Consider the following 72089-nt stretch of genomic DNA (forward strand, 5'->3'; position numbering starts at 1 on the left):
GATACCATATAATTTCACTTGCAAATATTTATTATTATTATTTTGAGACACAGTCTAGCTCTGTTGTCCTGGCTGTGGTGAAAGTGGCACAATCTCAGCTCACTGCTACTTCCACCTCCCTTGTTCAATCAATTCTTCTGCCTTAGCCTCCCGAGTAGCTGGGACTACAGGCACACGCCACCACGCCCGGCTAATTTTTGTATTTTTAGTAGAAACGGGGTTTCACCATGTTGGTCAGGCTAGTCTCAAATTCCTGACCTCAGGTGATCCGCCCACCTCAGCCTCCCAAAGTGCTGGGATTACAGGCGCGAGCCACTGCACCTGGCCTGCAAATATTTTCATATGAATCATGAAATTGTAAGAAATTCTTTAAAAAAAATAACTTATTACAACTAAAAATACAAATAGCAATTCCTCAGGATCATTAGATATTATTTAATGTGTGTGTGTGTGCTGTGTGTGTGTTCATATATTCAAATTAATGTCCAATTAAGGTCCTAGAAACAGGACCAGTCCTGGTGGCTCCATACCTGTAATCCCAGCACTTTGGGAGGCCGAGGTGGGAAGACTGCTGGAGCCCAGGAGTTAGAGACTAGCCTGGGCAACATGGCTAACATCATCTCCACAAAAAATGCAAAAAATTTGCTGGATGTGGCGGAGCATGACTGTAGTTCCATCTACCGGGGAGGCTAAGGTGGGAGGATCACTTGAGCCCAAGGTTGCAGTGAGCCACGATCACACCACTGCATTCCAGCCTGTGTGACAGTGAGACCAAGTTTCAAGAAAAAAAAAAAAGTGGTACCACATTCTAGACTTCTGGACTACTTGTCTTTCTCTGAATATGCAATTAGTTTGCCAGTTTGTCTTCATATCACAAAGTTACTTAGTTATCTTTTTGCAGATTTTTCTTACCCTTATAATTCAGTTATAGTTCAGGGAAGCAAAATTAGATTTTCTTTCCATTGGACAATGAATCTTAAGCAAGTTTCTCTTGCAGATTTTACCACACTATGTAGTTATGTATCTATTGGTCATTTCTTCTGTAGTTTCGATTCCTGGATGGTCTGCTTCAATCAATTTTGTGCCCCAGGGCCTTGATACATGTTTACATTAGTTGTTACTTACAAAGACATATTACGATACAATTCTTTCCCCAATTAAAAACAAACCGAGGACGGGCGTGGTGGCTCACACCTGTGAGCCCAGCACTTTGGGAAGCCGAGGTGGGTGGATCATCAAGTCAAGAGATCCAGACCATCCTGGCCAACATGGTGAAACTCCGTCTCTACTATAAATAAAAAAAATTAGTTGGGCATGGTGGCGCGCGCCTGCAATCCCAGGTACTCAGGAGTCAGAGCCAGGAGAATCGCTTGAACCCGGGAGGCGGAGGTTGCAGTGAGCCGAGATGGCGCCGCTACACTCCAGCGGAGCGAGAATCCCTCTTGAACAAAAACTAGTAGGCTTTTGTGACTACAAAGGAGCTGGTTGCATGCTGCATTGCCTTTGAGTAAGAGTGGAACCCTAACTAAAAAAGCACATCTGGTAAACATAAAGGATTCACCCAGACTTGTCCTAAATAAGACTCCGGGCCGGGCACGGTGGCTCAAGCCTGTAATCCCAGCACTTTGGGAGGCCGAGACGGGCGGATCACGAGGTCAGCAGATCGAGACCATCCTGGCTAACACGGTGAAACCCCGTCTCTACTAAAAATACAAAAACTAGCAGGGCGAGGTGGCGGGCGCCTGTGGTCCCAGCTACTCGGGAGGCTGAGGCAGGAGAATGGCGTAAACCCGGGAGGCGGAGCTTGCAGTGAGCTGAGATCTGGCCACTGCACTCCAGTCCGGGAGACAGAGCGAGATTCCGGCTCAAAAAAAAAAAAAAAAAAAAAGACTCCGATTTCCCGAACTGAATCAGGAGTCCTTTAGAGCGACTCTAGCTAAGAAAGCCTGGCATGCACTCCACTGAGTTTCAGGTTGGAAAATTGCGCCATCCGGGTATAGCCAGCACAGCCGGAACTCCATGAACAACCTGGGCAACCTAATCTCTGCATAAGACTCCTTCCAGGTACCAGTGGGTTGAGGGCAGCGGGGTGACGCGCTGACGTCAAGTCACGTTCTTTTGCACGTCCCGCTTCCCCGCCCCTCTCCGCACTGTGACGTTCCCAGAGAGGAACGAAGCGTAAACAGCGCACGGCATTTCGGGAGCGGGATTGTTTCGCGCAGGAAGCAGGCTCCATTTTAGCGCCGCCCGCCGTCGCCATCTGTTTCCCTTCCCTCCCCCATACCCTCGCTCGAGTCTGAGCCCTAACGAGAAGGCTAGGCCTAGGCCGCTGGAAGCTGGAGTGAAAGGACGGGAGAAAGGGAAAAAGAGGGAAGAGTCGAGAAGGCTGAGGGTTAAAGAGGCCAAGTGCGACGCGCGCAGCCGGGCGGACGGACTGACGGACGGGCCCGTGCTTCTGCCGCGGCTGCGGCACCCGCGCGAGTCGCGTCTAAGCGGCGGCGGCGGCGGCGGCAGCGGCGGAAACCGAAGGGGAGCAATGGCGGCCGACAGTCGAGAGGAGAAAGGTTAGTGCGGAGAAAGGTGACGGGCGGAGGCGAGGCTGGGGCTCCGGAGTGGAGTGATGGAGCAGTGGTCGCCGTTGCGGGGCGGGAGTGGGGGTTGGGGAGGTTAGCTTGCCTCGTTGGGGAGCCGGTCGCCCCCACCGAGACACTTGGACTCATTGGCGGAGACCAGGCCTGCCCTTTCGTCCTCGGTCTCCATATGGCCTGACATTTCATCTCGGTAGGGTTTTTCTTTGATCCGGATTTCACGCTTGATTTTCCGTTTAGCTGTCTTGGACTGAGAGGGGGCCTTTCTGAGTTGCAAGCTCCTAGGTTTATTTCCTGGTAGGATCATGCGGATGTAATGCGTATTTTCAGGACAACCATTTCTGTTAGACTAAAATTTGAGAACCCCTAATGCCACGATCAACACTGGTAGTGTGGTAAGTGAGCATGTTTAAGAAGTGGCACTGGCAGATTATTAATCTTGAGAAATACCTGCAAATAACTTCTGGCTGTTCCTGTTCAGTAGGCAACGGGAACTAGCCGTTTTGTTCCTCGGATACTCATTTTGGAAAAACATAGTACTTGGAAAAACGAATACTTAGTTTGGAAAGATAACTATGTGACTTAGGCTGGCAAAGAAATCCTGGGTCTATTATGCTAGAAAAACGTGTGTAGGTCCCAGAGGGTACAGTCAGAAACAAATGGATTCAAGTTATAGAAAGTTGGAGGGATAAATTTCAGTGAAATGTAGGGAGAACTGATGTTGCTATAATGGAAAGATATACTAAGTTTCCAAGCCCTAGAGATGTTAATGTAGGTCCTAGATCAATATCTGTCTGGAGAGTGGTTTAGATTAAATGCTGCTTTAAGATCTTTTTCAACCCTAAGATTAACATAATAGTCTTGGAAAGATTTTAGTTGATAATATGACAACGGTCGCTGCTCTGTGTCTCACACATCTCTTCTGTGTGCCTAACTGATTTGGGAGATTTTTGTGGGGGTTAAGTGGGCTCTAGAGTCAAGTTACTTAGGCCTATGATCCTTTTTTCTTCATTTTTCTGGTTTCTACATCAGGAGGGTCTTCATGCTTTAGTGAACTGCCCTAGGATAGAGACAAGCTTGGAAAGTGGAGTGGGTGGGAATATGTTTAAGATATTGCCCTTATCCTAAAGCAGTTCTTTGCTTAGTTTATAGCAGTTTGATGTTCCATCCTTAAACTAAATGCTAAAAAATCTCCCTGGGTTTGTTTTTTGTTTTTTGTTTTTTCTGAGAAATCCAGAAGGAATGTGAACATAGGATTGCATGGTGTTAGTGAGTAAAAGAAACTGCTTTTACTTAGTTAACTCAGTTATTAAAAATACGTACTCTTAATTAGTAAGTATTCAGCAAACATCTGATTGTAATTTATGAGCTGTGGATATGGGAGTCTGTAGTGGTTGTGGTGGGTGAAATGAACCAAACACAAACATGAGTAAAATTCAGTACTTCTCAAGAATTCGTTGTCTAAGGTGAAAATATTTACAAGTCATTGATAGAGTAGACGCAGTAATGCACATTGAAGAAGAAAAGTAGATGATTTTAAAAGTTTTGCTTTAGAAATGATTTAGTGGTGATAGTGCAATACAAATGCATAAACTGTAGAGCTATTATTGGGAAGGAGTGATGTCACCTGTTGTCTATACATAGGATACGTTTCCCCACTTTTGAGAAGGTTCTTTACCTCACATTTGCTTACTTTTTTTTAAATTTAATTTTCATAACAACTTTATTTAAAAAGTTTATGTAAGTGCTTTATCTTTATAGTTTAGAACAAAGATTGTTTCTGGGCTGCATGGAGAACTAGCACTTACCTACTGGAATTGTTTATTTCGTTTTGGGAGAGTTCTAGGTAACCTACAGGTTGTATCATTTACTTGATCATTGCACGCCTAGCTTTATAGTTAGAATCAATACTTGGCTCTTCATCTCTTAAGGAAAAGTGGTACTCTAAGTGCTTTATTGCCTATGAAACAGGAAATTATAAGGATAAACCCTCTAAAAATCTCAGTCATGTCACAAACGTTAAGTTCCTTCTCAAGTGATTCCATAAATGGTTTAAGATCTTGACAACGAATGAGTCCAAGTTGCAGAAATTGGCAATTATATTGATCACAGAACAGTAAAAAGACTCCTGTTCATAGAGTTCTTGAATTAATGGGTTTTGCACCTCTCTGGGTAATAAAGACATTAATTTCTATAATCTATAATGATGCTTCTATAATGTTCATACCTAGAAGCTGAAACCCATATAACTGGGCAGATTGCTAGCTCCCTGTGATTCCTGTGGTGATAATTTGCCCAGTAAACTGGATTTGAAAGGTGTTGCAATGTTGATGTTAACTAATATTAAATGCCATTTTTTTATATAAGGAGGAAATATGCATCTTTTCTGTTATTGCAGACACCTTGTATAAATTTTATTAAGCTTTTACAAAGTTTCCTACAAAGAACAGTTAAAAAATAATCTATCCAAAACGTGTATGAGTAATGTGTAATGAGTTACTACATTAAAAATAACATGTTTTCTACATTACCCAACTGGAAGCTCCCTGAGGGCCCAGAGTACATCTGTCTTGTTCACTGGGTACTTTGTATACAGTAATTGTGTTTCAGTACCTTGAATATTTACCAGGTTGGACTTTGTTAACTGATTGGTTATATGACATGTGCAGTGTGATAACCAAAGCTAAGAGTTTCTCAGTTTAAGTTATACGACACTTTTCCCCCCACCCCCAACCTCTACCAGACTTATTCCTGATAAGCATGTTCTTTTTTTTTTTTTTTTTTTTTTTTGAGACGGAGTCTCGCTGTGTCGCCCAGGCTGGAGTGCAGTGGCCCAATCTCGGCTCACTGCAAGCTCCGCCTCCGGGGTTCATGCCATTCTACCGCCTCGGCCTCCGAGTAGCTGGGACTACAGGCGCCTGCCACCACGCCCGGCTAATTTTTTGTATTTTTTAGTAGAGACGGGGTTTCACTGTGTTAGCCAGGATGGTCTCAATCTCCTGACCTCGTAATCCGCCCGCTTCGGCCTCCCAAAGTGCTGGGATTACAGGCTTGAGCCACCGCGCCCGGCCGATAAGTATGTTCTAAGACCCACAGTGGATACCTGAAACAATGGATATTACTAAATCCTATATATACTGTGTTTTTTTCTATATGTACATGTCTATGATGAAGTTTAATTTATGAGTTAGGGACTGTAAGAGATCAACCACAACAATAATAAAGTAGAACAGTCATTACAATATGCCATCATCACTACTCTTGTGCTTTGGGCCTATTATTAAGTAAAATAAGGGTTACTTTGAACATTGGCACTGCCATATGTGAACAGCTGATCTACTACCTGAGACAGTTAGCTAAATGACTAATGGCAGGTAACATGATGCAAATATTTGTTGACCAAAGGGATGGTTCACTTCCCAGGCAGGACAGAGTGGGACGGTGCATAACTTCATCACACTACTTAGCGCGCAGTTTAAAACTTATAAATTATTTATTTCTGGAATTTTCCATTTTTGTATTTTTGGACAGTGATTGACTCAATTGACTGGGGGTAACAAACCCTCAAAAGCAAAACCTTGGATAAGTGAGGGACTACTGTATATATACACACAGTTGTTTTCAGACAGCCTCTATTGCCTAGGCCAGAGTGCAGTGGGGGCAGTCATGGCTCACTGCAGCCTCAACCTCCCAGGGCTCAAGTGATCCTCCCATCTCAGCCTCTCTAGTAGCTGGGACTATAGGTGTGTACCAGCATGCCTAGCTAATTTTTTATTTTTAGTAGAGACGAGGTCTTCCTGTGTTGCCCAGGATTATCTTGAACTCCTAGGCTTAAGCGATCTGCCGGCCTTAGCCTTCCAAAGTGCTGGAATTACAGGCGTGAGCCACCATGCCCAGCTGTTATACACACGGTTACATGCAGGCATATACAAATATATATACACACACACACACAGAGTGTTGTGCGCACACATACAGTTATGTGTCATTTAACAGTGAAGGTGGGCATTGTTAGGTGGTTTCGTTGTGTTATCATATTGTATTTACACAAACTTAGGTGGTATAACCTACTACATATCTAGGCTGTATGATATAGCCTATTGTCCCTAGGCAACAAATCTGTACAGCATGCTACTGTAGGCAGTAGTAACACAATGGAAAGTATTTGTGTATCTGAATATGATGAGGCGTTATAATCTTAATGGAACCACTGTCGTTTATATATGCATTTCATCATTGACCAAAATGTTGTGGCACATGATGACTGTGTATATACTATGGCTCTCGCTATAATAATTTCTTAGGATAAAATTGCCTTTCCTGGTTCACTTTAGTTTGGGCTGTGTAAAGCATAGAGTATGTAATTGATATTCCAATATATTCATTTTATCTATAGGAGAAGTAAGGTAGAAAATTTTAAATGCTTTCTTTGCACTTAAATTGTATATTTTTTAGAAGACAGCAATTTTGGATGGGAAATCTAAGTTTTTAAACGTCATTTGGAGGAATGAGAATTTTGAATGACAAAAACTGAGAAACTAGTCTAAACGTACAATGTACATTACAAGATATAGAAGGGGGAGGTTCTAGTAATCTTGCTTCATTGCCAGATCCCACTAAAATTATATTAAATGAGTTAAAATATAATTTATTTTGGTACTTTGTGTTAGAAAACAAAATGTGTAATATATTTAATATTTAACTTTCTTTAAATACTAAATCTTAGTCTGATGCTGGAACCTCATATCTTAATAAATAGTACAGTCTTCTGACCCAGAAGCTTCTGCAGTAAAAAATGACTGTCCCAGATAAAGGTTAATTTTCTACCCTGGTATCCCTGGAGTTAAAGTTGGTGACCTTCCTGGACAAGAATGTAAAGATTATGGTAAATTTTAAGTTTCCATGTTTACCTAAAACAAAAATCCCCCAACCAAGCAACAAACAGCTAGCTTTGTTATTCCTTTTTTTGAGACGGAGTCTGGCTCTGTCGCCCAGGCTGGAGTGCAGTGGCCGGATCTCAGCTCACCGCAAGCTCCGCCTCCCGGGTTCACACCATTCTCCTGCCTCAGCCTCCCGAGTAGCTGGGACTACAGGCGCCCGCCACCTCGCCCAGCTAGTTTTTTTTTGTATTTTTTAGTAGAGACGGGGTTTCACCGTGTTAGCCAGGACGGTCTCAATCTCCTGACCTCGTGATCCGCCCGTCTCGGCCTCCCAAAGTACTGGGATTACAGGCTTGAGCCACCGCGCCCGGCCTAGCTTTGTTATTTCTAACATCTTGTCAGTTTTTGAACAGGCTTTAAAAATAATGATGATTTTTTTTTTTTGGTTGTGGGGGGACAGGGTCTTATTCTGTTGTCCAGGCACTACTGCACAACTTACTCTGTTGTGCAGTAGTGCGATCAGGGCTCACTGCAGCCGCGACCTCCCAGACTCTGGTGATTCTCTCACTTCACCTTCCTGCGTAGCTGATAGTACAGGTGCGGTGCGCACCACTAATTTTTGTGTTTTTTGTAGAGATGGGGTTTCGTCACGTTGCCCAAGCTGATTTCATGCTCCTGAGCTCAAGCTATACACCTGCCTTGGCCTCCCAAAATGCTGGGATTACAAGTGTGAACCAGCATGGCCAACCTGTTATTCTTTTTATATCCTTGTTACTCCTGGGAATCTATACCTTTACCTCAGAACTCATTTTGCTAATAGTTTGTGATTTATAATATTAATACAAAACATTCACACATGATTATACTTGCGTGGAGGAATCTAGCAGCCAACTGTGGAATCTAGCAGCCAACTGTTTCGTTTTTGAGGCAGCACTTAAAAGTCATGCAATTCCAAATAAAAATCTGGGTTTCAGAGTCCTCTTGAAAATGTGGAAGATCTGACAACACAGTGCTTGCAACTGTCAAGGAAGTTAATCTGCAGTAGAGTAGGATTGTCCCCTTTAGCTTTCCTCCTCTTTCCCAAAGTATTATATTCTGTATACTAAAACTAGTTTGATGTTCCTGTGCCTTAGTATATTAAACTGAACCTTGGATTTTTTTGAAGTTTAAGATCAGTGTTAAGCAGGGTTTGCAGATATGTGTGCATGCCAGAATCTGGCAGATAAAGTACTTGCTTAATACATTAGGTAATAGTGTCATGGGTTTTTTGTTTTGTCTTTTTTTAAAGAGCCAGCGTGCTCTTTGTTCAGGTAGTGATAGTAAATACACTGATTCACCAGATACAAACCCAGATTGTCTCATGCAAATCTTTGACATATGTTACCTTCTCTGTGTCTTAACTGAAGACTAGACTACTCCAGCTGGTTGTTTTCAGGTGAGAATCTGGGCCCCTAATAATCAAGTAGTATTTTTTAAGCAGGTTTTCATATTAAATCCTTAGAATTTTTTTTTTTTTTGAGACGGAGTTTCGCTCTGTCGCCCGGGCTGGAGTGCAGTGGCCGGATCTCAGCTCACTGCAAGCTCCGCCTCCCGGGTTTACATCATTCTCCTGCCTCAGCCTCCCGAGTAGCTGGGACTACAGGCGCCCGCCTCCTCGCCCGGCTAGTTTTTTGTATTTTTTAGTAGAGACGGGGTTTCACATGTTATCCAGGATGGTCTCGATCTCCTGACCTCGTGATCCGCCCGTCTCGGCCTCCCAAAGTGCTGGGATTACAGGCTTGAGCCACCGCGCCTGGCCAGAATTTTTTAAAACAACATTCAAGAGCTGAGTTTATTCTGTAGACTGCTAGCGTAAAACTTTTGGATGGATTTGAATTTTAGCTCTAAATGTAAATAGTGTTAAATGTAGGATTGTTTTATTAAGCTTATTTGTTGCACTGGCACATTATTTTAAAAAATCCATCTTTTTGTGACATCTTAATTTTGGAACAAAATTTTATAGATTTTAACCTGAGGTCAGGAGTTCGAGACCAGCCTGGCCAACATGGCAAAAACCTTTCTCTACTAAAAGTACAGAAATTTGGCTGGGCCTGGTGGCGGGTGCCTGTAATCCCAGCTACTTGGGAGGCTGAGGCAGGGAGAACTGATTGAACCTGGGAGGTGGAGGTTGCAGTGAGTTGAGATCACGTCACTGCACTCCATCCTGGGCAACAGAGCAAGTCTCTCTCAAAAAATTTTTTTTTTTTTTTTTTTTTTTTAGAGATTTAAAGTGATTTTTAAAGGCCGGGCTCATGCCTGTAATCCCAACACTTTGGGAGGCCAAGGCAAGTGGATCGATCACCTGAGGTCAGGAGTTTGAGACCAGCCTGGACAACATGGCAAAACCCTGTCCCTACTAAAAATAACAAAAATTAGCTGGGCATGGTGTGGTGAGCGCCTGTAATCCTAGCTACTCGGGAGGCTGAGGCAGGAGAATCACTTGAACCTGGGAGGTGGAGGTTACAGTGATCCCAGATTGTACCATTGCACTCCAGACTGGGTGACAGAGCAAGACTCCGTCTACAAAAAAAAAAAAAAAGTTATTTTTAATATCTGTATAGTTCTCTATGTAGACATCTAAAAAAAACTTTCAATGTGAAGTGCTTTGTGTCATAGAATTTAGGATTTTTGTAGTGCATGAATTGTATGTTTATAGACCTTTTCGTAACCTGGCATTTCTAATCTTTGTTTACTGTTGTTATTCTTGGGTTGAGATGCTACTGTCAAACTATTGTGAAGTAATTGAAAGCATACATATTTCTATTTATATAGAATATCAATAATGTTAAACTTCAGGACAAAGGAAATGGTTAAAAACATTTGTTCAGGTAGGTTAAAGAAAGTCAACCTAGAACTAGTGGATATTACTTCATATCTTAAAGAGATAATTCTTCTTAAAAATGGATATGCCAGTGATGATTATTATCTTTAATAGCAGTAACTTGTGAGAGTATTAAAATGTTTCTGCTTTTGTAATTCATTCTACTTTAAAAAAAAGAATTAAAATGTATGGAAGGTGTACTTTTTCAAGTCAGTGAAGGATATGGCCAGAGGAAGCAGTTTATATTAGCTTTATAACTTAATACTATAAGCTTTAACACTGACCTATTTAAATGAATTTTTTTGTTACTAAAAATGCACTTCACGTATATAATTAAAATATTTATCCTTAAAACTATAGTCATTTTGGAAACATCTGTCATGTATTATTATATGACACTTCTGTCAACAGTGATTAGAGTATGTGTCCCCTCCTTTTGAACCTAGGTAAGCTTTTGTGATGAATAAATACTGTGATGCTGGATTTCTCCCTGGTCCTTTTTCTGTTGGGACACAAGTGTCCTAAACTACCATGTAAGAGGTCTGCCTCCTCTGTGGCTGCCATAGTAATGAGTAATCACACAGAGAGAATTGGAGAGGCTCCAGCTTTGAATCTTCCCAGCCTAGACATCAGCCAGACTTGTCAATGAACAAGGCTTCAGATGATTTCAGCCCCAGCCCTAACCCCATTTAGTAGCAACCACATGGGAGACCCAGGTCCAGCCCTGGAACCATGAGTCATAATGAAAAATGTTACTGTTTTAAGTCAAGTTTTAGGGTGATCATCTTACACAGCAGTAGATAATTAGAACATGTATGTATGTACCATATCTGTTTTGTTGAAGAAGGGATTTTGTTTTGTGTCCTGTACCAGGTTTTATATGTATCATGTAACCCATTAGCAAGAGGATTGGGGCAGGCAACCTCTTAAAGTCTGATAGTGATAAGGAAGGGGAGTCTTAAAAGTTGAAAACTCATAGAAGATTCAAATGTCCTCCTTTTCCTGTCCCCAAAACTGATCTTTTTTAAGTGCCTCTTAAGAGAGATGAAGAATCTTGAACTCAGAAAGACTGGAAATTTCCTAATACCTAAATATAAGCTATAACCTGTATTTTCTTAACCTCCAAGACTTTTTCCCTTGTATATCATATTCCAGTGTATATATAAGGAGTTTCAGTGATGGAGAAAAGTAACTTAAAATTTGGTCATTTGTATTTTGTCAGGGGTGGCAAAACTTTTTGTAAAGGGCCAGATAGGCTTTGTGTGCTGTAAGTGTTTTCTGACATATTCTTTGCTTTTTTTTTTTTTCCTTGTTAATAAGCACCTTAAAAATGTAAAAACCATTCTTGCAGGCCATTCTAAACAGGCAGTGGGCCACGTTTATCCTGTAGGTTTTAGTTTGCCAGTTTGTGGTAAAACCACACAGTTTATTGATGTTATGGACTGTAATATGGATAAAAGTGTGTACATCATTTAAGTGAGGATGTTATAGTTGATTTTGAATATTTCAGTAGATTTTAAATGTTGTAATGTTAAAGATATAGAGCTTTCTGGTGCGCTGATTTGAAATTTATGTTCTAGTATATATGTCCTTTTAATATTTTGCATTTGTGTTCTTTATACTTTGGTTAAAGGTGCTTTTATTGTTCCCCATCTAATTTAACTGTAGATTTGTAAAGCCAGAACTTCATACTAATATCTGTTTGTTATTAGAAAAGTGTATTTGGTGAACTTGAACATTTGCACTTCTGTTTCTTTATCTGCTAAGTAATGAATGATTAAACATGCCTTATTTTATATGATTTGTATATATGATATATTTTTAAAACGATAAGATTTTAAAGTGACAAAGTATTTTTAAAAAGTAGTAAGTATTGGTTAATATTTGTTGTCTTGAAAAAGGTTGTAGGTGCTTTCTAAAACTGCAACCAATGTCTGAATTTGAATTCATTAAAACTTTTTAAAACAGTAATACCCCCTTTTATAGGAAAACCAGGCTTTAAGTGTCTTTGAAACTTAAATTTATTTAAATTAACGTTCTGCAAAATTCATTCTGTATTAAATTTAGCATGTCTAAAGTGTATAATATATAAATGTTCAGGGTTCGGGGGCGATACTTCCAAATAAGATCTAGTGATTTTATGAAAAGATTTGTATATCATTATATTTGCCTATTTCATTTGATAGTCTTAAATTTTTTCTTTTTGTTTTCTGCAAATGTATTTGATTCTGTGAAGACGTGTTGGATCTACTTTTTTATTGATTAATGAGCTTTGACCCACTACTTATTAAACATCTGTAAAACGTGGATTTACTTCTATCAAACTATTTTTTTTTTATTTATGATGTAGAGTCCAAAAATGGTGTTTGCCACCGTTCAGATCTTGAAGGAATTTTGTCTTAGCAAAAACATGAATCTAGATGATGAGAGAAGCTTTTTTGTTTGACATATCTGGATTTTAAATAAGATTTTTAAAAAGTAAACAAAACCCATGTAACCTGTTTTCATTTTAGAAAAATGATAGAAAGTACATATCAGCGTTGGTACCACCCAAAATAATCAATTTTGCTATTCCAGACATAGTAGTTTTCAGATATCTTTAGACTGTGTCTGTCTTCAAATGTAAAGGAAAATGTTATCTCTTCCATTTCCCGTGTAACCTTCTTATCATTTGTATTTACTATCTCTTCAGTCACTGATTTCTTTCCCACTTTGGGGAAAATTTGAATACCATTTAACCTGTTTATAGCCCCCAGGTTAATTAATAGACCTTGCTGTAATTCAGGTGGGCTTTGTTTTTTCCCTGAAGCCACAAATATAATTGTTGTGTCTCATCAGTTTTCATTGCTTTATACTTCCTCTTTGGCACAACTTAAATTTGGAAAAATTTTTTTGGTATTGGAATAGTTAATGTTTAAACATTTACTATTAGTATTAGTACATTATTTTAAAATTTAAAATGGCATTTGTGTGTATTTCTAAGGTTTGTCTTGTTGGACAAGGTGGAAGTGGGGACAAAACTGAGTTTTACGCTTTCATGATCATTGAATATGTCAATATAGTCATAGTTCCCTTGTCTGAATAAGTTTTATGCTTTTACAGTCCACACCAGCAGGCTCTAAACGTTTTTTTATTATATAGCGCATTGATAATTTTTTCATTTAACTTCCTTTTTGACATAATTTCACATAAGCGTAATAGCGACAAGTGCAGTGTGAAGAATTTTCTTTTAGTGTCCAGCCACATTCTGCGAATGTTAGCATTTTGTCACGTTTGTCTCATTCTGTGTGTCTGTGTGTGTGTACGTGCGTGTGTGCACACTTTTTCCTGAACCATTTGTAAGTTTTAGACATAATACAGCTTTGTCCCTGAATACTTAAATATGTCTTATAAGGACTTTCTTTGACTTAACCATAGTACAGTCAAAATTAGAAAAATAACGTTGATACTTACAACCTTTTTCAAGACAACAAATATTAACCAATGCTTACTACTTTTTAAAAATATTTTGTCACTTTAAAATTTTATTATTTTAAAAATATATATACAAATCATATAGAATAAGACATGTTTAATCATTCATTACTTAGTAGATGAAGAAATAGACGTGCAAATGTTCGAGTTCACCAAATAACGTTGATAAACACGTTAAATGGGATACATTTACGTTGATACAAACTATTCAGATTTCACCAGTTTTTCCAGTTATCCAATATTGTGGGCTGTGTTCAGTTTTCATGCTTCTCTAGTCTGCTTTGATATGTAATAGTTCTTACTCTTTGTTTCATGACTAGTGACATATTTGGATACCCTTTACTTTGGGTTTGTCTGATTTTTCCTCATGTAGGTTCAGCTTTTCCATTTTGCATAGAACATTACAAAAGCTTAGTTCTGTTCTCAGAGCATTGTAACAGGAGGTCCATGATGTTGATTTGTCTCATTACTGGTGATGTTAACTTTAATTATCTAGTTAATTTGGCCTGTGCGACATTTCTCCACTGTAAAGTTGTTTTCTCTTTGTAATTGTGGAGTGCACATTTTTGGTAAATGTGTATTTATAGGTTGTACATATGTATTTCTATACTAATTTATTGTACACATTTTTAAGCCATCAGAAATTTTAGAAATTTAAGAATGAGGTAAAAATAGAGACATTCTTACATTTTCTTTTTATGCTTCAATATATCTTTTCACGCCTTCTGAGATGTATACTCCTGGCTTTGTAGACCAGATAGCCCAGACTTCTCTTTCTCTGTGTGTGTGTGTGTGTGTGTGTATGTGTATGTATGTGTATGTGTGTGTCTATGTATGTATATATATTTTGAGACACTCACTCTTACCATCCAGGCTAGAGTGCAGTGGCGCGATCTTGGCTTACTGCAGCCTCTGCCTCCCGGGTTCAGATGATTCTTGTGCCTCAGCCTTCCGAGTAGCCGGGGTTAAAAGCATGTACCACCACGCCCTGCTAATTTTTATATTTTTAGCAGAGCAAAGTTTTGCCATGTTGGCCAGGCTGGTCTCGCGCTCCTGGCCTCAAGTGATTGGCCTGCCTTAGCCTACCAAAGTGCTGGGATTACAGGCATGAGCCCCCATGACTGGCCAATTCTTTACCCTCTATTGTTTTATAGAAATTAATCTTGTGTCTTGATTCTGAAATAAAAATAATGCTTTTTCATGTAAAAGTGAAGTAAAAGCTCCCTGGGCACTTGTGGCCTCAACGCTTAGTAAGTACTCAAAAGTACATGCTTAATGATAGTGATTTTTCCCTATTAATTTTTAATTTTATTTGCAGATGGAGAACTTAATGTTCTAGATGATATTTTGACTGAAGTACCAGAACAAGATGATGAACTGTATAATCCAGAGAGTGAACAAGATAAAAATGAGAAAAAGGGTATGTAAGAGTTCTATTATTTTTGAAATAACAGTATAAATAGAGGAGATTCAATATCTTAAGAAAATGACTTAAGTGCTTTTTTGTGCTTGTTCCTTGAGGCAGTTAACACTAAATGTACATAACAAACTGATATCCATATGTAATGGGGATAATCTGTTTTTTTCTAATATATGAAACTTTTCAAATATATGGATTTATTCCCGTAGTTGAAAGCTATGTTTTCTTTTAGATTAACTGTGGAGCAGAAATCTTTCAGAAGACTTTTAAAGAAATGAGGCCTTTTCCCCCCTTCCTGATGTATATTATTGTCAATCTTTGGTGAAATAAATGGAATATACTACAAATACTACTACTACTTTTTTTTTTTTTTTTTTTTTTGTATTTTAAAGGATCAAAAAGAAAAAGTGATCGAATGGAATCTACTGATACCAAACGACAAAAGCCTTCTGTCCATTCAAGACAACTGATTTCTAAGCCACTGAGCTCATCTGTTAGCAATAACAAAAGAATAGTTAGTACAAAAGGAAAGTCAGTCACAGAGTATAAAAATGAGGAATATCAAAGATCTGAAAGAAACAAGCGTCTAGATGCTGATCGGAAAATTCGTCTATCAAGTAGTGCCTCCAGAGAACCTTACAAGAATCAACCTGAAAAAACCTGTGTCCGGAAAAGGGATCCTGAAAGGAGGGCCAAATCTCCTACGCCAGATGGTTCTGAGGTAGTAAATATTATTGCAGATATAAAACAGAAAGCCATTCTTTTTGAGGCTTTAGAACTGTTTATTCACCCTGACCTTGTCTTTTATATGACTGCTGATCCCCTTTTTCTTTAAACATCAGAGAATTGGGCTTGAAGTGGATAGACGTGCAAGCAGATCCAGCCAGTCTTCTAAGGAAGAAGTGAACTCTGAAGAATATGGCTCTGACCATGAGACTGGCAGCAGTGGTTCTTCTGATGAGCAAGGCAACAACACTGAGAATGAGGAGGAAGGAGTGGAAGAAGATGTGGAGGAAGATGAAGAGGTAGAAGAAGATGCAGAAGAAGATGAAGAGGTGGATGAAGATGGAGAGGAGGAGGAGGAAGAGGAGGAGGAAGAGGAAGAAGAGGAGGAGGAGGAGGAAGAAGAAGAATATGAACAGGATGAGAGAGACCAGAAAGAGGAGGGAAATGATTATGACACTCGAAGTGAGGCCAGTGACTCTGGTTCTGAATCTGTTTCCTTCACAGATGGGTCCGTCAGATCTGGTTCAGGCACAGATGGATCAGGTACTACTTTTTGTTTGTAAAAGTTTGTCTTTAAAAAAACTTGATAGATTTTGGTCTTGAAAATGTTTACATTATAAAATTGTTGAGGAGATGGGGGATATTAATAGGATTGTCTTGTGATCTTTTATAATTATATGCTGTTGAATATTATAAATATATTTGAATAATCTTGAATAAGATTTGCATATTTTAGTAAAGGCATTTCCTAGCTACAGATTGGTTGCGTTGTAAATGAGCACAAGTCCATTTGATTCTGTATAAGGAAATGTATTTCAGATTTCTGTAAATTCTTATATTTTCATACCAGTCAGCAGTTTATTTAAACACTGATGTACTTGAAGTATATTCATATGAAACCTGTCCACTGGGTATTACGGTATTTCCTTGGTAAAATATCCCTGGATTTCCATCATATGGCTTCAGAATCAAAACAAATTATTTCTTTTTTCCCTGGGAGCACAGACTTTTCTTCTAATTCTGTGTCTGTCAGTTGACTGGCTGAGACAGGGTCAACAGGAGGGCTGGGGTGTGAGGTATAAGATGGAGACGAAGACTATAAATAAAATTCTTGTGGAAAAATCAGGTAAGAGCTGTCTTGAGTCATTTATTCAATGCTGTCTATCCTGCCTCTCTATACCTATGAGACAAAAATGTATGACTGTTAGATAGTTGGAGGCACTAGGCTTAGGGGAACCTTTCTTCGGGGGAGGGTACACCAAGGTGAGGTCAGGGTACTTACAGAGCACTGTATGACTGTCTTACGTAAAGATGCTACCAGATTGCTACATAAGCAAAATGTACTAAACATAAGAAAATTCCTATTTTTTGAAATACATTTACAGTTTCATTATTATAGAATTTGATCATTTATAATAGTACTTTTATATATATATAGTATAGAAAAGTACTTCAGTTGCCAATCACTAGAAGATAAGGCCATCTGCTCTACCTATACTACATACAGATAGTACATATCTATACTATATATATTACATATTTATACTATATAGATGGTTTATATTTATACTATATACAGTACAAGTAGAACAGATGGCCAGTTATTTTCTAGTGATTGGCAACTGAAGTGCTTTCAACCTTTTGTTCGCTAGAATTCTAGGTTTGGGAGTTAAGGTAGGCTTTTCAAGGGAAGTAGAGATAAATGGAATGGATGAGTAGTTGGATTTGTTGTAAAAACTTGTGGAATCTTTAATTCTGTGCTTCCGTCATGGCTTTTGCAAACTGATAGGATGTATTTTTTATAATTTAAGATAATAAGAAAAATTTCATTAGCAGTATGTGTTGAATGTTCATTTATTGTGGAGAATATGTGAAACCACTCCCATGGGTAGGGAACATTTTGTTGTAGGAATCTTTTTTGTATCTGTGTTATTTCTTAGACTTTAATGTTTGTATTGTTTACATTAAACAAAGGGAACTTACTTAAATGGTAGGACCAGAAATCTGCAATTGTAACAGGCTCCTAGATGATACCATAGTAAGGTAACTTGATAGATACACTTTGTTTTTGTGGAGAAGACATTTCAAATTAAATGGTAACTGTAGTTGTATAACAAATCTTGATATTAAAACTCTGTTACTAGACTAGGTTTATTCTAAAAGAGATACCTGAAATTTTTATTTTCCTTATTAAAGGAAAATCCCTTATGTGGAACATGCGTTAGGTACTATATTAATAAGCAGGAATTTTTTTTTATACAATAGTTTATGAAAGAATGGGGTGGTTTTGAAATTTCTTCATTAGAAGACATCAATTTTTAGATAAAAGTGATCACAATTTAGTTTCTGTGTCATGAATTTTCTAGATTCCAGTTCATTTTACCTTATTCTCAGAATTTTTGGTAAGTTTATAAAAGCAACAGGCTGATGGATAACACTTTATTTATTAGATGATTTTCATTGTTCTTTTGACCTAAGAGTAACAGTTGGGGGAGAGGCCATAAACTTAAGAGCATTGGGAGTTATTCATACAAAAATGATGAAAATTCCTTGGAGATTTCTAATGCTAGGTTTAGCATTATATAAAAACAATTGAGTAGGATCTTCTTCTGTTATTTTCCCTGCATTATCTCAGATCTTTTTAGTAATTTTTTTTATTATTGTTTTGTCTTTATGTAAAGAAGGTCTTGCTATGTTGCCCAGGCTGGTCTCGAACTCCTGAGGTCAAGTGATCCGTCTGCCTCGACCTCCCAAAGTGCTGGGATTATAGGCATGCGCCAGGCCCTTTTTGGTACTTTGGACCATAAAGTAATTCTTTTTTAACAGCAACAAGAGATAAATTACACTAAATCTGATCCATTCATAATGCTTAGACTCCTGAAAGAAATATCCATGGAGGAAAAATTAGAACATGTCAGAACTTTTGAAAGGAACAATGAAAAAAGCCCCCTAGACCAGTTAAACCTGTAATCCCCTTTCAGAAATAGTTATAAAACATCCTTTCTACTTGCTCAAGCCAGAGGACCTGCCCTTGAGTCTAGGTTCTGCCACCCAGGAACTGTGGGACCCTAGTCTAGTTGCCTAACCACTTGTCTAATCCAAGGTTTCTTCATCTGTAATGAGAATATCTTGTAAACTTGTTCTGAGAATTAAAGGAGATAAGTACTTAAAGCTTTTTAAATAGCTGTCATTATATAGTGGGTTACTGTATACATGATCACTGATTATTCTTTTTCAGCTCTGCATTGTTTGTATAAAAATAAACATGCATTTTTTTCTTCTTATTCCCTTATCTCTAAGCTGAAAAGTAAAAGGAGCTTATCATGGTAAAATTAAGATAAAAATAAACAGATAGGAGAGCTGAATTCCATTTCAAGTCCTCATGTATATGCTTATAAAGTTCCAAATTAAGCTTGGGACTGGTTCTTACATGACAGGTAATCCAAACCTTTTCTGTTTACTGAAGATTTTCAGCTCTCTTACAGAAATACACAGGCTGCCATTAAAATTGTAGGGGTAAATTTTAAATTGAATTTGAAAATAAGAGCAGTAATCCAGGGAGGAAATGTTTAAGGAGAATGAAATAGAAGACACAAAAACAAGCAGTGGCAACCAGAAGGGAATCGCTAATTATGGTATATATATTTTTTCCATTTGTAAAACTTTGGGTTCAGGGGTTCATCAAATCTCTTAAGATAGAATTGGAATTGTGATGAAGAATGGTAGTGGAGTTTAAAAAAATAAGGACTTAATACAGTGTTACCTGGTGTGTAGAAAGGACACAGTTTTGAAAGAAATTGTTTTTGCTTTGCAAATTTTTCCCCCTCTTGGAAAACTGTATTCAAGGTCACCTATATATGCCAGGTAAGGCCCTGACTTTGTAGTTATTTCATTTGTTTTTATTTGATTGAAACTGATGAGAGAGATAAGATGCCTGTACTTTTAAAACAGTATTTTTAAAATAAAACATTCTTAGGAGATTGAGGGATCAGGAGAGGAACACAGACTAATTAAAGGGCTATGCAAAAACTAGACATGTAATGATATATTCTTGTTTGATTACTTCTCTTTGTTTCTATATTGTGATTTAAAAAAAACTCTTGTTCTTTTTAGATGAGAAAAAGAAGGAAAGGAAGAGAGCTAGAGGCATATCTCCAATTGTTTTTGATAGAAGTGGAAGCTCTGCATCAGAGTCATATGCAGGTATTCTCATTTTGTGATCATATCTGACTTGATTCTAATGTAATCTGCTTTAGAAAGCGTGTGGAGGCTGTAGTTTAGTGTGAACTTGTTGATGTCCATTAGTACTGATTTTTGGCATGTTCAGTGTAATAATTCTAGAGAAAACTAAGCTTTTTCTTATTATTTTAATCCTGTTCTGTTACTGCTTAAGTGGAATTTTCACTTTTTTTTCTTGGAAGATGATGATTCAGTGACTAGTTTTCTGAGTGGGAAACTGTTCAAACACATACTTTTAAAAAAATCCAAACAACCCAAAAAGCAAAACACTCGTACACATTGAGAAGTTTTTTTGTGTGTGTGGGTGCGCCAGGAAGAAATTTGTCTTGAATGAGAATTTTATGTGACAAGACTGTAGAAATTTTGTCTTATCTCTATTAAAGCTCAATCTGAACAAATGTACTTTGGCTAAATACAGGTTCAGAAAAGAAGCATGAGAAATTATCATCTTCCGTTCGTGCTGTCCGAAAAGGTATCATTTAAATTTGAAATTGTTTTCATTGCATGCTGCACAGTTATTATTTTGCCTTATTGGTTCTCCATTAATAGCTACTTTTAATGTAGTAATGTTCCGATATATTACATGAAGCAAAAAATAATATCTTACATTGAAAGCTCTGTGTCTGCTTCTTACTGCATATCTTTTAGAATAATACCAAACATTTCAGGATATTTTAGTTTTTGGACAAAATGGGATGGGTGTATGTGTGTATATGTGTGTATGTGTTACATATAGATGTGTGTGTATATTTATGTATGTATATCATGGTCTATTATCACTTGAATCTGAGTAAGAAAATCTGTAAAACTTGGTAACCATTTTCATACGTAAATATGGATTTGATATATCGGAACATCACTAGGTTAGGTTTACTTTCTTGCAATATGCTGGTTGTCTTTTCTTAGCTTTGCTTTTTATTACATGTCGTGGCTTAGCTTTCCAGGTTGAATGGGTGATTGTTTTAAAAGTTTAGCTGGGTTGTGGAGGGCTAATTTCAGTTAGTACAGTTTTGATCCCTTTGTGTGATAATGGCCTGTGGTTAATTGATTTGGGTTTCTTTTTTTCAGATCAAACCAGTAAACTCAAATATGTGCTTCAGGATGCAAGATTTTTCCTCATAAAGAGTAACAACCATGAGAATGTGTCTCTTGCCAAAGCTAAGGTATTAGCATCAGTTCTGTTGAAACTGTCCTAATATTAAAATTTTTAAATGGGAAAGTAGACTTGTATCAAGTAGCGTAGGTATTACAGTTTTCATTAGGACTTTAAAGGTCTACATTGCAGTTACCACTTAGCATCTGGTTTGTAGTCAGGCAGCCTACTTGTAATTTCAGTTTTCTTTTTTTTTAAAGATGATTTTAGGAGTCAGAATATTAAATGTTGAAGGCTATACAGTTTAACTTTTTGCTGTAAAAGATCCTGTTTCTGTTGGTTTTTGTTTTTGTACTTCCTCAGTGGCTCATTTATTGTGCTAACACTTCTAACAGTACCTCTAGTTAACCAATTACTGTTTTATGTTGATGGTTGATGTATACTTTGAGGTTCTTTTGAAATCATTCTTTTATGGAGAGTTTTTATTTTTTTAAAATTAAGATCATTGGTGTTTAGAAGAAAAAGGAAGAATTAGCTTAAAGGCCCACTCCAGACTTTGCAAAAAGGATATGCATAGCTGCTGTAGGATGTTGTAAGATAGTAATTTTCTTTTTATGTTTGGCTACAAAAATACATTGTGTGTTACACTAGCTGTTATAATGTTTTGCTATTCCTGGTTTAAATTGAGTACAGTTTCAACTGATTTTCAGAAACTTAAAACTAAAGTTAGACATTTTTCTAACGATATTTCTGTCAATATTCTGTATTTCTAACTTAAGGACTACCCATAAAACTTTACAAACAGAAGGAAATAGTACACCAGATAGCCTTATTCTTCTCTCTAGCTTAAGTGGATTTAGGCAGAAGTACACTTAGCCCTCGGTATCCACAGGATTCCCCATCTTTAGATTTAACTAACTGGATTGAAATAATAGCAGAAAAAGGAATGAGAAATAATACAACAGAAAATACAAACTTAAACACAGTATAACAACTGTTCACATAGCATTTACATTGTATTGAGGTGATTTAAAGTATATGGGAGTATATGCATAGGTTATATGCAAATACTATGCCATTTTATATAAGGGACTTGAGCATCCTCAGATTTTGGTATCTGTGTGGGTCCTGGAACCATTCCCCAACAGAGACTGAGGAACAACTGTAAGCACTTAGTTTGAATGAGATGTCATTTGTATGAGCAGATTGGTGTGAGCTGAATGATAGCATCTGCCTTATAATTCCATTTCGTTTTATCTTTTGTGAATGAAGAATTGGTTAAAATGCTTTAGAAATTAACAAATATCTTCCAGCTCTAGGTAGAACATAGGCCTCTTCAGTCAAACTATTGATACATAAAAATTTGAACTTAAAAACTGCTTTAAAAAAATGAAGTTAAATAGAAAAATGCTAGATTCTTGACTAATACAGTAATTTTTAATTATTTGATTAGGCACAGTTTTTCAAGAAGACAAACTTCTAAGTTGCGGTTCACCTTCAAACAGGATGTATTTACCACAGTAAATCGTTGTAATATTAAAATAATTGTAGGTGGTTTGTTTCAATATGTAGAATTCTAGTCCCTTATATTTGAACCTCATCTCCATGTGTTTACTAGTTGCTTTAATAATTTTGTAAAATTGGTAATTGTCTAATTACCAATGGTAAAATGGTAAATTGGTAAATGGATAAGAATGAGTGAATGTGAGTCAGCCTAAACATTTATTGTAGGATAGTGGGGAGCTGTGAAGATAGGGGGGTGATATATTACAAATAGCATACAGTCGCTTGCTGCGAAGTGACATATCCATCAAGAAAGGATCTTGTCCCATAAGACTATAGGATTCGTAAGAGGTACCTATAATACCATATTTTACTATACCTTTTCTATTATTTTTTCCCTTAGGTTTTTATTATTTTGACAGCTGATAAATAAAATCTTTCTTCATTATAGCTTACTTAAATTGAAAGCACATCAAAATATGTAGTTTTTTTTTTGTTTTTTGCAAACATAACTGGAAACACAAAAGAGTTGTAATTAATTTCACTTTTTGGTCTTTATGTTATTTATATAGGGTGTATGGTCCACGCTCCCTGTAAATGAGAAGAAATTGAATCTTGCATTTAGATCTGCAAGGAGTGTTATTTTAATATTTTCTGTCAGAGAGAGTGGAAAATTTCAAGGTAAGAATAAAAATAATTTGGACATATGAAAACATTAATTATATTAGCATCTACATATTATGATATGATTCTCTTAGGGTTTGCAAGACTTTCTTCAGAATCACATCACGGAGGATCTCCTATACACTGGGTGCTTCCAGCAGGAATGAGTGCTAAAATGCTGGGAGGTGTCTTTAAAATTGACTGGATTTGCAGGTAAATTAACACTTGAGTATAGATAACTGAAGTTTTGAATACGCTGCCAGTTTAGAATAATGTGTTAAAGTAAAAACGTCATCATATGCGTATCTTACCTTATTCACTATTTTTATCTAATGTGGGACACAACAAAGGTGTATTAAGTCTGAAATTTTATGTATTTGATTTGTTTTGTATATTAGTAATACAGCAGTAAATGAATTGGACAATTGCTTGAAATGTTTTCAGGCATATCTGTATAATTTTAGTGATTTAACATGTCACTTAGCTATTGTGGAATAAGTACTCTGACTTGGCTAACAATTTCGGAGGTAACTAGTTTAGTTGTGAACAGTATTTTTTAAGGAGGTTAGCAAATGATGTTTAGTTGCCATTGTGATCTTTTAAAACTGAATTAAGATTTAACTATATTTATTAGAAAATTAATCAGGCTTATTTTGAACACTGAGTTGTTACTATTTTTAGGTCCTTACTGCATACTGAATTATTGTACACAAGAAGCTCATTATTTAAGTGATCTTTATGTGGCATACACAAATCTGTTACCTATAAAATTAATTTTAGTTAAAAAGTGTCTGAAAGGAGATGGTTACTTTATGAGTTTTAAGTTGGTTTTGGGTATTAGATCTTGATGAGCCTGAAGGAGTTGGGTGAAAAAAAAGAAAAATGCTATGCATATGAAGGAAAGCAGCCTAGGTCAAGAAGAGCATGGAAACAAACTATGGGCGGGGCGGATGGGGAGGGCATGTGGTTGTGTGAGTGGGATAGGGAGCTACCTTTTTTAATGAAGGAGATGGTTAGGAAAAGAGAAGAACAAAGGGCAAAGATGGATAAGAATGAATGAATGTGAGTCAGCCTAAACGTTCATTGTAAGATAGTGGGGAGCTGTGAAGATAGGGGGGTGATATATTACAAATAGCATACAGCCACTTGCTGCGTAGTGACATATCCATCAAGAAAGAATCTTGTCCCATAAGACTGTAGGATTTGTAAGAGGTACCTATAATACCATATTTTACTATATCTTTTCTATGTTTAGATACACAAGTATTTTCATTGTGTTACAGTTACCTACGCTATTAAATACAGTAACATGCTGTGCAGATTTGTAGGCTAGGAGAAATAGGTCATACCATATATCCTAGGTATGTAGTAGGATAGACCATTTAGGTTTGTGTAAGTACATTCTGTGATGTTCACACAATGAAATCACCTGATGAGTGTATCCCTGTCATTAAGTGACACGTAATTGTATTAGGTTGATAATAGCATAGCAAAAAACTATGTGCAGAAAAAATACTCATCCCATTATTACTTTCTGTGGGGAAGAGTTGGAAATCATATAAATTCTTTGAAATAGAAAATTAGTTAAACAGATTATAATTTGTTAAATATATGTGGAAGTAATCTTGCACATATCAGCATGGAAAGGTATAACAAATGAAAAAATCCATAATTACGGTATTGGAATGCAGTGTTACGTAGTGAGACTGTTAGTACTATCTCCCACCTCCTCTATATTGCCCCCAGGGATTTTAAAATATAAATTTAATAGTTTTTTTGAAATCAAAATTAAAGTTGAAAATCTGGTGACCATTTATAGGGAAAGGGAGTGATTTTTTTCAGCAGAGAGATGCACATTTTTATTTATTTTTATTTTATGTGTGTATGTGACTGCTCTGTAAAGGCTAGAGGAAACATTGTAATGTAACATATTTGCAGGTGTTGCTTTCTTGAGAACAGGAGAGAAAATAATTGCCCATTTTTACGTGGGTTGCAGCATATTTTGTTTTGAATGTTATTCTGTTAACCTTCATTTTTACATTACTGATAAGGAAATTTGTTTCTTAATTTTAAGATAAATTTAATTTTTCGTGGATTATTCATTCTTCATATTCTTCATTGACTTACTGACTATTCTACTGACTTGTTTGAAGTGTATTAAGCAACCGAAGAGGCAGACAGACTCAAATTGTCTATCCTACTAACATGAGATGTAAAATTATGGGCAGTAAAGGGCTTTTATTATTTAAAAGTAAGTTTATGGGTTTACCTAGAAATAGTATTTTTACATAATAAAACTATAGTTTTAATTTTTTTAATACTCCTAAGTTCTATTCAAGAGCAATTTTGCAATACTTTACAGTTCTGGAGGGCATGTGATATTTCTAACATTGATATTTTCCTTAGATAAGTCATTTGAACTCTGAGTTTAAATTCTCTATATATACTGAGAATTACATTTGAGTCTCAAAATTAAAATGATTTAAATTTAATAAATACAAATGCTAAGGATTTTGCTATCAATAACAGTAACTGCTGTTAATGTATTTTTCTTTTTCAGATATAATAGTTACTAGGTTTCTATTTAAATACACTTTGGATATAATAATAACTAGACTTAAGCCTCTTTAAGTGTGATCACTGGATCACTTGTATCAGTAGCATCTGATTGTTAAAAAGCACAATCTTGAGACCCACCTCAAACCTGTTAAATTCCTGATGGTTCAAGTAGTTGATAGGCACATGGAAGATTGCAACCAGATAAGTGTTTTAGCTGATAAAGATGGAGGCATAAAAAGTGACTTACTAAGGTTGCCACCTGTAATTAGCTCAAAATAAGGCATAGTCTATGAAATATTATTCATCCAGAGTTACATTTACTGACTAGATAATTATTTTCCTTTCATGTCCATTCCAAATAACCCATTTCTCTTTTCATTTAGTGTCTCCATTTTTCTTTTCTTTTTTTTTTTTTTTTTTGAGATGGAGTTTCACTCTTGCTGCCCAGGCTGGTGTGCAATGGCGCGATCTTGGCTCACCACAACCTCGGCCTCCCAGGTTCAAGCGATTCTCTTGCCTCAGCCTCCCTAGTAGCTGGGATTACAGGCATGTGTCACCATGCCCAGCAAATTTTGTATTTTTAGTAGAGACGGGGTTTTTCCATGTTGGTCAGGCTGGTCTCGAACTCCTGACCTCAGGTGATCTGCCCACCTCAGCCTCCCAAAGTGATGGGATTACAAGCATGAGCCACCGCACCCGGCCTCCTTTTTTCTTTTTAACATTAATCAGCAAACTACTGTCCAGCCTATAAGAGCCTCTGCATGGCTGGGCACAGTGGTTCATGCCTGTAATCCTAGCACTTTGAGAGGCTGAGGTGGGTGGATCACTTGAGGCCAGGAGTTCGAGACCAGCATGGCCAAAAAGGTGAAACCCCATCTCTACTAAAAATGCAAAAATTAGCCAGATGTGGTGGCACATGCCCGTAGTCCCAGCTGCATGGGAGGCTTAAGGCATGAGAATCGCTTGAACTCAGGTGGTGGAGGTTGCAGCAAGCCGAGATCATGCTGCTGCGCTCCAGCCTGGGTAACAGAGTGAGACTGTCTCAAAACAAAACAAAAAACTGTGCACAATTTTACACTGTTTTGTTAAATTTGCAGTATTTGCAGAACCACTTAGGTCAGAGAGTCCCTTACATGTTCTCAAAGAACTCACAGTAAAGATAAGTTGTATCTGTATGCTTCATAACATAGCTGCTCAGAAGGTAACTGGTTGTTCTGTGATTGCGATCTGAGAAGAAAGGATAAAGTAAGAAGGATACATGGATCACAGACCCTTCAATTTTCTTAATTCTGAGCCCTGTTTTGCCTCAGACTTCACAGTTTTCTGTGATGTTCTGGCTGAGATTAACTGTTGAAACAGTGCACAGATGTCTCTTGAATATAGTTGGAACCAGTGCCACCAAAGAATCTCAACCCCAAATGATACATCTAGCTTGGCCTGTGCTTTTACTTCTGCTTGGATCATGGGTATTTACTTCCTGATATTTAAATAACAGTGATAATCCCATTAATTTATAACCTTCTTATATTTTGTTGGCTATAGGTTTTCATTTATTCCTTTCCTATAACTGTTTTAAACTGGCAATTAGAAGAAAAATTTAAATTATTGAACAGAATACAAAGAAAACTAGGTATCTGCCTCTGGATATTCAAGCTTTGGTGTGGACTTGTTCTAGTCTTTCTGCTTCTGACATCCTGAAAAGGGGAAAAAAAAAATTCAGTATTTTTGACTCACTCTTGATGGATGAAGTAGGGTGTATATTAGAAAAAGAAACCAAGCCTTTAAGTGATACTTAGTGGGTATTTTCATTACTCACTGACCACTCTTCCATGTATATATATATCACTACCATCACAGAATATACCACCTTGTTTTTTTTTTTTTTTTTTTTTTTTGAGACGGAGTCTCGCTCTGTCGCCCAGGCTGGAGTGCAGTGGCCAGATCTCAGCTCACTGCAAGCTCCGCCCCCCGGGTTTACGCCATTCTCCAGCCTCAGCCTCCGGAGTAGCTGGGACTACAGGCGCCCGCCACCTCGCCCGGCTCGTTTTTTGTATTTTTTAGTAGAGACAGGGTTTCACCGTGTTAGCCAGGATGGTCTCGATCTCCTGACCTCGTGATCCACCCGTCTCGGCCTCCCAAAGTGCTGGGATTACAGGCTTGAGCCACCGCGCCCGGTCTATACCACCTTGTTAATTTAACTCTAAAATACTTCTATTTCCCTGGAAAATGTCACAGTTTTTCCTGAGATTTAAAAAAAGTTGTATAAGATCTGAGCATTCGGGCGAGGTGTGGTGGCTCACACCTGTAATCCTAGCATTTTGGGAGGCTGAGGTGGGAGGATTGCTTGAGCCCATTTGTTCGCAACCAGCCAAGGCAAAATAGTGAGATCCAATCTCTAAAAAATTAAATTTAAAGAAAGATCTGAGCAGTCAGTATTCACTTTCAAGAAAATTCATGTAAGGTTATGTGGCATGTTCACTGGGTAAAGTTACTTATGTTTTCCTTTTTCCATTATGCCTCTGTTCTAGCCGTTCTCTTTGTTTCAGATATATTCCTGCCTTAGTTCTCTACATAAGGCTTTACCTGGGTTATTTTTCTTTCAAGCTTAACTCATGTACCACTTCTTTCATGAAGCATTTTGTGATTATTTTTCTTTCTTTGAAAATAGACATGACCACTCTTATTAAAAGCAAAACAAATCTTCTGTATTGTGCACATAGTACCCATTCTCTTTGAAAATTGTGTGTGCCTGGTTTTTTTTTTTCTTTGATGGCTATGGAAGAAAGGTTAGGGATGCAGACTCTTTTATCTTTCTCGTCTTTGTATGTCCTTTGGCTGAACAGTTTCATTTGTGTTATAGGTACAGTGAATAGTTCTTTAAAGTATTTATTTATTTTGGCATTATTTGTTTTATGCACAGGCATATAAAACCTTAAATACTGTTAATTTACAATTATATCTTGGCAGCTAACAACTTGATTTTGTGTCATCTTTGTAATCGTGTGACATTGTGTTAGGCTGACAAAGCACTATAAAAATACAGGGTATCTTTTTAAGTTTGGTGAGACCATTTTGTCCTATGGCTCAGAAATCTTAAAACCAGGTTTTTAATATTTAAATTACGTAGATACTGCCTTTGAGTTTCAGTAAAGGGCATAATTAATATAAATATATGCATTTATAAATAATTTATTGCACAACTCAAGCCATTCTATGGGTGGTGAAGAATATTGCCATATTCAGTGAGGTAGTACACTTGAACAGGGAAAGCAGCCTCCAACTGAGAATAGGGGACACTTCTATTTTCATTTGGTTTTAACAGCTGGGTTAAGGTCCAGCTTCTTTTTGGTCAGTTTTAAGTGTTTTGAGGTTGTAGAGGAAAGGGATATGCTGAATATTTTATGTGTCATTTCATTTGCAAACTGCGTAAAACAACTGTAAAGTAGATGGTGATATTCTTTTTTATCAGAGGAATAGATTCAGGCTCAGAGAAGAGAGCAAGCTGGGGTTTAAGCCCCGAGTTATCTTGGTTCTCAAGCCCTTGCTCTTAAGTTCTTTTTAGAAAGCCGGAGAATATGGAAAAAGTCTCTGAAGAGGCTTTCTGTAGGGAATAAACTCAACCACTGTAAGTGATTTTTAAAATTTTAGTCATAATAAGTTACAATTAATACAGGAATTCACTGCTAGAAGTAGTAGAAGGTCCTTAAAGGATTCTGCAGAAGAATGTAATTGATATTACTTTGTGTTTAGGCGTGAATTACCCTTCACTAAGTCGGCACATCTCACCAATCCTTGGAATGAACATAAACCAGTAAAGATCGGACGTGATGGACAGGTTTGTGGTTTTAATTGATTCTTTAAGAAGTACATTTAATCAACCCTTTTAGAGATCTTTATTGATGTATTTGTTTTAACCATCTGAGATCATGTGAGAATTTGAAAAAATAGTCTTATCTGAAGTTTATAATAACTGATTAAGACTAATAAGACATCATTAATGTTGAAATATAGGCAGCTTTGTGTGGTACTTTCTTTTGATATAATTGAAGGAAATATTTCTTTTTTTTTTTTGAAACGGAGTCTCGCTCTGTCGCCCAGGCTGGAGTGCAGTGGCCAGATCTCAGCTCACTACAAGCTCCGCCTCCCAGGTTTACGCCATTCTCCTGCCTCAGCCTCCCGAGTAGCTGGAACTACAGGTGCCCGCCACCTCGCCTAGCTAGTTTTTTTTTTTTGTATTTTTTAGTAGAGACGGGGTTTCACCGCGTTAGCCAGGATGGTCTCGATCTCCTGACCTCGTGATCTGCCCATCTCAGCCTCCCAAAGTGCTGAGATTACAGGCTTGAGCCACCGCACCCGGCCTGAAGGAAATATTTCTAAAGAGAATTTGCCAGATTAAAAAAATTTTTTAACTATATTATCACTGTTTAACAGATTCTTCAGTTTCTGTAATACATTTTAGAATTGCCATTTAGTATGTGTGCTAAAGTTTTCTGAGTAGAAAGCAGCTTTCTGAAAAGAGTAAATATATGTACTCAGGTTTTCAAGTCTACAAATGGAATTGAAAATGTGGAGTAATTGAAAACCAAAACCTTTGACCCTTGTAATTGTCACATGTAATTCTGAACCAGAATTACATTTTATTTTATTTTATTTTTTATTTTAATTTTAATTTTTTTGGAGACTGGGTTATGAGAGTGGCAAATTTTTGTATTTTGGGGCAAGACGGGTTTCACCATTTTGCGAGGCTGGTCTCAAACTCCTGGCCTCAAGCCATCGGCCTGCCTGGGCCTTCCAAAGTGCTGGAATTACAGGCATGAGCCACTGTGCCTGGCCACACAAAAGCAATATGACATTTTATTGCTCATAAGTAAAAATGTTTTCACTTTTTCAATTACAAATAACTGAAAATAATTTAATTTTAAAGAGCCCATAGATTGGTCTGCCTTTGTGGTAAATCTAATGTATTTCAGAGCACTTAGATCATAATTATCAAAGTTGTTGGTACACACACTAAGATGTGTTTTTTCTCCATTGTATTAAATGACTTTGTCCTGGTATTTTTGTATTTTGCACAAAGAAATAGTCCCTTCTTTTCAGAGGGTGATTGTCACAGAATTTTAAGCAACTGCATTTGTGTATTTAATTTTGGTGATTCTACACTTTCAGTTTTTACCCTTTATATAAATACACAAAACACTTTTGAAATGTTTCATAAATCTGGAAATCTTACTGGAATTGCACATGATCATCAACTTGGGAACAAAACTTCCAAGTCAGTTTTTGTTCTGGTACATCAGGAAAGTGCAAGTCTATTGAAAGGGTCTGTTTTTGTTCTATAAATTACTGCTTTCCTATTCTAGGAAATTGAACTTGAATGTGGAACCCAGCTTTGTCTTCTGTTTCCCCCCGATGAAAGTATTGACTTGTATCAGGTCATTCATAAAATGCGTCACAAGAGAAGAATGCATTCTCAGCCCAGATCACGAGGACGTCCATCCCGTCGAGAACCAGTCCGGGATGTGGGAAGGTTAGAAACGTTCTTTGGACTGATAATAGGCACATGTATCAGAATAACATGATGGAGGAATATGATTCGTCAAAAGTTTGTCCTGCGGTAAAGAAGAAAAAGAAAATCCTCAAATCAAGCTGCATGGACTAGTTTGTGGCTTCATTGAGGATTTCACATGGTCACCTTGGTCTCAGTCATTTTTCAAGAGGAAAATGGGGATCTTTCCTTATTCTGAAAAAAGTATAACCAGTGATAACCAGTTTAGATTAGATAGTACTCTGATAATACAATGTATACAATTGAAATGAGGTAGGCATTTGTTGCTAAGAACAGGCTAGAAAGGAGGAAGAGGAGGAAGTCTTTATTTGCAAAAATTGTTAATATTTTTTAAAAAGCCTTTTCTTTCAGGTATGTCTCTGGATAAGCCTTATCAGATATGGGACTTTTATAAAGGATCACTAATATTTTTTCAGAAGATGACGCCTCATTTAGAGGATAAAATATTTTAAGTTATTTTGATACTCAAGAGGAGCATTATTGGGACTATTTCAGATTTTATCACCGTGATGTGTTAACCCTATTGCCAAATATTCTCTAACATGTACCCAGTGAATTCACACATCTTGCTGAGCTTCTGAAAACAATAGGGTCTTTCCAAAGGGGATCAAGTGGCCCTGGGAGACCCGGCAACAAACCAAAAAGAAGGGCTGTTGCTGTGTCTGTTTACAACTTTTCCAGATGCTGGCAGTACCTGTGGACTTAAAGTGTTTTTTAGAGGATCGCCATGGTTATTGATCACTACTTTATGAACTAAACAGCATTTTCCAGAAAAAGGGGGTTTAACTTGTTACAGAATTGGAGAAGTCTTTGCAAAGGACTGATTTAAGCCCTTCTACCCAACACCTTCCCCTGTGTAGATTTGCATACAGCTAAATCTAAAATATTCTGCTAAAGACTATTGGATGTATGGTTGATGGGATGAAACCTTTGGTTAAATTTCCTTTTGGTGGAAACATCCTGTGGTAGGTACAGATAATCCAACAAGAGTCCCCATTTCTTTGAGCTTAAAAAGGACACTGTCGAGTAGGTAGGAGGAAACCTGGCAGAGCCCCTTATTTTTGGCCTAAAAGGACTGAGCACCAAGATGTCTTTTGAAGTTTTAAACTAAGAGGTTTCCAGTGCAATACAGTGTATACAAGTGAAGTTTTTACCTCAGTTTTGCAATGGACTGCAAACTATACTTATTACACCACTACACCTTCTCTCAAGCCTGCCAGGGCCTCCATTTATGTATGTGGCTTACAGCTTAAAGTCAGTAGTTGGACTACTATATGAACTGTTACTATCATGTTTTATACCGGTCGTAAATGCACTCCCCAAACTACAGGAAAGCGGTATGTTTATTTTTTAAACCAGCTTTTAACTTTCTTAGTATTATTTATTGTAGATGCAACTGTTTTTATTCTGTTGGGGGGGCTTGGGATTATTGCACTTAACTTTGCAGTTTGAATGAACTGTGTTGAAAAAGTTAATGAAAGTAGTTGGTATTCAGACAAATAGCTGCAAACAAGTGAATGCCAGGTTGTTATCAAGTTTTTAATTTGACATTAAGGGTAAAAAGATTTATTTTCTAAATATTTTGGACTTTTTTTTTGTTTAACTTTTATTAGCTGCTAAGTAAATTGAAGTGTATTTAATGATGTGTTAAGTAAACCCAATTTATGAAAGACAATAGAGAACAGCCCTTTGTAGTCAGTAAAATTTCACCTTCTAAAGAATATATTTTGAACTAGTTTTATGAACTCTGTTAAAATTCTGACCCATTACTTGCCAATTTATAAAAGCCAGTTTTATTTCAAGGCATTGTCTCTGGAAAAAAAAAATTCCCTTAATTCTTAAATGTCATTAAATGTAGAAAGGAAAACTAAATGTTATTAAGGAATATTAAGAAATTAGTTTTTTAAACTATTAAGATTTTTAAAAACTTTCCTGTAAAGTTGCTTTTAATAAGTATCAAATTTTCTGTATGATCATGTAAAAATCATAATTTTGTGCAAAGCAGAGGAAAAATAAATTCTTAATTTTGTTTAGACTTAACCTAAAATGACCTAAGTTTTAAATATATAGATTTTAGAGTTACATATTGTACAATGATGATAGGTTTTTCTAATTTTTATTTTTCAACTGAATGGAGACTTTATTTGGGAAAATGTTTTAATTGTTAAACTGGTATTTAGTTTGAGAATGGCTCTGTTTACTTTTGTTTAGACTACTAAAATGTGATTTACATGTTTTGATTGGATTAGTCTGCAATTTTCTCATCATAGCATGAGATGGCAGAGAATATCTACTTCCAGCAGTACATTTAAGGTTTGGTTTGTAGGAATTAATTTGAGAATCAAAATGCAGGAATTTTAAAACTAAAAATCAAGATGTTAAAGTAAATAATGGCTTATGTTTTGTACTTATCTCTGTCAGAAACTCTTACTTTACTATTTGTTCTCCCAGCAGTTTTTGGTTTAATTTCTAATGTGTCTAATTTGTGTAGGCGTCGACCAGAAGATTATGATATTCATAACAGCAGAAAGAAACCAAGGATTGACTATCCCCCTGAGTTTCACCAGAGACCAGGTTAATATTTTATAATCCTGCAGATATTTGATTTCAAATTATTGGAAAAAAAATAAAATTAAAAAATTAAAAACAACCCTCACAATCCTGCAGTTTTAAAAGTGAAAAAAATTCAGGACCTGACTATTTAAATCTTGGGAAATTTTAGTAGTTCTCATTAGTGTAATTCTTCCTTTTTGTCCAGTCTATTTCAGTGTAACTCATCATATCCTATTACCTGAAATTGCCAATTTTGCAAAAATGGAAACTTATCTGCACATGTGTTTAAGATTAAATGTAGTTATGAAAAGCAATTACCTTATATTCTATCAGGCTTTTTAATAAAAATCTTTATGTCTTTGGAGAGGAATGGGAAATATTTGGTACGTAATCTCTAAATGTAGCTTTTCAATTAATCTATCCCTTACTGGAGTTTGAGATAGCAAACTACATTCAAGAAGGGATATCATGTATTTAGAACAGAGTCAGTGATACACTTGTGAAACTTAGGCAGTTAGGAGATTGATGTTGGTGATCGTTATAGCACTATTATGTAACAGGTGGCTTGATTAGCCTCGTTCTTCCAAAATAGGATATCCTGTTGTAGAAAGTGAAAATAGTTTTTCCCCAGTAACATGACCACTCATATGTTTCTACATTTTAATTTGTTGGGTCCTTACTAAAAGAAGCAGGGGAAGCAATATTTTTCTAATCACCATCGATTTTTCATTTTCAGTGTATACATCTTCATTTTTGCAACTTTTGCAATTTTTTTCCCTCCCCCTTAAGTTAACATTTTAAAAAGCTTATCTGTTTTACTTGGTAAGGCCTACATATACCCAAGGTGGAAAGTAAACATTTAAGGAAGTCCTGTCATACTGTGCTCAAGGTAGTTCCTCTGCCCTTACCTTCTCTGTGATGCAGAATGAAGAAATTTTCTGATTAGCAAGATTTGGACTGTGAACGTAGAAGATACGTATATGAAAGCTTCTCTAGCAGTTTACAATTCTATGATATAATTAGTTATTTCCTAGATTATCATGTAATCTGAGAAGAAAATTTGAAAATGGGATAATACAATAGTAGCATCACTTAAAGTACATATTTCATGGAAAGAATTGAAACGAGTGGTAAGGAAGGTTTAATTATAATGCCATAATAGAAAAATATAAATTTGATTTACTAAAATGCTTGATGTTTGAACAGGGTATTTAAAGGATCCACGATACCAGGAAGTAGACAGGTAAGTCGGGTTCACTCTTGCCTAGCTTTGAATTACATTCTTGGAACTAGTTTATGAATTACCTGAATTTAGTTTCACAAATCTTATTCCCAACAGACGATTTTCAGGAGTTCGCCGAGATGTGTTTTTAAATGGGGTAAGCATTTCATTTTATCTATTTAATGTAGATAAAATCAGGCTCTGATTTATTTTGCAGCTCTGTGATAATTTTTAATTATATTGACATTATCATCTTTCATTTTAGTCCTACAATGATTATGTGAGGGAATTTCATAACATGGGACCACCACCACCTTGGCAAGGAATGGTTTGTATTATTCTATTTTTATAAGTTACATAACTTCATTTGCCGTTCTAATATTTCAGGTGCTCACTCAGAATATGATTGTTACAGTTGCTCATTAAAGAGACTTAAACTGGCTGGGCGCCGTGGCTCACACCTGCAATCCTAGCACTTTGGGAGGCTGAGGCGGGCAGATGACCTGAGGTCAAGAGTTCGAGACCAGCCTGGCCAACACGGTGAAACCTCGTCTCTACTAAAAATACAAAAATTATTAGCTGGGTGTGGTGGCGCATGCCCATAGTCCCAGCTATTCAGGGAGGCTGAGGCAGGAGAATTGCTTGCAATCCAGGAGGCAGAGGTTATAGTGAGCCGAGACAGCGCCACTGCACTCCAGCCTGGGCAACAGAGGGAGACTCCATCTCAAAAAGACTTAAAATACAGATTTTTGGTGATAAATAATTGTATACTGTCTTTCAAAGTAAAGACCAAAAGCTCATTTGTGTTAATAGTACAGGTTTCAGAACTGTAATAGCGTATTATGGTAGTGATTAGTAGTGCAAAGTCTGCTTGGGTTCAGATATATTTCTTTTTCTTCCCATCTCTGTGACCTTGGGTAAATTTCTTAATACAACTCTTAGTTTTCCTCATCTGTAAAATTCTATAGTTGGCTTATCAAATGTAAAATTTAGTACTTACTCTGTGGAAGGCACTGTGCTTGTTCTGATTATGTCATGGTGAATGAAATTGACATCATGATTGTCCTGGTATAGCTTAACATTTAATGTAGTAGTGTCATTCTCATTGTCAAGAAGATAAATTTACAAAGTGCATGTTAAGTTTAGCATAGTGCCTGATCGAATACTCACTAAATTTTCTGTGTAAAATAAGATTAATTAAACCCTGATTATTCCTGCTTTTTAACTATTTCCTTTAAGAAAACTTGTCTTCTTGGAGTATATTTTAAGATATTGAAGATAGCTGGTGCATTAATTTTCAAGAAATAAAAACCTGGAAGTTTAGCTTCTACTGTTTTCTTACATTTTAATTTATCTCTTTATTTTAAATGCTATATGTTATATGGCCTCTTCATCTGACTTTTGTGTCTCTTTAAGGTATACAGTTTTATACTATTGTATGCAGATGATTGAGACTTTCCCTTTATATTTTGGGAAATTTTAAAAATTTAATATATTATCTTGATAGTAACTATGAAAGTAATCTTTAATTTACTTTCTATTCATTTTTTAATGGCATTTAAAAGGTAATTTGCTCCTGACCCCCCCCCCCCTTTTTTTTTTAAAGAGACAGGGTCTCATTTGGTCTCCCAGGCTGGAATGCAGTGGTGTGATCATAGCTCTGTGCAGTCTTGAACTCATAGGCACAAGTGGTCCTGCTGCCTCAGTTTCCTGAGTAGGTGGGACTACAGCACATGCCACTGTGCCTGGCTAATTTCTTTATAGAGACAGGATCTCACTCTGTTACCCAGGTTAGTCTCCAACTCCTGGCTTAAGGGATTCTTTTCCCTCAGCCTCCCAAAGCATTGGGATATGGGCATGAGCCACCACACCGGGCCTGTTGAAGTTTTTAAGAGTAGATACATACAAAGTGGTTAACCAGTTTACCAGTTGTAGAACTAGGATGCCTGATGCCGTATGTCTGCTTCACCACTTTAACAGTAGTGTGACTATAAGCAGGTTACTTAACTGCTTGTTGCCTCGGTTTTCCCTTTTGTAAACTGGGAACAATAGTATCTATCTCATAAGGTTGTGAGAATTAAATGAGACTAGTAAAGTGCTTAGAACAATGCCTGGCTCACAGTAAGCACCATGTAAGGGTTTGCTATTTCCCTTAGTATTTATATGATAGGAGTAGAAAAGTATAAACATGTTATATCTTAGAAGATGTGCAAATTTTCAACAAACAAAAAGGATATTTTGAAACACCTTAATGCCATCAAAGTAAATGTCTAGTACAGATTCACTTGTTTGGGATTGGCATTTTGGATGAAGGTGTCTAAGAATGGCTTGTTTACAAGGGTATTTGGTAGATTCTTAATGGGAATGATTTTCCTTTTTTAGCCCCCTTACCCAGGAATGGAACAACCTCCACACCATCCTTACTATCAGCACCATGCTCCACCTCCTCAAGCTCATCCCCCTTACTCAGGACATCATCCAGTACCACATGAAGCAAGATACAGAGATAAACGAGTAGTAAGTGCACAAGGAGGCAAAGGTGTGAGGGAACTACTTAGAATTCTGTAGGTAATTTAAATATGGGGAGACCACAGTATGGTGAATGACAGACCATTGCATATTCTTAAACTGCAGACTATTTTGGAGTAATTCCTAGTTTGTTTTTATTAAAAATGCCTGATTATGCCCCTTTGGATTATATAGGTAGAATATATTTCTTCTACTGATCAGATCACAAACTGCTGAAGGCAAACGCCTACAAATAGAACTCCTTTTAGGTAGTACCTAGGCTATGTTCTTTCCATATTGAGACCTTAATTATGCTGTGTAATTAATATTGATAGATATTTTTTCAACTTTTTGTGTATTTTGATTCAATTTTTATAGGATAGATGGTGTATATTAAGTTAGCTGGTAAGCTGTAATCTCATTTAGTCATTTGTTTTTATTTTTACCATATGTTAAAGCTAGTAACTAATGAATTGTGTTACCTCTGGTTATTGTGATGTTAACAAAGAATAACTGGATGTTACCATATGTAGCAGGTATGTCCTTTATTCATTGATTCTGTTATTTGATAAGATTGATGTGAAAGCTTTTTTTGATGGCTTCAAAACAGGACCAATGAAAAAAAGACTCTAGTTTGAGTTGTCTGGGTTTTTAACTAGTGGGGCTGAGTTTATTAAATGCTTTTTTTCCCCCTAATAGTACTTTTATTTTAAAAGTGGAATCTGTCTTCTGGCAGGTGTTGGAAGCATAATTCATATGCATATAAGATTGATAGCCTTAGAAAGGTAGTTTTGTTGTTAAACTAAGTAGGATATGCAAGTTAGATTTTTTTTTTTCCACTCCCTACTTACGGTGATGAGTGTGTATGGGGCCAAATAAAGATACTTTTATTTTCCAGCTTAAGATGACTAGTGGGCCTATTTGTGAGAATCAGAGTAGCTTTCTGGCCTTGGAGATATTTTTATGTGTTGTCAGTAATTTCCTTATCCTCATAAAGATAGTAATTTTCTCTAAATCAAGTTGTATGACCTTTAACATTGTGTAAAATAATTTGAGGGTACTCGTTAACTAATTCACAGACTTTAAATTAGTAGTTTATTTTCAGTTAGGCATACAAGAAAGAAATACACAGTCTGTCTATAATGAAATCTTAGTTGACTAGATGGGTTATGGTGTCTTAAAAATTCTCTTAACTGATCACATGGCTTTTAAAATAGGAAGTCTAAGATTTTTGTTTGTTTGTTTGTTTTCCTGAACTATATTTATCCTTTTTAACAAGTTCTATTTTATGGATCTTTATGTAGTGATGTTTTGGTTAGTATACATATTCTCTGCTTATATAATCACATATATAAAAGGTAATGTAGGATTGTGTTTTCGAATCCTATTTTGGCTAAATTTTGAGAAAACACCAAAATCAGTAAGACGAGCTAAGAATTAAGAGTAGAAAGTTTAAAGTAGAGCAGAGGCCAAGTTTAGGAGCAGCCACAACTTTTCTTGCACATCACTTAGTTGTAACAATTTAGTTTGAAAGAAAATCTGGAACATAATACTCTCAGTTTGTAAAATTGAAGTTGGTAGAATTGAAGGAAAAATGTCGAGCTAGCCTGTGCCAGAAAAACATTGATGACATTTAGCATAATTGGCAGTATATATGGATAATAGTTGAAGGTCATCACTAGTTAATTTCTTTGGCCTAAATCTTATTGAAAGGATCCGATGAAAAAGTCATTAAAGTTAAGTAGAAAACTGCATTTGAGTAATCTGTTGTAGATGTCTAATGAGACATCATCCTTTTTCTAAACCATGCCAGCATATTAACCTTCTGTGAATTAATTTATTATTGCATTTCTTTAGATTGTTCTCTTCACCAGTTATAATACAGAGACTTTTTTCTTTTTTTGTATTTTAAAATTGTTTATATAATTTTTTTTTTCAAATCAGGGATCCACTTACACTATTTGCATTTTTGACGTACCTAACACATTTCTTCCCTTTTCTAGCATGATTATGATATGAGGGTGGATGATTTCCTTCGTCGCACACAAGCTGTTGTCAGTGGCCGGAGAAGTAGACCCCGTGAAAGAGATCGGGAACGAGAGCGAGACCGCCCTAGAGATAACAGACGAGACAGAGAGCGAGATAGAGGACGTGATAGAGAAAGAGAAAGAGAGCGATTATGTGATCGAGACAGAGACCGAGGGGAGAGAGGTCGATATAGAAGATAATGGGCTTTTGGAAGCACTGATTGTTTAAAGATACAAAAAATCTTGTATTTTTTTTTGTGTGTGTTTACAAGTAGTAAATTTATTTTCAGCTGTCTACCTATAAAGTTCATTGTGTAGAAGGATTTATTATGACCCCCTTTGTTCCAAGCATGCAGTATCATAAGAACTGGAAAAACTCAAATCCGCCAAAAATCCACAGTTGACAGTTGAATTGACACTTTTATTGGGGCAGAATGGAACAGTCCAAGAATGTAGATATTGATTCTTTCTCCATAAATGTTCTTATAGTGTGTTCATCCTAGAGTTATTTTTCTGTTTGTTTTTTTATTTTTGGATCTTGATTGATAACTGCCATGATATTTTGCTTTGATGTGTTTCTACATGTAGTTGCACACGGTTCAGTAAAAATAATGCTGCTATCAAGTATGCAAATGTTGAAGTATGATGGTTTGACTGTATGGCAGTGTTGTAGCAGCCTCTTGTTTTTTTCCCCATTGCCTCTTTTTTAAAAAACTTATAAAGTCACTTTTTATTTTTCCTCAGTCTTCAATGATGAGAGCAATATTAAGAAGACATTGCTATCTAATTTTTAATCTTTTTAAATGAAAAATTCCTATGTTCAGTAGCGTGGTTGATGCTATTGTTTAGCCTTCCCCTCCAAATTGTATACATTGGCTTGGAATGTTCACAACTTGCGTGCGTGGCAGCGGAAGACGATTCCCATATTCTACATTGCTACTGTTTTGTATAAAATAAATTGGTAAAGATTGATGGTTATCTTTTGTATTTTTTTATCCAGTTACTAGTTTGTTTTATTATGCAATAATAGACATAAAAATGCTTTTTGTTTAGGAATTTTAGGAACCCCATTTGCCTTTTTTGAAGCACATTTTAGCAGAAATGATTGACCTAGGCCTGTTGTATTAAAAACTTCCTTCTATTTCTAACATAAGATACACACAGAGTTATGTTAATAGTTTGGTTAAGTATTTATACACCTGATAACATTTTTTAGTCTACTCAGATCACAGAATCGTTTATTTAGTTTTTCTATTTGTTGTTTTAGTCTTCTGTAAGTGAACTACTTTGTACGTGCTTTCTACTTTACTTCATAAATAGACTTTTAACCCTCTTATATTCTGTATTTTAAGTTAACTGTCCAGCTCTCCCAGTGGTAACCAGCTATAACACAGAAATAGAGCCGCTCAAGAAAACAATCTATGAAATAATTTTTTGAATCTTAATTTGAGTTATACCTGGAGTTTTGGCGTTTGGAATTTGGCCTTTATAAACATGAGGAATATTTGAATGTTTGACTAATTTTTTTATAGTATCAAATTTGCACTGTTTTATATTTATATTGACCTGAAAAGAACACAGGCACTTTACTCTTAAAGGATATTTAAAACTATAGTTTTACTGCATTCATATTCATACCAGCATGTAGTATCTTTCCTGCATTCACACTAGTTTTATTTACAGTGACAAAGCTAAAGCCTAAGGATTTGTTTTAAATCTGCATTGTGGTAGCGAGGAAAAAATACTTTCAAGGAAACCTGTGTTCTAGTTTTGTCATTGTCTTTAATTAAACCTGTTGGTGATACACAGTAAGTCACTTCATTGGCATTTTGTTTGTATTCATCAGTAAGCTAGTCAGGATGATATCTACAGTTTTTTAAGAATTTCTGTAACCAGTTACACAAAACTGGTAGGTAATATTAAAGGTATTTTCCTGAAATAATAGTAATAAATACTGAGCACTTTGTATGCAATAGACACTTTGTGCTTTTATATACAGACTCATTTAAATGGGCTCAAGAGAGGCTAGTAAACTTGCCCAAGATCAGAAAGGTAGTAATTGATGGGCCAAGATTCTATCCATGTTTTTATTTGGTGTTTCTAAAGCCACCTCATCACTTTTGAAAAAATAGCATATAAATTAATATGCATCGTTGAGATGGAGTCTCTGTCGCCCAGGCTAGAGGGCAGTGGCACGATCTCGGCTCACTGCAACCTCCGCCTCCCAGGTTCAAGCAGTTCTCCTGCCTCAGATTCCCAAATGGTTGAGACTACAGGCGCTCACCACCACACCCGGCTATTTTTGTAATTTTAGTAGAGACAGAGTTCCACCATGTTGGCCAGGATCGACTCGAACTCAACCTCAAGTGACCCACCCACCTCAACCTCCCAAAGTGTTGAGATTACAGGTGTGAGCCACTGCACCTGGCCTGAGATTTTTAAACATTAAGTTTCCTTCAGGCTTAATTTGCAGCAGAAGATTTTTCTAAAGTGCCATCCAGTTAGGTGTTGCTATGCTTTGTATGTTGAGTGTTAAAGAGCTTAGTATTGAGTCAATCTATTTTAAAAAGCCATCAAGTCTTTACCAAGTATCTGGTGTTACTCTAACAGTTATGTTGGCTCATGTAATCATCACTGTTTTATCCTTTCCTGATTTTTTTTATTTTTATTTTTATTATACTTCAAGTTCTAGGGTACATGTGCATAACGTGCAGGTTTATTACATATGTATACTTGTGCCATGTTGGTGTGCTGCACCAATCAACTCATCAGCACCCATCAATTCATCATTTATATCATGTATAACTCCCCAATGCAATCCCTCCCCCCTCCCCATGATTGGCCCCAGTGTGTGATGTTCCCCTTCCTGAGTCCAAGTGATCTCATTGTTCAGTTCCCACCTATGAGTGAGAACATGCGGTGTTTGGTTTTCTCTTCTTGTGATAGTTTGCTGAGAATGATGGTTTCCAGCTGCATCCATGCCCCCACAAAGGACATGAACTCATTCTTCTTTACGGCTGCATAGTATTCCATGGTGTATATGTGTCACATTTTCTTAATCCAGTCTGTCACAGACGGACATTTGGGTTGATTCCAAGTCTTTGCTATTGTGAATAGTGCCGCAGTAAACATACGTGTGCATGTGTCTTTGTAGTAGAATAATTTATAATCCTTTGGGTATATACCCAGTAGTGGGATGGCCGGGTCATATGGTACATCTAGTTCTAGATCCTTGAGGAATTGCCATACTGTTTTCCATAATGGTTGAACTAGTTTACAATCCCACCAACAGTGTAAAAGTGTTCCTATTTCTCCACATCCTCTCCAACACCTGTTGTTTACTGATTTTTTAATGATTGCCATTCTAACTGGTGTGAGTTGGTATCTCATTGTGGTTTTGATTTGCATTTCTCTGATGGCCAGTGATGATGAGCATTTTTTCATGTGTCTGTTGGCTGTATGGATGTCTTCTTTTCAGAAATGTCTATTCATATCCTTTGCCCACTTTTTGATGGGGTTGTTTGCTTTTTTCTTGTAAATTTGTTTGAGTTCTTTGTAGATTCTGGATATTAGCCCTTTGTCAGATGAGTAGATTGCAAAAATTTTCTCCCATTCTGTAAGTTGCCTGTTCACTCTTGATGGTAGTTTCTTTTGCTGTGCAGAAGCTCTTTAGTTTAATCATATCCCATTTGTCAATTTTGGCTTTTGCTGCCATTGCTTTTGGTGTTTTAGACATGAAGTCCTTGCCCATGCCTGTGTCCTGAATGGTACTACCTAGGTTTTCTTCTAGGGTTTTTATGGTATTAGGTCTAACATTTAAGTCTCTAATCCATCTTGAATTAATCTTCGTATAAGGAGTAAGGAAAGGATCCAGTTTCAGCTTTCTACTTACGGCTAGCCAATTTTCCCAGCACCATTTATTACATAGGGAATCCTTTCCCCATTTCTTGTTTCTCTCAGGTTTGTCAAAGATCAGATGGCTGTAGATGTGTGGTATTATTTCTGAGGACTCTATTCTGTTCCATTGGTCTATATCTCTGTTTTGGTACCAGTACCATGCTGTTTTGGTTACTGTAGCCTTGTAGTATAGTTTGAAGTCAGGTAGCGTGACGCCTCCAGCTTTATCCTTTTGACTTAGGATTGTCTTGGCAATGCGGGCTCTTTTTTGGTTCCATATGAACTTTAAAGCAGTTTTTTTCCAATTCTGTGAAGAAAGTCATTGGTAGCTTGATGGGGATGGCATTGAATCTATAAATAACCTTGGCAGTATGGCCATTTTCACGATATTGATTCTTCCTATCCATGAGCATGGTATGTTCTTCCATTTGTTAGTGTCCTCTTTTATTTCACTGAGCAGTGGTTTGTAGTTCTCCTTGAAGAGGTCCTTTACATCCCTTGTAAGTTGGATTCCTAGATATTTTATTCTCTTTGAAGCAATTGTGAATGGAAGTTCATTCATGATTTGGCTCTCTGTTTGTCTGTTTCTGGTGTATAAGAATGCTTGTGATTTTTGCACATTAATTTTGTATCCTGAGACTTTGCTGAAGTTTCTTATCAGCTTAAGGAGATGCTGGGCTGAGGCAGTGGGGTTTTCTAAATATACAATCATGTCATCTGCAAACAGGGACAATTTGACTTCTTCTTTTCCTAACTGAATACCCTTTATTTCTTTCTCTTGCCTGATTGCCCTAGCCAGAACTTCCAAGACTATGTTGAATAGGAGTGGTGAGAGAGGGCATCCCTGTCTTGTGTCAGTTTTCAAAGGGAATTTTTCCAGTTTTTGCCCATTCAGTATGATATTGGCTGTGGGTTTGTCATAAATAGCTCTTATTATTTTGAGGTACGTTCCATCAATACCGAATTTATTGAGCGTTTTTAGCATGAAGGGCTGTTGAATTTTGTCAAAAGCCTTTTCTGCATCTATTGAGATAATCATGTGGTTCTTGTCTTTGGTTCTGTTTATATGCTGGATGACGTTTATTGATTTGCGAGTGTTGAACCAGCCTTGCATCCCAGGGATGAAGCCCACTTGATCATGGTGGATAAGCTTTTTGATGTGCTGCTGAATCTGGTTTGCCAGTATTTTATTGAGGATTTTTGCATCGATGTTCATCAGGGATATTGGCCTAAAATTCTTTTTTGTTGTGTCTGTGCCAGGCTTTGGTATCAGGATGATGTTGGCCTCATAAAATGAGTTAGGGAGGATTCCCTCTTTTTCTATTGATTGGAATAGTTTCAGAAGGAATGGTACCAGCTCCTCCTTGTACCTCTGGTAGAATTCAGCTGTGAATCCATGTGGTCCTGGACTTTTTTTGGTGGGTAGGCTATTAATTGTTGCCTCAATTTCAGAGCCTGCTATTGGTCTATTCAGGGATTCAACTTCTTCCTGGTTTAGTCTTGGGAGAGTGTAAGTGTCCAGGAAATTATCCATTTCTTCTAGATTTTCTAGTTGATTTGCGTAGAGGTGTTTATAGTATTCTCTGATGGTCATTTATATTTCTGTGGGGTCAGTGGTGATATCGCCTTTGTCATTTTTTATTGCGTCTATTTGATTCTTCTCTCTTTTCTTATTTATTAGTCTTGCTAGCAGTCTGTCAATTTTGTTGATCTTTTCAAAAAACCAACTCCTGGATTCACTGATTTTTTGGAGGGTTTTTTGTGTCTCTATCTCCTTGAGTTCTGCTCTGATCTGAGTTATTTCTTTCCTTCTGCTAGCTTTTGAATGTGTTTGCTCTTGCCTCTCTAGTTCTTTTAATTGTGATGCTAGAGTGTCAATTTTAGATCTTTCCTGCTTTCTCTTGTGGGCATTTAGTGCTATAAGTTTCCCTCTACACACTGCTTTAAATGTGTCCCAGAGATTCTGGTATGTTGTATCTTTGTTCTCATTGGTTTCAAAGAACATCTTTTTTTCTGCTTTCATTTCGTGATGTACCCAGTAGTCATTCAGGAGCAGGTTGTTCAGTTTCCATGTAGTTGAGCGGTTTTGATTGAGTTTCTTAGTCCTGAATTCTAGTTTGATTGCACTGTGGTCTGAGAGACAGTTTGTTATAATTTCTGTTTTTTTACATTTGCTGAGGAGTGCTTTACTTCCAATTATGTGGTCAATTTTGGAATAAGTGCGATGTGGTGCTGAGAAGAATGTATATTCTGTTGATTTGGGGTGGAGAGTTCTATAGATGTCTATTAGGTCCGCTTGGTGCAGAGATGAGTTCAATTCCTGGATATCCTTGTTAACTTTCTGTCTCGTTGATCTGTCTAATGTTGACAGTGGAGTGTTGAAGTCTCCCATTATTATTGTATGGGAGTCTAAGTCTCTTTGTAAGTCTCTAAGGACTTGCTTTATGAATGTGGGTGCTCCTGTATTGGGTGCATATATATTTAGGAGAGTTAGCTCTTCCTGTTGAATTGATCCCTTTACCATTATGGAATGGCCTTCTTTGTCTCTTTTGATCTTTGATGGTTTAAAGTCTGTTTTATCAGAGACTAGGATTGCAACCCCTGCTTTTTTTTGTTCTCCATTTGCTTGGTAGATCTTCCTCCATCCCTTTATTTTGAGCCTATATATGTCTCTGCATGTGAGACGGGTCTCCTGAATACAGCAGACTGATGGGTCTTGACTCTTTATCCAGTTTGCCAGTCTGTGTCTTTTAATTGGAGCATTTAGTCCATTAACATTTAAGGTTAATATTGTTATGTGTGAACTTGATCCTGCCATTATGATATTAACTGGTTAGTTTACTCGTTAGTTGATGCAGTTTCTTCCTAGCCTCGATGGTCTTTACATTTTGGCATGTTTTTGCAGTGGCTGGTACTGGTTGTTCCTTTCCATGTTTAGTGCTTCCTTCAGGGTCTCTTGTAAGGCAGGCCTGGTGGTGACAAAATCTCTAAGCATTTGCTTATCTGTAAAGGATTTTATTTCTCCTTCACTTATGAAACTTAGTTTGGCTGGATATGAAATTCTGGGTTGAAAATTCTTTTCTTTAAGAACGTTGAATATTGGCCCCCACTCTCTTCTGGCTTGTAGAGTTTCTGCCGAGAGATCTGCTGTTAGTCTGATGGGCTTCCCTTTGTGGGTAACCTGACCTTTCTCTCTGGCTGCCCTTAAGATTTTTTCCTTCATTTCAACTTTGGTGAATCTGGCAATTATGTGTCTTGGAGTTGCTCTTCTGGAGGCGTATCTTTGTGGCATTCTCTGTATTTCCTGAATTTGAATGTTGGCCTGCCCTACTAGGTTGGGGAAGTTCTCCTGGATGATATCCTGAAGAGTGTTTTCCAACTTGGTTCCATTTTCCCCCTCACTTTCAGGCAGCCCAATCAGACGTAGATTTGGTCTTTTTACATAATCCCATACTTCTTGCAGGCTTTGTTGATTTCTTGTTCTTCTTTTTTCTTTTGGTTTCTCTTCTCGCTTCATTTCATTCATTTGATCCTCAATCGCTGATACTCTTTCTTCCAGTTGATCGAGTCGGTTACTGAAGCTTGTCCATTTGTCACGTGTTTCTTGTGTCATGGTTTTCATCTCTGTCATTTCGTTTATGACCTCCTTGCATTAATTAGTCTAGCTGTCAATTCTTCCACTCTTTTTTCAAGATTTTTAGTTTCTTTGCGCTGGGTACGTAATTCCTCCTTTAGCTCTGAGAAGTTGGATGGACTGAAGCCTTCTTCTCTCATCTCGTCAAAGTCATTCTCTGACCAGCTTTGATCCGTTGCTGGCGATGGGCTGCGCTCCTTTGCAGGGGGAGATGCGCTCTTATTTTTTGAATTTCCAGCTTTTCTGCCCTGCTTCTTCCCCATCTTTGTGGTTTTATCTGCCTCTGGTCTTTGATGATGGTGACGTACTGATGGGGTTTTGGTGTAGGTGTCCTTCCTGTTTGATAGTTTTCCTTCTGACAGTCAGGACCCTCAGCTATAGGTCTGTTGGAGATTGCTTGGGGTCCATTCCAGACCCTGTTTGCCTGGGTATCAGCAGCAGAGGTTGCCGAAGATAGAGTATTGCTGAACAGCGAGTGTACCTGTCTGATTCTTCCTTTGGAAGCTTCCTCTCAGGGGTGTACTCCACCCTGTGAGATGTGGGGTGTCAGACTGCCCCTAGTGGGGGATGTCTCCCAGTTAGGCTACTCAGGGGTCAGGGACCCACTTGAGCAGGCAGTCTGTCCCTTCTCAGATCTCAACCTCCATGTTGGGAGATCCACTGCTCTCTTCAAAGCTGTCAAACAGAGTCATTCGCATCTGCACAGGCCTCTGCTGCTTTCCCTGTTGTTTTTTAGCTGTGCCCTGTCCCCAGAGGTGGAGTCTACAGAGACAGGCAGGTTTTCTTGAGCTGCTGTGAGCTCCACCCAGTTCGAGCTTCCCAGCAGCTTTGTTTACCTACTTAAGCCTCAGCAATGGCGGGCGCCCCTCCCCCAGTCTCGCTGCTGCCTTGCAGTTAGATCGCCGCAGAGTGCTGTGTTAGCAATGAGGGAGGCTCCGTGGGCATGGGACCCTCCCAGCCAGGTGTGGGATATATTCTCCTGGTGTGCCAGTTTCCTTAAAGCGCAGTATTGGGGTGGGAGTTACCCGATTTTCCAGGTATTGTGTGTCTCAGTTCCCCTGGCTAGGAAAAGGGATTCCCTTCCCCCTTGCGCTTCCCAGGTGAGGCTATTCCTCGCCCTGCTTCAGCTCTCGCTGGTCTAGCTGCAGCAGCTGACCAGCACCGATTGTCCGGCACTCCCCAGTGAGATGACCCCAGTACCTCAGTTGAAAATGCAGAAATCACCAGTCTTCTGTGTTGCTCGCGCTGGGAGTTGGAGACTGGAGCTGTTCCTATTCGGTCATCTTTGATTTTTTTTTTAAATAAACTTACAGGAACATTGTATAAAAAATGCAAGATGTGAAACCCCGTCTCTACTAAAAAATACAAAAAAAAAACTAGCCGGGCGACGAGGCGGGCGCCTGTAGTCCCAGCTACTCGGGAGGCTGAGACAGGAGAATGGCGTGAACCCGGGAGGTGGAGCTTGCAGTGAGCTGAGAGCCGGCCACTGCACTCCAGCCTGGGTGGCAGAGCAAGACTCCGTCTCAAAAAAAAAAAAAAAAAAAAAAAGCAAGATACAGGAGAGTATATAAAAATCAGAATTTTTTGTTTAATAATCATACACATTTATGACAGCTTTTGTCACCATGGGAAACATGGTTTCTTTCAGTACTATACAGTGCTGTGATTCTAAAAATCTACATTAGTATCATGTATTCAGGTGAAAAACAGAAAATTCAGTCATTCAGAGTTTAGAAATCCAGTCAAGGATTTTATTGCCTGGAGTAATAGTTCAAAGGAGTAACAATTCAAGCATGTAATTTTTGCATTTGATTCCCCCATAATGGCTTTTTATCAAGCATGGTCTAATTTTTTAGAAAATGGCCGTTATCTCCAAGCTTCCGTTATCTATGTAGTTTCAGTGGCAGGAGAGAGACCGTTTTCCTCCCAGTGTCCATGTCAATTCCCGCGAAGGACTGAACAGCCATGTTGGTTCTGGAGCAAGCCGTAAACCAATCTGTATTTCCAGGGAAATGGGGTCCTTTCACTCCCGGCATGGGAAGCAAGAGAGGCAAATGATCTGGTCACCTCTGTGAGGATTACATCAGGAAGGTGTTTCCAAAACACATGGACAGAGAAAATGTAGCAGATGTCCATTAAATCAGGATCTCATACAAGTTATAACACCTGAATGTCTGACTTTTCAGAGTATTGGCCTCTTGCCCATAGATATCTCTACAGTATTTTGCTGTAGAATGCTGTGGTCTTTCTGAGGGTCACATACATCCTGTCTTGTTATAATGTTAAACATTGAGTCCTCAGGCATGTCAGGGGTATGGAATTGAAAGGAAGAAGGAACTGTTGCCAGCACTTAACTGACCAAGCTAGAGTTCCCTGACCCAATGTAAAGGTGACTGTGACACACATGGATAATTTTATCCTGATGTTTTAAGATTTTGTTACTTGGATAGGAAACATTCCAAATGCAGTTTGAAACATACTAACATTGAAGCACATAGAAAAGAACTGGCTCAAGTTTAGTCCCCAGGTTCCTTATAGTAGGAATAGGAATCCTTAGAGTATAAGCAATCCATGCATAGTATTCTGTTATCTATTATATGGATCATTTAATCTCTAATTTTTTGGGGTGGGGACTCTCTTGTTTCTAAATCTTACACTTTTTCTTTCCTTTTCAGTTTCTTCTGTGTCAAATATAGATTATTGACTATTTTCTTAAATACTAATCAATATATTAAATACTATCTTAAATAATATTGACTGTCTTAAACATAGACTATTGACTATTAAATATTTTCACTTGTAACCCTCATACTAGAGATTTGAAAGATAGTAAAAAAATAATAGCTCTGAAAAGCTAAGGAATATACAACATAAAAAAATGTCAGGCTGGGTGCAGTGGCTCACGCCTGTAATCCCAACACTTTGGGAGGCTGAGGTGAGTGGATCACCTGAGGTCAAACATTCAAGACCAGCCTGGCCAACATGGTGACACCACTCCTCTACTAAAAATACAAAAATTAGCGAGGCATGGTGGTGCATGCCTGTAATCCCACCTACTCGTGAGGCTGAGGCAGGAAAATCGCTTGAATCCAGGAGGCAGATGTTGCAGTGAGCCAAAATTGTGCCATTGCCCTCCAGCCTGGGCGACAAAGAGTCGTCTTAAAAAAAAAAAGTTATGGCAACGAAAATATACATTGGGAAGAGAGTAGAAATCTGGAATAATTCTATATGATCTGTGTTGTTGCTAGCTTAAAATAGTGTATTACAACTATAACATGTTTTATGTAAGCCCATGGTAACCACAAAGCAAAAAATTACAGCAGATACACAAACAACGATAAAGGACAAAGCTTATTAGCACTACAGAAAATTACCATATCACAAAGGTAAACGAGAGGAAGAAATGAACAAAGAATCTACAAAACAAGAAAACAATTTTAAAATGGCAAAATAAGTCCTTACCTATCAGTAATAACCTTGACTGTAAATGAATTAAATTATCCAATAAACAGAGTGATTAAATGGATTAAAAAACAATATAACTATGGGCTGCCTAAAAGACCCACTTCAGCTTCCAGAACACACAAAAGTTGAAAGTATAAGAATGGAAAAATATATTCCATACAAATAGTAACCAAAAGAGAGCAGGTGTGGCATAATATACAATAGATAAACTTCAAGGTAAAAACTGTTACAAAAACAAAGATGGTCATTAATGATAAAGTGGCCAATTCATCAAGATGACATAAGAATTATATATGCACCCAACAACAGAGCACCTAAATAGATTATTGGCCAGGCGCGAAGGCTCATTCCTGTAATCTCAACACTTTGGGAGGCCGAAGCGGGCAGATCACCTGAGGTGAGGAGTTCGAGACCAGCCTGACCAACATGGCAAAACCCCATCTCTACTAAAAACACAAAAATTAGCTGGGCGTGGTGGTGGGCACCTGTAACTACTCAGGAGGCTAAGACAGGAGAATCTCTTAAACCCGGGAGGCGGAGGTTGCAGTGAGCTGAGATCACACCATTGCACTCCAGCCTGGGCAACAGTGAGACTCCATCTCAAAATAATTTAATGTACGTGAAGAAAAAAAAAATAGCAATACTATAATATTTGGTGTTCTTAGTACCCTGCATTAAACACTGAATAGCTCAACTAAACGGAAAATTAAGCAAATACTGGATTTGAAGTGCAGTCTACACCAAATGAACCTAATAGACATATAGAACTTACAATCCAAGAGCAGCAGAGTATACATTTCTAGTGCACATACCACATTTTACCTCAAAAAGCTAGAAAAAGAACTAAAGCCAAAGTTAGCAAAAGGAGGAAAATAATGCAAATCAGTAAAATAGAGAACAGAAACAGAAAAAATAAAAGCCAAAAAGTAATCTTTGAAAAAATAAGATCAGCAAAACACTAGCTAGACTATGACAAAAAGAGGGAAGACTCAACTAAATAAAACATGAAAATGGAGACATTACACCAGATGCCTCAGAAGTAAAGTATTATGAGGGCCTATTATAAGTATATGCAACAGGCCGGACGTGGTGGCGGGTGCCTGTAGTCCCAGCTCCTTGGGAGGCTGAGGCGGGAGCATGGTGTGAACCCGGGAGGTGGAGCTTGCAGTGAGCCAAGATTGTGCCACTCCAGCCTGGGGACAGAGGGAGACTCTGTCTCAAAATAAATAAAATAAATAAATAATAAATGCAACAAATTGGATAATCTAGAAAAAAAATGATAAATTCCTAGAAAAATATAACCTACCAAGATGGAGTTTGGAAGAAGTAGAAAACTTGAACCAATCCTTAACAAATCAGTTGAAGAAGTCATTAAAACCCTTCCAACCAAGAATAGCCCAGGACCAGAAGATTTCATGGCCAAATTATACCAAATGTTCAAAAAAGAATTTTTATCAATACTTCTTAAACTGTCAAAAAATAGAAATAGAGAAGATACTTCCAAACATTTTATGGCATCAGAATCCCCTTCATATCCAAGGCAGACAAAGACACTGTAAGAAAAGATAGCTATAGGACAGTATTTCTAATGAATATTTATACAAAATTCTTTAATAAAATATTAGCAAACAACTAAACCACACATCAAAAAGAACGTACATCATGAGCAAGTGAGGTTTAACCCTGGCATGCAAGACTGTTTTATCATATACAAACCAATGTGACACATGAATTATCAGAAGGAAAGTTTAAAAACCGCATGTTCCTTTCAAATGATGCAGGAAAAGAAGTTAACAAAGTTCTGCATCTTTCTCAATAAAGACTCTCAGGTCTAGAAGTAAAGTTTCTCAAAATAATAAAAGTCATTTATAAAAAACACGCACAGATAATATATCAGTGGAGAATGGCTGAAAGTTTTTCCAGTAAGATCTGGTATAAGGTGAGGATTCTCACTCTAATCACTTCTATTAAACATTGTACTTGAAATTTTAGCAAGAGCAATTAAATAAGTGAAACAAATAAAAGACATCTAAATCAGAGGTAAAACTATCCCTATTTGCAGATGATATGATCCTATATGTTGAAAATGCTTAAAGATGCTTAAAAAACACTGTTGGAGTAAATCAGAAAACTTGCAGGATACCAAATCAACATAGAAACAAAAGTAACATTTCCATAGACAAATAATCACCTAGCTAAAAAAGGAATCAAGAAAACAACACCATTTATAATAGCACACACAAAAACAGAAGAATACATTTAACCAAGAAGGTAAAAGATTTGTACAAGGAAAACTACAAAATACAGATGAAAGAAATTGAAGACACAAATAAATGGAATGATATATCTTATTTATTGATGGGATTAATATTTTTTAAATGTCCATACTACCCAGGGCAACACATGGATTCAACACTATCTGTACCAACAGTTTAATGGCATTTTTTTACAGAAATAGAAACAAAAATTCTAAAATTTCTATGGAACCTCACATATACATATAGACAGATGCACACACAAACTGAACAGCTAAAGAAATACTGAGAAAGATAAAGTTGGGGACATCATGCTTCCTGATTTAAGCTTATGTTACAAAGGTGTAATAAACAGAATTATACTGGTAAAAAACAAACATGGACTAATGGAAGACAATAGAGAGCACAGAAATAAGTGCAACATATGTGGTCAACTAAATTTTGAGCAGGGCACCAAGTGGACACAAAGGGGAAAATATAGTCTCCAATAAACAGTGCTGGGAAAACTGTATTTCCACCTGCAAAAGAATGAAAATGAACTCTTATCTCACACTATACATGTGAGATACACAACAAAAATCAACTCAAAATGAATAAAACACCTAAATGTAAGACCTGAAGCCATCAAACTCCTAGAGGAAAACATAAGGGAAAATCTCTTCAACACTGGCATTGGCAGTGATTTTTTGGATATCATACTAATAGTTCAGATTACAAAAGCAAAATATATAAATGGGATTATATCAAATTAAAATGCTTCTTCACAGCAAAGGAAACAATCAACAAAATAAAAACGCAGCCTACAGACTGGGAAAAATATTTGCAAATTACATATCTGATAAGGGATTAATACTCCAAATTTGTAAAGAACTCTTACAACTCAATACCAAAAAAAACATGAATAACCCTATTAAAAAATGGAGAAAGGACTCAACCAGAAATTTCTCTAAAGGAAACAAAAGTAACCAATAGGCATATTAAAAATTGCTCAACATCACTAATCATCAGGGAAATACAAATGAAACCACTATGAGATATCATCTCATATCCATAAGAATAGCTGTTATCAAAAAGACAAGAAACAAAAAATGCTAGTGAGAGTGTGGAGAAAATAGTGAAACCTAGTTCGCTATTGGTAAGAGTGCAGAATGGTGCAGTCATTATGAAAAACAGTACAGAGATTCCTAAAGAAATTAAAAATAGAACTACCATATGACCCAGCAATCTCTCTTATGGGTATAAAACAAAAAATGAAAATCACCACTTTGTAAAGATAGCTGCACTCCCATGTTCATTGCAACAGTTTTCACAATAGCCAAGATATGGAAACAACTGGTGTCCGTTGACTGATGAGTAGATTTAAAAATGTGTTTGTGTGTATATATATATATATATATTATATATATATGTATGTATGTATTTGTATGTATGTGTGTGTGTAATATTATTCAGCTTTAAAAAGACAGAAATGTTAACATTTGCCACCACATGGATGGACAGAGAGGACTTCATGCTAAGATAAATAAGCCAGAGATAGAAACAAAAATATTGCATGATTTCCCTTACATGTGGAATATATATTTTTAAAAAGATCTCAGATACACAGAGAACAAAACAGTAGTCGCCACCAACAGGGGTGGTGGGCCGTGAGAGGAAATGGGAAGATGTAGGTCAAAGTATACAAATTAGCAAACATGTAGAATGAGCAACTTTAGAGATCTAATGTATAAGATGAGGACTATAGTTAATAAAATTGTATTAAGGACTTTTATTAAGTAGATTTTAGCAGCTCTTGTCACACCAATAATCAACAATATGAGATACTGTATAACAATCTATAACATCAAAAACAAAGAATAAAAGGACAAGCTTCCTGACATCGCTTCAAATCTTGCTTTCTTCAACTTGGTAACAACAGCTAATATTGCTAATGATTGCCATTTTACTGCTACTGCCTTTCTCTGTGCCTTCCTTCTCCTCCTCCTCTTTTTCCCTCCTTGCCAACATAATCACGTTCCCTTTATAAGCATGAAGAAATCTTTCAAGAATAGGAGTTAATTGGTTAGAAATTCTACCAATCCTACCTCAACCTTTTTACCTTGTGAAAGTTACCATATACAGCCTAAAAAACTTTCAGTCAAAATGAACATTGAGTCTTAACACTTGAATAAGATCTCACTTTTATATTGCTGCCAATAAGAACATAGACAAAAATAATATCTTAGATCATATAGTACATAAAGAATGCTGCCTTTCTGCTTATATCTTAAAAGTATGATATTAAGTTAGAATATGTTGACTCATGTGTTTCTTCATAAGGAATATCATCCTATATGCTGACAGAACTGATACAAGTGGTAGAAATTATTTGGTCTTTATTATACATGCACTGTACATTTTTCTATGCTTCTCTATCAAGCAGTTATGATATAGCAAGGCCCATGTTCCCTAAGCGAGCTTTACTGAGGTGTACTATAGTCTGGGCATAAGGCAGAAAACTCTTTGATAGGCTAAACCACCATTGTATTCTCTAAGATGTGAAACTTTGGGATCTTAAGTAAGAATAGGTTTAAAAAAGAAATACTAGAATAAAAGAAAGTTTTAAAAAAGTGGAACAAAACTAGAATAAAAGAAAGTAAATCCTGCCAGAGCCACTGCGGCCAACGACATGTTCAAAGTAACTCAGCGGTCCATGAGGCCAACCAGCCTACACTTGCTCACCTTCAAAGTCTATGCAGCACCAAAAAAGGACTCATCTCCCCAAAATCCCGTGAAGGTTGATGAGCTTTCACTGTACTCAGTTCCTGAGGGTCAATCGAAGTGTGTAGAAGAGTCAAGGAGCCAGCTTGAAGAAGGCATCTTACAGTTCCAACGCTATTGTGAGACATATACAAATTTGTGTCAGGAAACATACTCCCAAACTAAGCCTAAGATGCAAAGTTTGGTTCAGTGGCGGTTAGACAGCTATGAGTATCTCCAAAATGCACCTCCTGGATTTTTTCCAAGACTTGGTGTTATTGGTTTTGCTGGCCTTAATGGACTCTTTTTGGCTAGAGGTTCAAAAATAAAGAAGCTAGTGTGTCCACCTGGTTTCACGGGATTAGCTGCCTCCATCTGTTATCCACAACAAGCCATCGTGTTTGCCAAGGTCAGTGGGGAGAGATTATATGACTGGGGTTTACGGGGATATATAGTAACAGAAGATTTGTGGAAGGAGAACTTTTAAAAGCCAGGAAATGTGAAGAATTCACCTGGAACTAAGTAGAAAACTCCATGCTCTACCCATTTTAATCAGTTAAAGGTAAACACTGGAAACTCCATACAATAAATCACTATTTCTACAGAAAAATGGAGGATAAGTCAGTATTGAATGTATTAAAATGGCTTTCTTCTTCAGGAAAAAATATGTATATAATTAAAACCCAAGTTAAAGAAAGAAAGTAAATGTTAGTTTTGTCTGCAAATATAGTTGAAGTCGTATACTTATATTGTTGAGGAATGGTTTCTTTTAAGCTAAAATACAAGTGAAAAGCCTCAACCTTTCCAATAAAATTTTAGCATTTCCACTTGTTCATCTGATCCATACATTGACTTTATACCAATCCACAGGATATCCGTTCTCTAGGATTTTGATTGAGAATGCAATGTTGATTAGAAGACCAGTTTTTTTTTTTTTTTTTTTTTTTTTTTTGATTTTAACTTATTTCTTTTTTTTTTTTTTTTTAGAAGACCAGTTTCTATAAAATGAGGAATAATATCTAAAGTGTCTGGCACAAATTAGTTAATGGTAATATAAACAAAACAGCAATAATGACAAGAGTCAATATTACTCTGGATCACTATGTACCAGAGATATTTCAAGTGTTTTATCTATATTACTATTTTTTTTCCACACACAGAACACAATATGAGGTTGGCCTATTATTGTATGAGTAGGCATAGTCATATCTATCAACATTCTTTTTTTTTTTTTTTTTTTAAGACAGGGTCTCCAACTGTTGCCCAGGCTGGGATACAGTGGCATGATTATGACTCACTGCAGCCTTGATCTCTTGGGCTGAAGTGACTTTCCTGCCATAGGCTCCCGTGTAGCTGGGACCACAGGCATGTACCACCATACCCAGCTGACTTTTAAACATTTTTTTTCTAGAAAAAAGGGCTCATGTTTTTGCCCATGATGATCTCAAATTCCTGGACTCAAGTCTGCCTCCTGTCTCCCCCTCCCAAAGTGCTGGAATTATACATGTAAGCCATTGCGTCTTGCCTCTGTGAACACTCTAGTTTTCTGTCACTTGTTGCCTGAATTCTTGCAAGAACATTCTTACAAAAGTTCCCCTTAGAGTGATTCCCCTTTCTATAGTCCTGCCCCTCTACAATCAACCCAGTTACCTTGAGATTTTTTTAAAAAAGGAAATCTGATAACATCCTTTTTTTGTTTAACTCTTTTTCACTGTCTTCCGCATGCGCTTAACATATGTTCAAACTCCTATAATTATCTGGCTCTATACTACCTCACCAGCATCATCTGCTTCATTACTCAGCCTCTTCCTACAGAACTAAACTTAGGGTCTCTGGGAACTGTCCTTACTTTTCTACCTGCTTTTCTTTATGTTTCTTCCTCTCCCTCTCATCCCTTCACCTGTCCCTCCACCTTGTTTAGGGCTCACGTTAATTATTAATGACTCAGAGATACTTTCTGTAATCTCTAAATGCTTCGTTAGCATTGTAGTCTCTCCTTAAGATGACACTTTTCATGCAGTTTTTATTACTTGCTTATATTTTATCTTTCACAGTAGAAGATAAGATGTATAGGGTGCAGAAGCCATGTCTACTTCGTTTCTTTGCAAATCTGGCACTTCTGGTATATTTTAGTCACTATATTCTTTAAATGAATAATTGATTCTTATGTGTTGAATAATAAGACCTTAAGTTAATTGACTGTATTCTCAAAGTCTCCCAGGTATCTCAGGTTATTCTGTAATAGTAACGAAATTCACATGCTTATGATGGTACAGAAAACAAATATACCAGTTTCTAACTGGCAAATCACTTTCCTCACTTTCCATATCTGTCTCACTATGAGACAAACACTCTGAACGAAGAATACAGTCATTCCCCCTGAAAATGCAAAGCAAACAGAATAAAACATCTAGGAATAGGTTTACCTTAGACAGGGGTTTGACAGGTTTGAAGTAGGGTCCTACAACAAATTCAAAATTAGGTAAGAGTGGGCGAGGAAATTCCAAACACCAATAGTTTTGAGTGAGCCACATTTCAGCTTTTCCCATGATCTCAGATAATAGTAGTGCATTTTCCTGAAGTGGGGGAGGGGGAAGGCAAAAGAAATAAAATTGTCATGTGAATATGCCAGGTAATTTTCTAAAATGATTTGAAATAACATAGCCAAAATTGTTTATGTTTTGCTAAAGCAAATATAAATGTGCATATTATACATAATTTATATATTTTATAGATGTTGTTCATACATATGTAAATAAAGTGGATAGACTCTAATGTCACATTAGTATATACAAAATCATGAATGATTATTAAAACAAGTCACTGTAGAATTAAACATAGATTTGTTTTCTCTCTAATATACAAAAGTAACCATTATAAATTTAAAAACTCTTTGTACTCCACCATCACTTAATCCTACCATAGCCATAGCCATGTTTTTCAAGAATATTCAGTCTAGTTTCTACAATTTAGAAAGCGACATGCAAATGCCATTGGTCCCCGTGGAGATATTTTTAATAGCTCAGCCAGCAGCTCTCCACAGGAACCAATGGGATTTGCATGAACGACATCAGATCTTGATTATTGTAGGTTTGTCATAAGTTTCTTTTTCAAAACTACATCTTTGAAGAACTTCTCAGTGTAACCAGAATATTCCCAAAGAAGTTCTTGCATTAGTGAAAAATATGTTCAAAATATATGTTTTGGAAGGTCATGTATCCATTTAGTAATATGTTGTGTGAGAAAAACCCTGCAAAATAATATTTAATTACAGATGTAGAATAAACCTCAAATTTAGTAACGGATGTTATGTTGGGATAAACAAGAATAGAAGCTAACAATGTTAGAACAGTCACCTCATGACCTCTCTGCGTCAGTTTTCCAGGATTGTCTTTATATTCATCCAATGACTATATTCTGTGGGCCACACCAGCACATTTCCACAACTCCCAGAGCTAGAGTAATAGCTCAGCTGTATCAGCAAAAGAGCTGAAGTCCATTTCATAGCCATCTTGATAAAACACAATGCCTCTTTTTAAATTGTTGCTCCCTCTGCCATTCTTACGTTTTGTTTTTATGCAAGGATAAATTAATCCGGAAGTTAAAATATAACTCTTACCCCTTGAAGTAAATACATTATGTAAGTAGTCTGAACATGTCAATGGCAAATAGAAAAACAAAACGTAGATGACCCTGTGTTTACACAAATGTATTTAATATCTTTTATGTTTTTAAGTACTTTCATACAGCTAAGATCAATGATTTTGCGTGAACAAGTCATCGCATTTATGTAATATATTTTAGAATACTACCAAAAGTAGTGGCAATAGAGAGTCTCTTTTGTCTTCAGTCTCCTTGCCACAGAACTAGAGATAAAATAATTATATGGATGAATCAGCATTTTTTAGAGTATTTTTATAAAAACACTTTAGTCATGACTTTTGACATATAATTCACATGCTATGCAATTCACCAATCTAATATATGTATATTAGTGTGTTCTCATGCTGCTAGTAAAGACATATCCAAGACTGGGTAGTTTATAAAGGAAAGAGATTTAATTGACTCAGTTCCACATGGCTGGGGAGGCCTCACAACCATGGCAACAGGCAAGACAGAGAGCTTGTGCAGGGGAACTCCCATTTATAAAACCATCATATTTCATGTGACTTATTCACTACCACAAGAACAGTATGGAGGAAACGACCTCCATGATTCAATTATCTCCACCTGGCCCCACCCTTGAAATGTAAGGATTATTACAATTCAAGGTGAGATTTGGGTGGAGACATAGCCAAACCATATCAGTGTACAATTAAATGTTTCGTTGTATATTAACGGACTTGTAAAATCAGAAAATAATTTTAGAAAAGGTTCATCTCCCAAAAAGAAGAACTTTACCATTCGCTGTCAGCCCCCACCCTGTGCAATTTCTGCATCTCTAGAGTCCTAGGCAACCACACACTAATCTACTATCTGTCTCTATGGGTTTTCCTTTTCTGGATATTTCATACTAATGAGATCATACAATATGTGGTCTTTTGTGGTTGGCTTTCACTTTTCATAATATTTTAAAGACTCATTCATGTTATTTAAAGTACCAATATTTCATTCAAGTTTATTTCCAAATAACGTGTAGTATGGATATACCACATTTTGTTTATTATTTATCAGTTAATGGACATTTGAGTTTTTTCCAATTTTTGGCTATCATGAATAATGTTATTTATTAATGTTCTTGTACAAGTTTTGTGTAGACATATTTTCATTTCTCTTGGGTATATACCTAGAGATGGAATTCCTGGGTCACATATTAGCTTTATGTGTAACTTTTGAAGAATTACTAGACTGTTTTCCAAAGTGGTCATACCATCTTCCAGTCTCATTAGCAATGTATGAGGATTCCAATTCCTCCACATCCTTGACAACACGTGTTATTAATTGTCACAACAAACTACATTTGTTTACTAGGCTCTTTCCCTATTGAACTGTTTTGGCACTCTTGTCGAATATCAGTTGACCATTAATATATGGTATATTTCAGGATTCTAAAACCTATTCCATCAATCTATACATCTATCTGTAGGCCTATGCCACATTTTCTTTATTACTGTAGATTTGCAGTTGACTTCAAAATCAGGAAGTATAAGTCCCCCAATTTTGTTCTTTTTAAGACCGTTTTCTTATTTCTAGGCCCCTTAAATATCTAATATAAATTTTAGGATCATCTTGTCAATTTATGCTATGAAGTCAGCTGTGGTTTTTATAAGAATTGCATTGAATTTATATATCATTTGTGGCAGTATTGTCATTAATAATATATTAAGTGTTTCAGTTCAGGAAACACTTAAGATGTGTTTCCAATTAGATGTGTCACAAACAAATGGAAAAACATTCTATGCTCGTGGATAGGAAAAAGTAATATTGTTAAAATGGTTGGTCATATTGCCCAAAGCAATTTACGGATTCAATGCTATTCCTATCAAAGTACCAATGACATTTTTCACAGAGTTAGAAAAAAAATTCTAATATTCATTTGGAACAAAAAAAAAGCCCAAATAAAAATAAAGCTGCACGCCTAAAACTATCTAATATTTGATAACACTGACAAAGACAGTGCTGAGATAACTGGCTAGTGATATGTAGAAGATTAAAACTGGACACCTGCCTGTCACCATATACAAAAGTTGACTCAAGTTGGATTAAAGACTTAAGTGTAAAACCTAAAACTAAAACTCTTGAAGCAAACCTAGGAAATACCATAATGGATGTAGACTCTGGGAAAGACTTCACGACAAAGACTCCAAAAGCAATTGCAACAGAAAGAAAAATTGACAATGGGACGAAATTAAACTAAAGAGCTTCTGCACCGCAAAACAAAACTATCAACAGAGTAAACAGACAAACAACAGAATGGAAGAAAATATTTGCAAACTAAGCATCTGACAAAGGTTTAATATCCAGAATATATAAGGAACTTACACAAATTAACAAAAAACAATCCCCTTAAAAAATGGGCAAAGGACATGAACACACACTTCTCAAAAGAAGAAATACATGTGGCCTAGAAGCATATAAAAATGCTCAGTGTCACTAATCATTATGAAAATGCAAATCAAAACCGTAATAAGAGACCATCTCACACCAGTCAGGATGGCTATTATAAAAAGTCAAAAAATAAGAGATGCTGGGGAGATTGCAGCGAAAAGGGACTGCTTATACACTGTGGTAGGAATGTAAATCATTTCAGCCACTGTGGAAAGCATTCTGAAGATTTCTCAAAGAATTGAAAATAGAACTACCATTCAACCCAACAATCTCACTGGGCACATACCCTAAGAAATATAATTGTTAAACTGTAAAGACACATGCTCATGTATGTTCATCGCAGCACTATTCACAACAGCAAAGATGTAGAATAAACCTAGATGCCCATCAATGGTGGACTGGATAAAGAAAATGTGGTACATATACACTATGGAATACTATGCAGCCATAAAAAAGAATGAGATCACATCCTTTGCAGCAACATGGATGGAGCTAAAGGCCATTCTCCTAAGCAAATTAATGCAGAAGCAAAAATCAAATACTGCATATTCTCACTTATAAGTGGGAACTAAATATTGAATCCACATGGACACAAAGAAGAGAACAACAGACACTGGGGCCTATTTGAGAGTGGAGGGCAGGAGGAGGGTGAGGATCAAAAACCATTCTGTTGGGTACTATGCATATTACCCGAGTGACAAAATTATCTGTACACCAAACCACCGCAACACAAAATTTACCCATGTAACAAACCTGAGCATGTTAACGCTTGAACCTAAAATAAAAGTTGAAAAGAAAAGAAAAGTTTAGGGCTGCTCCTCCCATGGAGTAGCCATTCTTTATTCCCTTACTTTCATAATACATTTGTTTTCACTTACTCTAAGGACTCACCCCAAATTCTTCCTTGTGCGAGAGCCAAGAACCTTCTCTTGGGGTCTGGATCAGGACCCCTTTCTGGCAAACCATGAAGAGACCATACTGAGGAGATCCCCCAACCCAAAGGAATAGACTGCAGCACCGATTGGCCTACTTTGAATAAATGGGGTGCATTTACCCAGGTAGAGGATGGGACTGGGTTACAGGCCCAACGTAGGGGTGTTAGAGTTTCTCCTAAGACAGAGAGGGTTAAAGATCCTACTTAATAAATGGCAAGGATGCTTGACCGAACTTGGGTTTGAGGCCCAAGTTAGGAAGGTGAGAGTCCTTCATAAGATTTAGAGGTTTAGAGGCCCCTCTCTCAGTAAAATCCCTCTTGGCTAAGAACAGGTTTGGCACTATGGGATGTTAACCACTATTCTGCTTGGATTAATCTGTCTTTCACTCTTTGCTGATGGCTGTGGGTGACAGGATTAGGCATGTGCCGCATCAAAAGACATGGGGAGATTTTTCTCCCTAAAAGCAGAAACTTCAGAGCTGATCGGAGTGCTGGAAAAGATCCTTTCACTACTGACAAGGGCCACCTGAAGTTTAGATGCAGTGACACTGCTGTGGTTGGGTCTTTCTCTGGCCTCTCTGAGTGTCTCATCTTCCCCACCTTGCCATAGCCAATGCTTTTCTCCCTTTCTTTTTTCTGTTTTTTTCTGTTACTCGGGGCAACAGTCCACCACTTCATCTTGCCCAAAGACCACATGTTGGAAATGTCCTTGGGAGCTTGACTTTGTAGCCACATGACGATACTTTCTCTTGGTCTCCGCCTTCCAGGGAACAGTAATTTTGGGGTCATGTCATAGTTAGCCCTAAAAACTATCTTGTGCAATTAAAAGCCATTGCAAGCTCACAATTGGCTGCTAAAAGCTCCTTTAGGGAAGGACAATGGAAACCACCCAACGCTGTAGTCAGCAGCTAAGGCTTTGTCTTTTCACAGTGGTGGCCTGTGTTCAGGGTTCAATTCCTGGCTTAGGTAATGAGTACTTTCTGGGTTGCTATCTGTGTGACCTTTACTATTCATTAATTCTTTCCCTCCACGAACCATCTTGAATGTTTTTTCTCTGAGCACCTGGGAGGTTACTTTTGGTAAAATTTAAAAGCCAGAAATATTGGTGATTTGGCATGGCTAACATCTGGTAATCAGAGATTTAAAAGGACTAAAAGTCAGTTTATTCAAGCTCTAACAGCCTAGGACTCCTTGGGAAAAACAGAGGAGGAACCAAAGACCCTCTTTGGAAAAAAATCTCTTTTTTCCTCATGAAACCCCAGGAATTAGAAGTGGATAAATTCCTTTCAAAATCTAAGGTTCTGCCCTCTTTACATTGCATTATTTGACAGTGTTGACTTTTGAGGGTATCAGAAATTACTTCACATGCCACAGGGTTCTAACTGACCCTATAATGTAAGCCCCTTCAGAATATTTATGAGATTGATAGATCATTTTATATTTTCATTTCCTTATTTACCTATAAAAGAAAACTTTCTTTGATTTTTATATTCATGTAAGCTCACCTTCAAATGCGCAAAGAAAATGGAATGTTTATGCTACCATATAAAAACATAGCATACCTAGTACTTCTCTGTAAAACTGATCTCATTTCTTTTCATAAAACGTTTGGAACCAAAAGTCAAAGTAAAGCACATATATTGTATTTTTACCTTCTCCATAAATTTCATTTGAGCACTTAATTCAGATATAACAACAGATATATAGGAAGGAAGGAATCAAAGTCCTCACCCATATTTTTTCAATGTATAGCCAAGAGAGAAGCAGAGACTATACACAAAGGACATTTCAAGTATCTCAGACGGCAATTCACTACAGGGACCACTGGCATCTCCAAGAAGGACATTGTTTTAGTCCATTTGCACTGCTATAACAAAATACCTGAGAGTGGATGATTTATAAAGAACAGAAATTTGCTTCACACAGTTCTGGAGGCTGGAAAGTTCAAGATCAAGGGGCTAGCAGGTTCATTGTCTGGTGAGGATCTCTCTGGTCTCTGCTTCCAAGATGGCTCCTGGAACACCAAATCTTCTGGAGGGGAGGAATGCTGTGTCCACTCTTGGCAGAAGGCATAAAGACATAAAGGCAAAAAGGAGCAAACTGTCACTGTCAAGTTCTATTATAAGGACACTTAGTCCCATTCACAAGGAAGAAGACCTCATGGCCTAATCTGCTCTTAAAAGGTCTACCTCAATACTATCACATTGTCAACAGTTGAATTTTGAAATGGAAATTCAACATTTTGAATTTTGAAGGGGACACATTTAAACCATAGTGTATGTAAAACCTTGATTTTTATAGTTTTGTCAGAAGTTTCTTGTTCAGAACTACATCTCTATAGAGCTTTTCAAAGTAATTAGAGCATTCACCCCCAAACATTTTTGCAGTAATGGAAAATATGCTCAATATGTGTCTTTTGGCAAATTATACACCAATTTCCTGACCCATTTTGTAAAAAAAAACACTCCAGTTCAACTCTATATAAGATGTAGAAAAAATTTCAAATTTAGTAATAGTTTATTGAGATCAAGGTTAATGAAACAGGAAGGTGTCAGAACCTCATGAACTATCCTCATCAACTATCCAGACAAGTTCATTCAGTAGTGTCCTTAAATTGCTCCATTGATTATATTTCATTGGCTACAACAGCATTTTTCCATAACTTTCTTTTTTTTTTAATTATTATACTTTAAGTTCTAGGGTACATGTGCACAACGTGCAGGTTTGTTAATAAGTATACATGTGACATGCTGGTGTGCTGCATCCATTAACTCGTCATTTCCATAACTTTCAAAGCTAAAGTAATAATTCAACCCATTTCTTTATTGTGTTGTTTTCTTCTTGAATTTTACGCTTTCTTTACATTTTCTTGATAAAAGTAACTTATCAGATATATAAGTTATCAGATATATATTTTTGCAAATATATTCTCCAATTTTGTGGTTCCTCATTTCACTTTCTTGATGGTATTCTTTGATGCACATAAGTTTTAATTTTTATGAAATCCAATTTGTTCATTTTAATTTGGTTGTTTCTCCTTTTGGTGTCATATCTAAGAAACCATTGCAATCCCCTTCAACACAACTCAACAAAATTAAGAGGTTATATTAAGTTGGAAAATGAGAGCTAATATAAAAAACAGATACATAAAACAAGTGTAGCTCATTAGAAATTTGCTATAATTCTTTGCATTGTAATTATGATGTTTAACTCTTTCTTAAATATTTAAATCTGTCATTGATAATCTCATTTGTTTAAGACATCATTTATGAAACATCAAGGTTACATTTCATATCTTAATTGAATATAAAAGTACGTACAAGAAATGTGAATATTTATATTTACATCAGTGTTTTAATAGTTCTCATTACTCACCCTCTCTCGTCCCCATTTCCTTGTCTGTCATATGAAAGGTGTTTAACTATGCAATCTCTTAATTGCTTTAGAGTTCCCGCATGCTATAAGGTATTTTCAGTAAGGTATTTTTGGAAGGGAACCAAATACCTTAGGATCCAATACTCACTGGCATAGGTGGATCCCGTAGAATGAATGTCTTGATAAGACATGAAAAAATAATTACCGAAAACATGAGTAACAGCCAGAGTGATAGTAGTCAAACATGAAATAATTTATTAAACACTTATTAATAAAAAATTTAAAAATAAAATTAACTTCTTCACATTTATTTTCTAGTTTTAGGGAGAAAAAGATATACTTTAAGGGGTTGTAGTTGTTGTTTCCTGAGATAAGGTCTTGCTCTGTAGCCCAGGCTGAAGCACAGTAGTACAATCATAGATCACTGTAGCGAGCCTCCTTTCTCAGCCTCCCCAGTGGCTGGGACTACAGGTGCACACCACCATGCCTGGCTAATTTTTTTGTAGTAACAGGGTCTCATTATGTTGCCCAGGCTGGTCTTGAACTCCAGGCCTCAAGAGATCATCTAGGCTCAGACTCCCAAAGCATTGGGATTCCAGAAATGAGCCACTGTGCTCAGACTGGGTTGGTACTTTTTAACCCAGAGTCACATTCTTCATGGCCAGAACCAAAGTACCTTATTTCAAATGCAGTTATATCTCACAGAGGAGTTTTCACTAACTTCCTGGATTGTCACATTGTCCTTTGTTCTGCAATCTTACACCTATCTCCCCTACTGCCTCTGAAAAATAACAACACCTCTTTTATTATGAGTGACTACATTTTCTATGAGAAAATACTTGACAACTTTATTATGAAATGATAACATATTTCATGATAAAGTGTGGCCTGTCTTTCCTCTGATTCCAGCATACTCACTCAACTCCATGTAGCCCTGCCCTACATATCACATTCAGTGTGACATCAGTGTTTCTTTAAGATAATGCATTTTTATTTTGTTTCCCTCTCCCTTTCTCACACTTGCTCTTTATTTATTGTGAATGTGCTCTTTCATTTTCTCCTTCTAGCAATCTCATACTCATTTTTCAAGTCTCAAGTCTCATGTCACACAGTACCTTTTTCATGTAGTCTTCACTTACCTCCCCAGTGTGCTTAGGTGCTTCTTCCTCTGAGATCTGAAAGCGATTTCAGGGCAGCTTCATGCATGCAATAACCTGTTACATAGAAAACACTTTATCTTTCATTGCCTTATATTGTGTATTTCTCATCTTTTTCCTCAGACATACAATTAGTAATCTTGTTAAAACTCACCCAATCCTAGATTATTTCCAAACCAAAGCTTTTGTAACTTATGGTGGAACAACAGCATATATGAGATGACCTACCACGGAGTCCCTCCATGGACATTCCTTTGTTTGTGGACCAACATGATAACATTGCTCACATGAAGGCCAAGGGAGCAGCTGTTATATTGGACTTGAGCACAAAGGCAAGTACAGATTTGCTCGATATACAGAAGACAGTCATATATAACCCTTAATGAGTATAATTTTTTTACTCTATTTACATATTTTATAGGAAGGCCAATGTGGCAATAGTATGGCTGAAAATGAATACAGTAACTAGTACAAATTTGCTTAATTTTTGTCAATAAGTTTTTTTCCAGTGGTTTTAGTGAAAAAATTTGTAAGAGGTTTAGGGATAGTGGACAAATTTTGAAATAGTTACAGGCAGAATGAGAGGAATCACTGAAGCTGGGCACTAAATGATTACAAGAAAGCATTGAGAACAAAGTTGAAGTAGGGAACCATGAATATTATAATTACTAATCTGCAGAGTTATCATTTTCTTTCAGCATGAAAACTTTTCAAATATTTTAAAGTCTTCTAAAGTGGTTTAGGTTCCAGTAAAGGAACACAACATAATCAATCACTAATTCCCATTACATTTGATGCATCCTGAACCTCCTGTGTGAATATTTTCATTCCTTCAATGATAAGTAATAAACAACCAGGGATTTCAAATTTACCCAAATAAAACTATTGAAAAAAGAGGATACTGCTTATAAATGTAGGCATATTCTTAGCTCTTTTGGTTGTGGTTTTTTTTTTTGCCTTATTTGGAAGAATTATAAAATCAAGAAGTACTTTACTTGGAAGAGATAAGTTGGAATTTTCCTGGTTAAGAGGCAAAATTTCTGAAACCAAAAATATTTTGTTTCCAAATTATTCAATATATACATTAATTTGAGTTATAATATTGCTATTATTATTTTTAATCTTATTGTTATATATGTATTTTCCTTCTGTTTTATAATGACCTACATAAAAATACAACATTCTATTTGAGGATATATTGGCAATAATAATACACTGAACATGAAATATTTTTAAAGCTATGTTACTTTAATTTTAGCACAACTGATGTTCATCCTACTGAGTACCATGAGAAGCATGTTTTATTTTTGTTTTTGAGAAAAAAACATATCTTTCAATTAGTAGTTTAATGTAAAAGTACATCTCTCTAGAATAGATGTCTTTCTATACTTGTTGCTTTTTAATAAATCTAATGCTAGTGTACAAAAATGAAGATAATTTTTTTTGAGACAAGGTCTCCCTCTGTTGCCCGGGCTGGAGTGCAATGGTGCAGTCTCAGCTCACTGCAACTTCTGCCTCCTAGGCTCAAGCGATCTTCCCGCCCCATCCTCCTGAGTAGCTCAGACTACAGGCACATGTCATATGTCACAATAAGTTTTATTATTTTTTAATTTTGTAGAGACAGGGTTTTGCCATATTGCTCTGGCTGGTCTCCAACTACTAAACACAAATAATCTGCCCACTTTGGCCTTCCAAAATGCCAGGATTACAGGCCTGAGCCACCAAGACCAGCTGATAATTTCTTTACTAGCTGATACATATTGAATATTTATAATATGAAAGATATTGTATTAGTTTTTTAATGTATTAATTTCTTCATTTTCCCATTAAATTATAAAAATATAACAGAATTAATACCCATTCTCAAAAACCCAGTTCTCCCACTCTGTTTTTTAAATAAGAGGAAATGATCTCCATTGGTATTGCTGTAGTGCCATGTTATAGCATTTTGGGGTTCAATGTTTGCAAGCCATATCCCTATATACACCTGTTTTCCTTATCTGTTAGTCCATAATCATTTCAATAGTAGAAAGAGATGCAACTGTAATGCCTCAAAGTAAAACGTTGAGCACTTTCCGGATGCTAAAGTAAGAATACTAACAAGAAAAACAATAATTACAATACCAAACATTAAGTGAGAGTCTACTCTATAATAGAACTCTACTATATAATAATAATAATTTTAAATATTTTATGAATCAATACATTATTGCTCACAATAATCAAATAAGAAAGGTACTTTTCCTATATGTTAAACACTTTTAAAAAACTGAGGAACAGAGAGAATAAAAAAAAACAGACAAGACAACCCACCTTCACATATTTAAACCTTAATTCACTGTTATAAGGTCAACATCAAATCCTGGTCAGTACCAACTCCTGATCAGCCCTATTTGGATGTGGCCCTGCACCTCATCACAGACTTGCCTTCTACATCTGGATTTTGATACTGTTTTGAACCTTGTATTAGTCTTGAAGAAAGTCAAACCTAGAAGTTATACTTCCAGACATCTAGACTACAGCAGTATTACTTTTAGGATAGACAGATGTATCTATAGAAAGGAGGATGGAGACCAGAAACTGACACATACATCTAGTCACCTAATTTTATGACAACTGCACAACTACAATTTATTGGGCAAACAACTTTATTTTTCAACAAGTGATTCCGAGTTAATAGGATATCCTATTAATATGGTTTGGCTCTGAATCCCCACTCAAATCTCATCTTGAATTGTAATTCCTGCATGTCTAGAGAGGGATCTGTTGGGAGGTGATTGGATCATGAGGGCAGTTTCTCCATGCTGTTCTTATGATACTCAGTGAGTTCTCATGAGATCTGATGGTTTAAAAGTATTTGACAGTTCACCCTCTCTCCCTTTCTCTCTCCTGCTGCCTTGTGAAGAAGGTGCTTCCTTCTTCTTCACCTTCCACCAGGATTGTAAGTTTCCTGAGGTTTCCCAAACCATGAGGAAATGTGAGTCAATTAAACCTTTTTTGTTTATAATTACCCAGTCTCCACCAGTTCTTTATAGCAGTGTGAAAACAGACTAATACACCTGCAATCCAACAAGTGACAGAGGCAGATCTCAGTGGATTCAGAGATCTATTTTACAAAGGTGGAGGACATGCCTGGGAAAAAGAAATACAAGTTACAGTAGGATCTGTGGCCTGAGTTTTTTTCAAACAGGGTTTTGGGAACTTCAATATTTAAAGGGAAAAGAGTAAGCAGGAGGGGAAGGAAAAAAAAAAAAGGAGGGAGGGTAGGCAATGAGTCAAGGGGTTACATTCTTGTGAAGCTCAGATTAATGCTCAGTGAATATACATTTTACATTTGGAAGGAAGACTGTGGGGGAAAGGTCAATTATGCATTTGACTTGTATTCAGTAAATCTACATTTTATATAAGATAAAGTAAGCCTATGAAATTACAGCTGTCTGTTTGGGAACAAAAGGCAAGTAGGGTTTTTTTGTCTTTTTGCTTTTTGTGATTTTTGCATGACTTAGTAACCAAGATTAATTTTCCCTTTAGCATAGTGAGTTTGAAATTCTGAGATTTTTTTTTTATAATTCACATGGAAAAATGTGAAACTTGGCCTATCTTTCTTATACCATGCAGTACAATCAATTCAGGCTACAGTAGGTAATTAACTATGAAAGGCAAAATAATTGCATTAGTCTCTTTTTACACTGCTATAAAGAACTAACCCAAATTGGGTAATTTATAAAGGAAAGAGGTTTAATTGACTCACAGTTCTGCATGGCTGAGGAGGCCTCAGGAAACTTACACTCACCGCAGAAGGTGAAAGAGAAACAAGTATCTTCTTCATAAGGCAGCAGAAAAAGAGAGAAAGCAGGAGAAAACTACCACTGGTAAAACCATCAGATCTCATGAGAACTCACTCTGTTTCATAAGAACAGCATGGGAAAATCTGCCCCCATGATCCAGTCACCTCCCACCAGGAAGGAGATAATATGGTTTGACTCTGTGTCCCCACCCAACTCTCATCTCCAGTTATAATCCCTCAATACCTGGGGATTATAATTGGAGATGAGAGTTGGGTAGGGACACAGAAGGAAACCATATCGTTCTGTTCCTAGCCCCTCCCAAATGTCCCTTTCACATTTCAAAACATATCATGCCTTCTCAGTAGTCCCCCAAAGTCTTAACTCATTCCAGCATTAACCCAAAGGTCCAAGTCCAAAGTCTCAATTGAGTCAAGGCAAGTCCCTTCCTTCCCTCTATGAGCCTGTAAATACGAAAGCAAGTTAGTTAGTTCTGAGACACAATGGGGGTAGAGATATAGGGTAAATATTCCCACCCCAGTGGGAGTAATTGACCAAAACAAGGGAGTCACAGGCACCACGCAAGTCCAAAGTACAGTGGAGTAGTCATTAAATCTTAAGGCTCTGGAAAGATCTCCTTTGACTCCATGTCTAACAACCAGGGCACACGGATGAAAGGATGGGCTCCTTCATAGGCTGGCATTGAGTACCTGTGGTTTTATTCAGCTGTACAATGCAAACTATTGGTGATATTCCATTCTAGGGTCTGGAGAATGGTAGCCTTCTTCTCACAGCTCCACTAGGCAGTACTCTAGTGTGGACTGTGTGGGGGCTCCAACTTCACATTTCCCCTTTCCAGTTTCCTTATGGAAAAACTCTGCCTGTAAAGCAGTCTTCTGCCTGGACATCCAGGCATTTC

The 72089-nt window shown here is 36.9% G+C and overlaps 2 protein-coding genes across 5 annotated transcripts; both read left to right on the top strand.

The window, feature by feature from the left end:
- Positions 1-2178: 2178 nt before the first annotated feature.
- Positions 2179-40859, top strand: YTHDC1 (YTH domain containing 1). Of its 4 annotated transcripts, none has more exons than XM_033214537.1 (17): positions 2179-2564; positions 15121-15222; positions 15615-15943; positions 16065-16491; positions 20062-20151; positions 20606-20659; positions 21256-21350; positions 23356-23464; positions 23542-23659; positions 29756-29840; positions 31366-31532; positions 34063-34145; positions 35331-35367; positions 35440-35503; positions 35612-35674; positions 37729-37863; positions 39858-40859. In XM_033214537.1, the coding sequence occupies exons 1-17, from the start codon at positions 2537-2539 to the stop codon at positions 40080-40082; spliced, it is 2211 nt and encodes a 736-aa protein (XP_033070428.1). In that variant the 5' UTR covers positions 2179-2536; the 3' UTR covers positions 40083-40859. The 4 variants fall into 4 exon arrangements, with proteins under 4 accessions (XP_033070428.1, XP_033070429.1, XP_033070430.1 ...); XM_033214538.1 differs by having other exon boundaries at positions 35464-35503; positions 39858-40853; XM_033214539.1 differs by lacking the exon at positions 20606-20659.
- A 14941-nt stretch (positions 40860-55800) lies between these two features.
- Positions 55801-56380, top strand: LOC117086374 (MICOS complex subunit MIC26-like). Its single transcript, XM_033215991.1, has one exon. It carries the CDS (start codon positions 55801-55803, stop codon positions 56356-56358), a length of 558 nt encoding a protein of 185 aa, XP_033071882.1. The 3' UTR covers positions 56359-56380.
- The last annotated feature ends 15709 nt before the right edge of the window (positions 56381-72089 follow it).

The sequence above is a fragment of the Trachypithecus francoisi genome, unplaced genomic scaffold (genome assembly GCF_009764315.1).
Source record: "Trachypithecus francoisi isolate TF-2019V2 unplaced genomic scaffold, Tfra_2.0 Lachesis_group1, whole genome shotgun sequence".
Taxonomy (NCBI): domain Eukaryota; kingdom Metazoa; phylum Chordata; class Mammalia; order Primates; family Cercopithecidae; genus Trachypithecus; species Trachypithecus francoisi.

Bases quoted from the DNA above. Each gene is read 5' to 3' on its own strand.
- YTHDC1 (XM_033214537.1), top strand. From the start codon at position 2,537: ATGGCGGCCGACAGTCGAGAGGAGAAAG. The intron at 2,565-15,120 runs GTTAGTGCGGAG...TTTTATTTGCAG, and splicing joins CGACAGTCGAGAGGAGAAAG to ATGGAGAACTTAATGTTCTA. The intron at 20,660-21,255 runs GTATCATTTAAA...TCTTTTTTTCAG, and splicing joins CGTTCGTGCTGTCCGAAAAG to ATCAAACCAGTAAACTCAAA.
- LOC117086374 (XM_033215991.1), top strand. From the start codon at position 55,801: ATGTTCAAAGTAACTCAGCGGTCCATGAGGCCAACCAGCCTACACTTG.